This window comes from Jatropha curcas, chromosome 3 (genome assembly GCF_041381405.1).
Source record: "Jatropha curcas cultivar XTBG-Jc1 chromosome 3, XTBG_Jcur_1.0, whole genome shotgun sequence".
Taxonomy (NCBI): Eukaryota; Viridiplantae; Streptophyta; class Magnoliopsida; order Malpighiales; family Euphorbiaceae; genus Jatropha; species Jatropha curcas.
Genome location: NC_143153.1, coordinates 9,973,962 through 10,046,050, shown reverse-complemented (window position 1 = coordinate 10,046,050; position 72,089 = coordinate 9,973,962). Strand labels below are relative to the sequence as shown.

At 36.2% G+C, this 72,089-nt stretch overlaps 4 protein-coding genes and 1 non-coding gene across 6 annotated transcripts in view; 3 read left to right on the top strand and 2 right to left on the bottom strand.

The window, feature by feature from the left end:
- The window catches only part of LOC149497531 (uncharacterized), an 8,154-nt gene extending 6,439 nt beyond the window's left edge, over window positions 1-1,715 (bottom strand). For both annotated transcript variants that reach the window (XM_089719676.1, XM_089719677.1), the window contains exon 1: window positions 1,460-1,715. The gene's annotated coding sequence lies outside the window, so the exon portion shown is untranslated. The remainder of the gene's footprint in view (window positions 1-1,459) is intronic.
- A 15,707-nt stretch (window positions 1,716-17,422) lies between these two features.
- Window positions 17,423-19,138, top strand: LOC149497530 (large ribosomal subunit protein uL2-like). The gene is made up of 2 exons (XM_089719766.1): window positions 17,423-17,928; window positions 18,642-19,138. Exons 1-2 carry the CDS (start codon window positions 17,489-17,491, stop codon window positions 18,985-18,987), a joined length of 786 nt encoding a protein of 261 aa, XP_089575892.1. The 5' UTR covers window positions 17,423-17,488; the 3' UTR covers window positions 18,988-19,138.
- Window positions 19,139-20,827: 1,689 nt separating this feature from the next.
- Window positions 20,828-31,844, top strand: LOC149497529 (beta-bisabolene synthase-like). The gene is made up of 7 exons (XM_089719204.1): window positions 20,828-20,875; window positions 28,140-28,404; window positions 29,340-29,709; window positions 30,671-30,889; window positions 31,023-31,161; window positions 31,247-31,477; window positions 31,557-31,844. The coding sequence occupies exons 1-7, from the start codon at window positions 20,828-20,830 to the stop codon at window positions 31,842-31,844; spliced, it is 1,560 nt and encodes a 519-aa protein (XP_089575330.1).
- Window positions 31,845-33,904: 2,060 nt separating this feature from the next.
- Window positions 33,905-34,495, top strand: LOC149497527 (uncharacterized). Its single transcript, XM_089719203.1, has 2 exons — window positions 33,905-34,179; window positions 34,264-34,495. The coding sequence occupies exons 1-2, from the start codon at window positions 33,905-33,907 to the stop codon at window positions 34,493-34,495; spliced, it is 507 nt and encodes a 168-aa protein (XP_089575329.1).
- On the bottom strand, window positions 34,271-34,377 carry LOC149497528 (small nucleolar RNA R71). The gene has a single exon (XR_016320286.1). It is a non-coding gene; the product is annotated as a small nucleolar RNA R71 (small nucleolar RNA).
- Window positions 34,496-72,089: the final 37,594 nt, after the last annotated feature.

Sequence of the window (72,089 nt, the reverse complement as noted above, 5' to 3'; positions counted from 1 at the left end):
TAATATTTAGTTATCCTATATATATATATATATATATATATATATATATATATATATATATATATATATGTTAGTTTATACAAGAATAGAAATGCATTATAGGAACAATAATCCAAATTGAATTTTGGCAATATCAAAAGTAAAAATTCATTTTGTTCCAAAAAGGTCAAAAATGAGATTTTTAGATTTTAAGCCCCTTATTATTATTAGGTGTTTGGATATGTGTTCTTCAATGGTATCATTTAGTATTACATTCATTTATTAGATATGTATTTGGGTATTAGATTTATTTTAAAGTTTTAATTAATTAATATATTATATTTATTTATGCGATTTTTATTTCGATTCAAAATTTTTTTAAGTTCGTTAGATTTAAATGAATTTCATAACATTAGATTATATTCGATTTCTTATGACACATGGTAAAAGTGAGATTTTTAAGCTTATTACTATTAGGTATGGTGTATTTTGATATGTTTTTTTTTTTTTTATTGAAAGTTGCTAATATATTAATTATTTTAATCGGGGTTATGATTATAATAATTGAGTATGAGTAAATTTACAATGGGATAATGATTAACTATAGAAAATCAGAGAGTAAATAAGAATAAAGAAACCAATAGATAGTTAGACGTCAGCTTCATACGTAGATTGATCACGAAAGGAAGGATGTAATTGGCTTATTTTTCTGCAAATTGATGTCATCATCCCCATTTTCTTGCAGTTGCAAGGTACAGATTTAATTATATATATAATTCTAATTAATTGTTAATTAATAAATGTCAACTACTCTAAATCTTACGTTAATGGTGTTCTAGAAGGTGTGAACACTTTATTCATCTTTTGAATTCTTACGTATTGATGAGACATTAGACAGTGGGTATCATTCTGAGCTACATGTTCTATGCTTTTCTTTTTCATTAGCCAGTCTTAGAAATGAGTTTTTATCCATAAATTGTTTTTTTCTTTTTTAAGAAATGGTAGTTATGAACAAATATTATACAGATATTTCCATATATTTTCTCCAACTTTTATAATCTTTCTTTATCATGATTTTGACCTCAAATGTTAACTCAATTTAATTAATCTGCAGAAAATTATTAAGTAAATGAATACTATTTATTGTATAATTCATAATATTATTGCGATTTAATATGTTTTTATCCATAATATGTTTGGCTTAATTACCCCTCGTTCTCTTTGATTTTTTTTTTTTTTTTTTTAGCAGGATGAAGGGCTTAAATCTGTCTAGGCATAGAAGCATAAAAGTTTTCCGTCTCAGGCAGTGCGCTTGTGGGTTCAGTGCAGTTTTATCATTTTTTTTTTTTCCAAGTTTACTCACCCTAAATTTAGGTTCAAACAAAGTATTTATAGACAAATAATTATGCCCAAATACACATAAATCGCAAATAAAAAAAATAAAAAAAATGAAAAAAAAAATCGAAAAATCGTAAAATACCTGGAAAAATGTCCAAGAAGACGGGTGGAGCAACCGGAGGGGCTGGAACGGCGTCAGGAGGGGCGGCAGCGGCGTCAGGCGGGCTGGAGCGGCGTCAGGAGGGGCTGGAGCGGCCTGCGAACAGAGGAGAGGAGAGGAGGAGAGGAGAAGAAAGAAAGAAGAAGAAAGAAGGAGGAGGGCGTCTGGCGTTTAAAGCCCTAATAATTGCGACCGACAAGTCGGTCGCAAATCGGTCGCAATTTTTAAACCTGCGACGTCGTTTTACATGCAGTCCAATTTGCGACCGATTTGCGACCAAATACATCGGTCGCAAAAAATCGGTCTCAAATAAGTCGCACATCGGTCGCAAAAATCATTCCAAATTTTGAACCGCTAAATTTTGCGACCGATAAACCTTAGCCGCAAAATCGGTCGCAAATCCGTCGCAACTCGGTCACAAACTGAGAAACAAGATCGCGGGAATTTTTAGCGCTAAAATTTGCGACGGTTTTTTCTTCTGTAGTAAATCTGTCGCAAATTTGCGACCGATATCTGTCGGTCGCAAAAATCGGTCGCAATTTAGCGTTTTTTTTGTAGTGTCCTTAAAAATAAAAAAATCAAAGAAGAATTCAATAGAGACGTTATTAGCCAGACAAAAAGCAGAGACTGAAATTAAATTTTCTTTTGCACTAGGAACACATTAAACATTAGCAAGGGAACAGTTTTTGACTGGAAAAGAAATTAATTGTGAACCAACATGAGTAATTCTTAAACCAGTACATCAGTAAGGTGTAGCTCATCCAAACCTTCATTGGGAGCATGTAAGGCTAGGTTTTGCAAATCATTGGTTACATGATGTGAGGCACCGGTATCAAGAATCCAATTCTGAGGCTCTTGAGTAGCAGCATGATGAGCTCATGGCGTAGGAAAGTTATCTTTGAAATAATCCTTAGCACTGAAGCATTGTTTAGCTAGATGCCCAGGTCTTTCACAGATCTGGCAAACAACACTGAGCCACCAGGACCCCTACGATATCGTGTTACAGTTTTAGAAGAATTTCGATTGCCTCCATAGTTAATGTTCTCAGTCGAAATCCCTTGATTTTGACCTCTAGAATTTTATCGAAAATTTGTTCCTTTCTGCACAACATTAGCTGTAACCGGCGAGGAATCAAACGAAGGATCGACCGTTTTAAGATACAACTCGTGAGCTTGGAGTTTATCCTGCAGCTCTTCAAAGGAAATAACAGTATCATGAGCTCTAATAGCTACTGCTATATCATGGTATTCAGGGCCCACACCATTTAGAACATGGATTACTAAATCAACATCTGAAATTGGATGTCCAGATAGTGCTAAATCTTCTGAAATTACGTTCACCATTTGCAAATACTCAGAAATAGAACGAGATTCTCTTTTAAAATTGGCCAACTTGTCTTTGAGAGAGAGAATCCTCGTAGCCGATTTATTGGCACAAGATTTCTGAATTTTTTCCCAGGCATCAGCAGAAGACTTGGTTGAAGAAACAATATGCATTGCGGAGAAGCTTGTTGCTGCAATGATGGCAGCCAAGATGAGTTGGTCTTGACAAATCCAAACTTCATAGTCTTTATTAACTTCATCTTTATCATTAATATGAACAATCGGAGATGGACATTTAAGGGATCAATCAACGTATCCCATTAGATTATGCCCTTTAAGAACAGGGACAACTTGGGCACGCCAAGCGGGATAGTACTGCTGTGTCAATTTCAATGGAAACAGAGTCGCATTAAAAGAAATAAGAGTTCTTCTAGAGGAGTGAGTAATATTTGGAAGATTAGATGGAGAAGCCATTGAAACAAGACTAAACTCAGATTTGAACAAAAAACTTTAGAAGGGAAAATGAAAACCAGTGGGTTTTCGGCTCTGATACCATAAAATGTAGTCACAGAAGATGGCTGTTAACTTATATATTTCATTCATCTCAATCGGCATATATATACATGTTTACAGTTACATTAGATAAGCATAAGTTGTTTACAAATGATAAAGCTAACCTACAGCTGTATAAATATTTAAAAATAACCAATTAACTTTAATCTTATCACTTGGTTCAATATTTTTTAGCAATGAATTTCCATTATCAACTAATAATACTCCGGAGAACAACAATTCAACTCCAAATAGTAATACACCTTGTGATAATGAAGTTGAAGTTGAAGTTGTCGGTATGAATAAAAACAAGAGTATATCAGAAGTATGGAATTATTTTCCTAGAAAGATAGTTGAGGGGAAAGAGAAATTTCAATGTAATCATTGTGCAAAAGTTGTTGTAGGAGAAAGTAGGAAAGAGACTTCACATTTGTATGAATTTAAAAAAAGATGTTCTAAAAAGAAATTTGAAAATGGAAAGGACATGAAACAAAAAGTTCTGATTAGTGAACAAAGAAAGCTAGATGGGATGATTGATAGCTGAGGTACTTATCATTTTGATGAGGATGCAACAAGAAAAGAGATTACTTGTATGACCATTTTACATGAGCTTCCTCTTAAAATGGTTTTTAGGAGGTTCGTTCCTTCTCTTCAACCATTATTTAAAATGGTTTCTAGACACATAATAAAAAGAGATATCATGAAAATTTATGATTATGAGAAGGACAAGGTATTTCAAACATTAGTTAAGATTCATAGTAGGATTGAGATTACTGCAAAAATATGGACTTCAAGCGACAAAAAGAGAGGATTTATGATAATCACAACAATTACATTATTTATTCTTGGATTTTGCAAAGTCACATCTTAAGGTACTTCTTTTCGATAATTCTTGTATTCGATTTCTTTTAATTTTGTATTTTATTTCTAGAACGTCATGGAATTAGAAAATTAAAAATGTAGTAAACTTTTTTTATTGTTCTATTTTTTTTTTTTTTTTTAGGTTTATCTATATGCCATCTTCTCATACAAAAGAAGTTATTTGTGATGTTCTCCTTGATTGTATGCTAGAATGAGATGTTGATAGAAAATTATCTACTTTGACTTTGGATAATTGTACTATTATTGATGCTATGATTAGGGTTATTTTAGATAAGCTTTGAGGTATCACTCTTTTATTGGATGGTTCTTTCTTACATATGTATTGTGCCGCACATGTTTTAAACTTGATTGTGCAAGATGGTTTATCAATTATTTTACCATATATTGAGAAAGTGCGTGATAGTGTGGTGCATTGGACTGCATCACCAAAGAGGAGACAAAACTTTGATGAAATCGGTAAATTGATGCGTGTTTCATGTACTAAGGAGTTGGTGCTTGATTGTAAGACTGGGTGAAATTCTACTTCTTTGATGTTTTCTACTACTTTGCATTATAGAGATGTGTTTTTTCGATTGAGGCAAAAAGATTCAACTTATACATGTGCCAAGTGAAGAATAATGGGAATTAGAAAAGTAATTTATGAAAAATTAAAGTTGTTTAATGATGTGACTAAAATATTTTCTGGCTCTAATTATCCTACAGCTAATGTATATTTTTTTGCGGTTTTTAAGGTGAAACTAGCTTTAAATGAATTGATTTTGACTCCTCTTGAGGTAATAAAGAAAATAGAACTAAACATGATTGATAAAATTGATCGTTATAGGGATGTTATTCACAACATCATGGGTGTAGCAGCTATCTTGGATCCACGATTTAAGATGAAATTGTTAGAATGAATGTTTGCTCAAATTTACAATGATGAAGCAGCAAGTAAAATTCTTAGGATTAAAAATATTCTTTATGATTTTGCTCAATGAATACAATAGGATATATTTAAATCTTAATTCATCTTCTACTTCATCATCTACTACAACTACTGAAGCTTCTATTATTAATTCAACTAATTTGATGGAGAATGATTTTCTTTCTAAATCTGACTTATTTATGAGTAATGGTAACAAAGTTCAAAAAGTAAAGGTGGAATTAGTTTATTATCTTGAGAAAGGTGTGCTTCCTAGAACTGAAGAGTTTGATATTTTATCCCGGTTGAAAGAATCATGGACTTAAATATTCTACTTTGAGATTGATTAAAAGAGATATATTGACTATTCCTGTTACTTTAGTTGCTTCTGAATCTACCTTCAGCACAAGCGGTAGACTATTGAGTCCACGTTGCAATAGGCTCAATTCTTACACAGTAGAAGCACTAATGTGTGCTCAAACTTGGTTACAGAGAAAGATTAAAGCTTTTTAAAATTTTTATCAAGGTTCTTTTTTTTATTACTTTTGTATGTCAATAAAATTGTTTGATAATAATACATTTTTATATGTTCGTCTAATCCACCGGAAGGAAGCACTCTTGAGATCATTCTTGATGATGTGGATGATTTTGATGTAGCACATTTTGTTATTGAAATTGGTATAATTTAAGTGTTGTTTAATTTATAATTTGTTTGGATAGATGAAAATATTTTGTTAATTATTATTTGTAAATATGGAATGTTTAAGAACTTTATTATGTTGTACTTTTTTATGCAATATTGTTTGTCAGTGCATAGAATCATTATTTATGTTAAATTATTAATAATATTTGTGTTTACAACATAATGAATATCTTTTTTAGGAAAACAGATAACAACTCGATCTGACATTCGATCCGATCTTATGCGGAGAAGATTATAGAGTGGATATATCAATTTATTTATAGATCGAATTTGGATATTACATAATCCGATCCGAATCCAATCCATGAGTATCAACCAAATAGAGGGTGTTGACTTTGAGGAGAGATTTTCTCCTATTGCCAAAATTGCCACTGTAAGAATTGTTTTTGTTGTTGCAACAACATATAAATGGTCTATATATCAATTTGATATTAATAATGCGTTCCTTTATAGGTTTCTTAATGAAGAGGTGTATATGACCCCACCAGCTGGTTATTCTAAAGCTTTGCCTAATCAAGTTTGTTTGTTGAAAAGGTCTCTGTATGGCCTTAAATAAGCTTCCAGGCAATGAAACCTTGAGTACCACTTTTATTCTACAACTGGATTTTTCTCAATCTGTTCGTGATCATTGTTTATTTACAAGATCATAGACAATCACTTTCTTGTCATTTTGGTTTATGTTGATGATGTTATCATAATTGGGATTGATTTGGATGTTATTAATATTGTCAAACAATATCCTGATGCTAAGTTCTGAATCAAAGATCTTAGTTTTGCCAAGTACATCTTGGGAATTTAAATAGCTAGATTTGATTCTGGTATTATTCTTAGTCAACAAAAATTTATCCTTGATATGATTCATGAAGTGGTTTGCAAGATGCTAAGGCTTCTCTGTCCCCTCTTCTTAGAGGTCTTAAATTGTCTGTAGATGAAGGAGAACCTTTAAAGGATCTAAATTAATATTGTAGATTGATTGGAAAATTGTTTTATCTTACTTTGACTAGACTTGACATCAATTATTCTGTTCAGCATCACGGAACCGTCGAAAAATCGATTTTGATGGATAAGGCCATCGAATCGCTCATATTTACACCAGGAGTCCATATCTGGCATCAATTTGCAGAGAGGATAAGTCCTTTAGCCGAAAATAGCCTCGACAGTCTCCTTGCTATCGTTCATGGCGGATTCGCAAGACAGGGCTAGACGATGAAATTTATGGAGGGAAAATGATGGTGAGGTGTTGGAAGGTCGATCGAAAAGCCTCTTTGAAGGCTGTTTTCACCAATAATGGCGAGAAAATGTGCTGCTACGGTATCAAACTCCTTACTCGCGGTTTCTCTCAATCTAGGCCTTTATTCTGCGAACAATGGCCACAAGTGTGTTCGTCTTGTCGAACTCTAGAGTTTAGAGTCCTCACTCGCCGAAAATAATGGTCATTTGGCCAGGAAACGGGAAGGAGAGTCTGTCGGTGATGGAGAGGGGAGAAGGAAGTTTTGTTGGCTTTCTCTCTCCTCCTTGATTGGCTTTTAACAGATTTGGTTTAATTCAAAGGGTTAGGTTCAATTATTGGAAGCTTCTAGGTTCTTAATTTATTTCTACTGGTTTGATTTATTTTAATTGGTTTAGATAGGTTCTAGAATATTTCTTCAATATACTCAATGATAATAATAATATAATATAATATAATATAATAATGACATTTGAGTTTAGGATAGTTAATTTAAACGGTAGTCATAAATTTAAAGCTTAATACTTATTCTTGAAAATTTCAGAAGGTACTTGATTAGGAATTCCAATAACATATTTTTGGGTTTGAGTTCGACTCTATGAGTTTGGGCTTGAAATATAATCATTCGACACTTATATCCATATGATTGAAAATCTAGATTTTTAATTTAATTAAAAATCAAAGTTTTTGAAAATAAAATTACGGGATGTTTCACCTCAACGCAATCTTATTTTTTAAGAATTTATTAAAAAAATATAGAATTATGCAATTTATGAAGAAAAATACGACCAACATAATTAGTGTGCATGCAATATGTACCTTTTTTTTAGCTGACTCTTCATATTATTAGATCATCTTTCAAATTTTTCTTCTAAAAAACAACATGAACAATTGACATATAATACATGCACGTTAAACAAATCACTAAAAATGAAAATTCTAAAATACCTTATTTTCCTTATTATTAAAATTTACTAACAAAAAGAAATGCAAACTTTATTATACAAAAACTAAAATTAATGTTAGTGAAATAGGAAAGGCATTTAAAAAACTACAAATAAATAAATAAATAATTCTCATGAAAAGAGCTCCAAATAAATACGAAATTTTTTTTATTCATTAGGAGTATCAATTGATCGAAATAATATGATGGATTACACACAGGGATAGCCTTTCTTTTAACTTATCAAATCGATTAAAACTCTTATGATCTATAAAAATATGAAAAAAAATACAAAATTATGCAATTCGCAAAGCAAATATCAAGATAAATTTATATGCATATAATATATTTTTTTTAGTCGACGCTTCACGTATTTTGGATCATTTGTTACATTCTTCTATATACAAACCAACCATGAATAATCAACATATAATACATATATGTATATTTAGTAACTCATGAGAAATGAAATTCTAAAATGCCTTTCTTTTTCTTTTTTTTACTAACTAAAAAAACTTCAAAATATATTATATAAAAACTAAAATTAATAATAATGAAATTAAAAAAAAAAACACTTATCTTATGTGAGAGGTTTTTTTGATCCTATATGGAGCTCTACCATATTGAATATTTGTTTTATCTTTTTTTATTACTTTTAGATTATTTTACTTCTCTAGTACTTGTTTTAGTATTAATATTAGTTTCTTTAGTTATTAATTAATAACTTTTGTAGTTATTGAATTTAATTTATTTAACTAAATAATATATAAGTCCATAAATTATGCATTTATATTCATATAAATTAAATCAATTATTAATTAAAATCTCATTGTAAATAATTTGTCTTTTAAGTTTTAACAAAAAGATTAACGCCATGATATATACAAAAATAAACAAAATAATATCACTTTATTTATAAATCTAAACAAATTATTAAATTCATAATTTAATGATTAAGTGTATGTAAATATAGAAATCTAAGTACATTCGATAGTTTTTTAAGAAATATACTCCAAAATTGCATCATTTTACACAACCCCAAATTTTCTTTATATAAGCATAATTCCAAACTCCATCTTTCTTTTCATTTTTGGAAAAGGAAATTGAGTTCCAAATTTTTTTTATAAATTTAAAATCTTCTTTCACAAAAAAAAAAAAAAAAAAAAAAAAAAAAAAAAGCAATATAAATGAAAAAAAAAAAAAGATGAAAATAAGGGAGTCCCTCCCTTTCTCTTTCCCCATTAAAGCCCACTTACTTTTCTTCAATCCCAAATACCCATCTCCTTCAAAACTTCAGAATTTCATTTTGAAGAGCAGAAATGGCGCCACCAAACCCAAAACCACTACCAAGAAAAGGAAAATTCCTAAAAAATCTATTGGTATCTCAAACTGCAACTATAACAAATCAAGAACTGCTAGTCCTAGCAACATGGAAAGGGAAAAATAAGAGAAAAAAAAGAGAGATAAATGTGAAGTCTTTGCATCAAAATAGGGACCCATTGGACAGACGGATCTAGGAAAAAGCATAGTTAAATGAATAAGCCAAATGATGAGAGCAATGACTACGATTTTGTTGCGGTAAAGACGAAGGGGAGTTCTTGAAACTCCGGCAGAGGATGAGATTAGAGGGTTGCTTGATGTTTGTTATACAAGCGCAGGCTTATGTTAATGTTGTTGACATGTTGAAAATGGAACAAACACAGAATTGGAAATATAAAAAAATGGAGGAGGATTAGATATTTCAAAAGTAGAGGTTTCTGTGTTCTTTTTGAAGTTTTAGGAAAAAAGAAAACAAAAAGAAAGAGAATGTAGGAAAAACCAAACCAAGTAAGAATTGAAATCCACCGTGGCAACTGTCAAAATTGAGAATTGAAAGTATTTAAGAATTGGTCCCTCCTTTGATTAAATATGGAGTATATATACTGAAGTCAAGATAAATTCTACTAGGATAAAGATTATGAGAATTCTGCATTATTTGTTAATTAGAGTTTATTTAGGAATGTAATATCCTTTAATATATTTATATATTGTTCTTTTATGTATTTATTATTGTATTATTAGTAGTCCCCCCAAAAAAATATTGGTCATTTATGTCCAAGAAATGTTTAAATTTGAATTGATGGACTACTAAAATATGAGCTATTTAAGCTTGAATGGGTGGACTGCTTAAGTCCAAACTGATGGACGATTTATGTCTGAATTGGAGGACTGTTGAAGTCCGAATGATGGATGATTTATGTCCAAACTGATGGACGATTTATGTCCAAATTGAAGGACTGCTAAAGTCCAAAATGATGGACGATTTATGTCCGAACTAATGGATGATTTATGTCCAAATTGAAGGTCTGCTTAAGTCCAAAATGATCAACAATTTATGTCCGAACTTGATGGACTGTCCAAATTTATTGAGGACTGCTTAAGTCCGAATTTGTTGAGGACTGTTCATATCCGGATTTATTGAGCTCCATTTGGTTGTGCTACCTACGCTTTTATCATGATATAGAGAATACAAATGATGAAAATAAATAACACATTATGGAGATTGTTAGAGAAACTCTCTTCCTCGCCTTGTTATGAAGATTGTTGATCCAATACTTCTTAGAAATGAAAATGATAATCAAGTTATAATTATGAGATAATCAGTAAATGATACCAATGAGAGGAGTGTCTGATTTTTGTGGTTAAAACCGAGTTGAAGGCTCTATCAACCACCAAGAGATTTGAACTGACATGAGTAAAGTTATTGAGGAGCTGTTAAGGTTAGGGATGCTCTTCAACAAAACTATAGCCGAGTCCCAAAAACAACCATATGTTTATTATTTAATATTTTTTTTATTTTTTTATATATGATTGTTATTACATCATGAATTATGAGCTTATTACTTTATCTTGGAGAATAGAGAGTAAAAAAGAACAGGTTCTATGGTGATTGTAGCTGCAAGTGACCATAATCTAGGTGTGTTGTTTTGTGCCTTTAGAAGGTGGTCTATATGGACTTGTTAAAAAAAAAGGAGGCTATCTAAATTTTGTAAATGGTACAATAATTTTGTAAATGCTAGGGATAGTGAAGCCATTATAAGGTCTAAAATTTCAGTAACTCAAGTGCTATTAGACAAAAGTGAGTTTAATTTGTGCAAGACTGTCATTTCAAACCTTACTGATAGTATTCAATTTCCATTTCAACTATAGAAATTAAGCAATGACATATGTTGCTAAGCCCTCCTTATATATTTTGTTTAATCTTTGCATACAAAGCAGGAAATGGTTTCATCTAAATGTCTAACTTGACATAATAAAATAATTTTAAGTTTAATCAATAGCCAAATTGGAGAGAAAAGGACTCTAATTTATATTAATGCAGCCAATTATTTGGAGGAAAAAGAAATTATCATCCTAAACTCAGATAATTTATATCTCCTTATCGTAAGTAGCACCATAGTAGATAACCAAATTACCTGAAGTACATCTAAACAACATGTAAATATTGATATATAAGTGGTACTAAACAACAAGAAGTACATCTAATTTCGTGAGCTTTTTGCTTGGGAATAGGGACCAACTATTTCATTCATTCAATAGGAAACTTAAATTCTTGGCACCAATTATAATTAGAAGAAAAGCTTGAGCCGATATGAACATTTTGTGAAGCTACTTATTTAGGCTATGGGCCTAATCAAAGAGTGAGCAGAAAAAGACAAAGGGTCAAATTTCCATGATTAGATTTGATTACTAGTCCAGATTGATCGGCCAATTTGATGAGAAATATCTATTGAATGTGGTTTCTAGGCTTTTGCAACAAAAATGGTAGCGGAGCTAATAAAACAGAAAAAATTGAACAAGAAATAGGCCTGAAAATGGAGGGAGTCAGTACATAGACGCTGAAGTATGTACAAAATCCTTTGTTTCCTTCTGAAATAAAAACAATTCAAGCTAAAATGTCTTGAGGGAAAATAAATTCACTTCTCACAAGCATAATTATGAACTAATCACATAATGAAAACTTCAAATTAGGCAAAAGGAACCATTAGGAAGCAAGACTTTTTGTTAATCATCATTATTTACAAAAATCAAAATAACAGTCAGAATCGTTCGAAGCAAAATCCAGTCAAAGAAGAAAGCAAGCAGCAAAATTTCCTCAAAAATTAAAATCTTTATCCTTTTGGTGAAGGGTGGCCAACTATTTTGCATTTGACATCTTAACCTCCCTTCAGAAACAAATAAAAATAAAGACAATGTTAGATAACAGTGCAGTGACAAACTCTAAGATTGATTAATAATTTATAACACAAAAAATAATAACGGGAAAGGCAACAAAAATAATACTAACACAAACACCAAATAAAATTGTATTAATAAGAAGCAAACTTTCACAAAGCTTAAGGAAATAATTACTTACGGACTTGGTTTTTGCTTGGTGCTTACAAATGAGGTGAGGGGTGGTATTTATAGGCATTTCCACCTCCTCAATGTACGGTTATGATTTACTTACAAAAATATACGGTGGAGATTACATGGAGCATTCTAGAGTAGGTGAGATATTTTATTAAAATATCTTGTGAGTGGGAGTATTCTAGAATGCCCTAGGTATTTACACACCATGTGGGCTTGGGGCATCCATCTTTGGGCTTAGGGTTTCCACTTTTGGGCTTGAAACTTGCCAAGTATTTAACTTATTATCGTAGCCCATTTTGGTGGTTGTCTTTTCTAAATTAATCGGTGATATTTTAATAGATAAACTGGTCCTTTTTTTTTCCTTTAATGAGATATTGGACACTATTGGTTTTAAAAATAAAATATGAACTTATTGATTAGTAAGCTTGAGTCTGAATTATTATCCAATCCATATGAAGCTCCTATCATATTCATTTAGCTCAATTTATTGGATTTATGTCCGATTTAGTTTTGATCATACCTTAAATAAATAGGAATAAAACCCATTAAATAAATAGGAATATATTTCAAAAATAAATCTTCTTAAGAATAGGATATGAAGCATAACTTTTTGTTGAATAGTAGCAAAAGGAGTACATACTCACCTCCTAATAATACACTTTCTTCATCCAACTTTTGCCTAGTTTTCTCTTCCATTGTTGAAGCATATGAGAGGTTATATATATATATATATTAAATTGTAATGACAAGATTACGAAAACAAGAATCCCTTGATTACCAAACAAGGTTATTGTGCTAATAGAAATACTAAATAAAAGCCCTAGTATTCTACAGTGTCAATCTAATAAAATTATGTATAGTATAATAAAGTTCAAATCCTCTGTTCCAGTTCATAAAACCAGAAGAAAAATAAAGCAAATTATATAAATATTGACTTTTCAAGATGTTAAATGATGTCAGCTCTTTAGTTCACAAGTGAATTAAGTTCTTTATTACATTTTTATTCAGAAATTATTGATGGAGAGAATTATCACTATTTGCTAAAATCATAATTGATTTGACAATTAGCTCTTTAATGGTTAGGTAAATTATATAATTATTTATGAAAGTATAAATGTTGAATGTTGTTCATGCAAAAAATATATTGATACACACGTTATATATAAATTATATATACAAAGGTGAAGGCAGGGGTTATTGAGGATAAGATTTAGCAGTCATAACCAAGATGATTTTCCATTTCTGAAATAGACCAATGAATAGTGAACAATTGAATAGATTCTAGTTAGAGAGAAGTAATGGGTATACAGAAGATTGAAAATTTTACTTTCTAAAAAATAGAAATGCAAGATTAAAGTGTTAAAGGACTGTATTACAATAGCTAATAGAAAATTTGACTGTAAACAAGATTAAGTGGAGGAAGATCATCCATGTAATCGACTGTAAACTAATTTACTTAGCTAATAGAAAATTCTATCACTAATAGAGACATTAGTGATCATAATTGGACATATGGAAGAAACCAACAAATATAGGGAAGATCATAAAGAAAGGCTAGCAAAATAAAAAGATACAAACAAATTACAATTCAAAGAACCAACATTTTAAGCAGGTCATGCAAGATACCAATTTTAGCAATATAGTGAGACATTTGAATCCATAGATATGGGCTTAAACAATTTCTGAATTAAACTGTACTTAAAAGAATTAACCTTCATCACAATCAAACACCATATACTTCATTTTGTTTCTTTTTTTTTTCAGTATTTTTCTTTCACGAAATGAAACATAATAAGTGCATCAAGGTGCAACTCAACTCAAGAACATGGATAATATCGTGAGAGCAAACGCGAATAAAAATACATGAGAATGGCAAAGAATAAAGATCATTCTACTGAAACTAAGAATCAAACATTGCACTGATTTATATAAAATATATTCGTTTCAAAATACATGGATGAGAAGAACTCTACTAAGGTTAACGGAAATACAACTGTGAAAAATTCATTGGCTAAAGAGGTTCAATAATACATCAAAGATCACTTGTTTTTTAATTTGTATAAATAAAATTAATATATACAATTTTTGTCATGATAATAAGATAAAAAATCTCCTAGGACGTTCCTATAATCATACAAAATAAATAAATTAAAATCTCCATTGTACTTTGTTGTGCTAATAAACAGTATTCAAAAATCAATTTTGTTGCTATTTTTTAATTTTGCTCAGCTCCTTGTATAAAAACTCAATTAGTTATTATACAAACAACTTGATTAAATATTTAGTCCTAATGATTTGATCGAAATAAAACTACAATGATTATGTGGGTTAGCAGTAAAAGTAATTAAACTTTAAAAGGCACTGACCGTGAGAGTTAAAGAGTGAGTTTGATTTTCATTCACAAATCAACTATCTTGTTCAACTGCTCAGTGTTCGTGTTTGGCTTGTGTGAAAATTGCCTAAGAATAGCAAGAATTTAAAGTAAAATTACTTGAAATAATTACTTGTGTGAATTCTACTTGTTATTCAACCAAAAAGGGAAAAGAAGCCCAAAACTCCTCTCCAGATTGCAGCATCGCGATCTCCTTTCGTTCCCCTCCCCAATTCGGTGTTTCGGCCATCGATTGTTGAGGCCAAAGCGGCGGTTGACGCTCTAATCGATGGTGACCTTGACTCCGGCCATCCTTTCAATAATCGAAACTTGCTCCATGCGAAATAAGGCTCTCTTCTGTGACACTGCTACCTCCTTAAACAATTCTCTCTTTCTTGACTTCTAGGCGAGCTCAAGTATTTCCGACAATTCCCTTTACTCAGGAAGTGGGGAGGGAATACATTCTAAATACATGTGAATTTAACGTGCCTTCAAAGGACAATTTATTATGAATGGGCTCCTAGAAGTTAATTGCACAATGTCTTGATGCGAAAGTGCTGTAATGCCTCTATAACGTTTTTTTTACTGCCAATTGGACATATTAAGTAATGTTTTTATGGGCAATATTTTGATGGTGGAAGGTGTGTTCCAGGCTCGCACCATTTGTTAACTATCAGAATTGAGAAACTACCTTTTCTTTTATATGACTCTTTCTATTGCTGCTAATAGATACCTGCTTGCTTCTTGCTTACTGGCAACCTTTATAAGATCTCTACCTTCAAGCTTTACTTTAAAGCAGCTCTTTCAAAAAAGGGGAATTCCGATCCCCGAGATGTGCTCTTGAAAGATCTCTCTCGACAGCGCAGTTAGGTCTTAGAGAAGGAACTTTTCTTTTTTCTTTTATTGTTGATTATCTATTTCTTATCTTTAGTATTGGTCTACAACTCTTTATTTCAATTAAAAAGCAAGGACTAATATTAATATAGCACCCCACGGAACACCTATTTGATCTATCTAGCCTGCCTTAAAGGGCTCGGGCCTCTGTTTGTTCAAGGAGTGACTTTGTTGAGCTCTTTTAGTGAGTGAACAGCCGCTTTCCTAATAAATACATTATTCCATTCAGACGATTCGATTCGGTGGCCGAGTTGGTCTGACTCAGGAAGCTCCCTCCAGAGCAAAGCAAGCTGTAAGTCAGTTTCAAGTCTGCCTTCCGCTAGAAAGCTCACTACACGCCACGTCACTTTTTACTTAGCAAAGAAAGACAAGCTACGAACTACCGCTGCCCTTCCGTGCTCGTAGGTTGACTCCCCTATGCATCCCGACTAAGGTCTCACAAACGTGCACTTTCTTATGCATCCAGCCGCTTCACTAATGTGAATAGGTTATATAGAAGGGTGGGTTTATTATATATATACTCTTATGTGCGTTCCTTCTTCGAACCTTTTGGTATGTATTGCCCCTTAACTATAGATCAGATCCACCGGACGAGAAACTCAATTCCGCACTGCTGCTGAGTCGTCGGACTTATCCACCAAGGGATTCGTGGAATTTCTGTGGATTGTGTTGGGGGAAATCTACCAAAGCTAGGCAGATAGATAGACTCCTTTCCCGCTGCTAAGGGAGAGCAAGAAACAAAATCAAATGATTGTTTTTTAATCAGCGTCCCCTTTTGGGTATGCAGATACTAAGAGTCCTCTCACTACCAACCAGTAGACATCATCTGGCTGGGTCTTGCCGGTATCAACAACGAGAAAAAAACAACCAAATGAAAACAGCAACTAACTATGGCTCTTGGCCCAGACAACGTCCTAGGCGTGGGGGGGATCGGAGCAAGAGGGAACGCCTAGACGGACGTTTTTATTCCTGGGCTGCAGTAAGTAGATCGAGAGGTCGTTCCGCCCCTTGTCCCCGAAGATGGGTAATATGTTCTCAAAAAATGTTGCTCCAAATTGAAAGTATTTAAGAATTGGTCCCTCTTTGGAGTAACTTTGGGATATATATATTGGAGTCAAGATAAATTCTAATAGGATAAGGATTGTGAGAATCTTATATTATTTATTAGTTAGAGTTTATTTAGAAATGTAATATCCTTTAATATATTTATATATCGTTCTTTTATGTATTTTATTATTATATATTATCACAACCTAATTACCAACTGTCTTGTCACTACTCCATCCTCCATGTCATCGCATGCATTATTCACGCAATGCTTTTGGCTTTCGCCAAATATGCATAAATTACAAAAAATAAGTTTAGAGGGCCACAATGTTATTTTTAAAATATAGGAGGCCACAAAACTTTTATGTGTAAATTCATATGGCAATTTATGTATTCGGCCTTTGGCAATGATAAAGTTGTTTCTTGAAATTAGACTTATAATATAGGACCCGAAATTTTTTTTTCCCAAATTTTGTTTTTTCAAATTCACTTAAATCAAACGGGCTTAAAATTCCGGATATTCCTTCTTATTCACATTGGATCTGGGCTGGACTCTGTTACTACAAAAGTGATAGACAAGCATGGGGCCAACTAAAATCCAAACATATTGTTAGGGTTTTCCCTCAGCGAAACGAATAAGGTCAAACTCGTAATTTTAATAAATCTTTCCTTTACACACCCTCGCTATAAAAACCTTCTGCCATTTTCGTTGCCACATTTCCTATCTGCCGCTACCCAGCAAAACCCTAAATCCTCAAAACCCCAGAAGCACCCAAATGGGTCGCGTCATACGTGCCCAACGTAAGGGTGCAGGCTCCGTCTTCAAATCCCACACCCACCACAGGAAAGGTCCCGCCCGATTCCGCTCTCTCGATTTCGGCGAGCGCAATGGGTACCTGAAAGGAGTGATCACCGAAATTATCCACGATCCGGGTCGCGGTGCTCCACTTGCCCGGGTCACGTTTCGCCACCCATTCCGCTACAAGCACCAGAAGGAGCTTTTCGTTGCAGCTGAAGGGATGTATACTGGTCAGTTTGTGTACTGTGGGAAAAAGGCCAATTTGATGGTGGGTAATGTGTTGCCTTTGAGATCGATACCAGAAGGAGCTGTTGTGTGTAACGTGGAACATCATGTTGGTGATAGGGGTGCCTTTGCTAGATGTTCCGGAGATTATGCTATTGTAATCAGTCACAACCCTGATAATGGAACTACCAGGTAATTTATTCATTTTTTGAAATTTAACCCTTCATGATTAGAGATTCCTGTTGAATATCTTTTAGTTCTTTTAATTTTATTTTCAGTGTTGCATTTTTGAGATTTTCCTGTAAATCTGAGATATTTAATTATTTTCCCCTGTTGTTTAATTTCTGTTTTGGATGAATATTAAGCCTTATATTGTATTTATATATATAACACTTTAAGTTTTGAATTTTTTTATGTAATCTAAGTTTTCATTTTATATGCTGAGTCTATGTTTCAATTCTTGTCGTGGTCTTTTATCCATGCTATATGATACTGAAGCAATAATTATCTGAATTTTTTTTTAATTAGACAACTGATATTTTAAAGGATATTGTTGAAATTGTGTAAGCTTTGATATCGATATAGTGTGCCTTCAAACTAAATACTGACTGTGGAGGTCTACTGTTAGGATGTTAGCTTATTTCATCTGTTTGGCTAAAATAGTGTCCTCTATCCTTTAAAGTATTAGGAAGGTGGAAATTACCTGAATATATCACTGTGGCATTGAACTGTTTTTGGTGCAACTGCAAGGTGGATGTCTCAAATTCTTGGAATTTTCCAAGTTTCTGGGTTGGGATTGCAATATGCTAAAATTAATGGCCCTGGTTGTTTGATTTTGCCCGTTTAGGGCGCCTCTGAAATTGTTAACTTATGCAAACTGCTGGCATCAATTGTGTTTTGTCTAGGATTAAGCTTCCTTCTGGAGCCAAGAAGATTGTACCAAGCGGATGCCGAGCTATGGTTGGCCAAGTTGCTGGTGGAGGAAGGACTGAGAAGCCTATGTTGAAGGCTGGAAATGCATATCACAAATACAGAGTCAAGAGGAACTGCTGGCCCAAGGTTCGTGGTGTTGCTATGAATCCTGTGGAGCATCCCCATGGTGGTGGTAATCATCAGCATATTGGACATGCCAGTACCGTTCGTCGGGATGCTCCTCCTGGCCAAAAGGTCGGTCTCATTGCTGCCAGGAGAACTGGTCGTCTCAGGGGACAGGCTGCTGCCACTGCTTCTAAAGCCGACAAGAGTGCATAAATTACTAGTACTACATGAATTTTCATTACTTTATGTTGCGTTTAGACATTTTTGCAATTGCGGTACTTCTGAACTTTGTTTATGCAGTTTTTTTGACCTGCTATACATTCTTGATAATGAACATTTTCATATTGCCAGGTTTTGTTTGGAATTTTTACAAAAATATAATGGTTTGCTCAAACTTCCCCAATTTTGTAGTTCTTGATTCATTTTGAGGGGGGGATGACAGGTAATGATTTCGAAATAATTTATCAATCTAAATGCAAATCGGAACTATTTACAAATCTAAAACAACAATATTAATCAGTGGTTTTAGTACTCAATAGTAAGTGAAAAGAATACTAAGTTGGGATGCACAACTGAACTTGGTGGTTGTAGTGCAAGTATGGAATGTCATCAAAATACACAAGAAAATAGTATAAAGAATCCATCAAATTACCTAATTTCTGTAATAATTAGGTGTTAGTTTGGTTTTGGTTTATCTAAATATGTTTTTATGGTATTTAAATTTGAAATTAAATTCAAACTAAATTAAAGAGGGTGTATTGGATTAAGACATTACTAGATTTTAAAATATTTTAAAATTTCATTGATATTCAACCTAATTTTTTTTGGATTTTATTAAAATTTAGTGATATTCAATTTCGATTTTTATAAAATTCATAAAAATATGATTTTTTAAAAATTCTATCCAAAAAAATTATTAATTTGTAAAAATTTTATAAAATTATTGATTTTATAAAAGAGTCCGTATGAATAAAAGAGTCATTCATAAATCTATCCTCCAATTTAAATATTTAAAACTTTTTAAAATCTAATAGAGTTTTAATCTAATACATCTCTTAATAAGGATGGAAGCGGAGGCGGTACTTGCGAATTTTAAACGTATCCGTTTAAAATTTTACTACTCGTATCCGTTTTAAACCCATTGAATTAATCATTTAAGTACCTATTTTCGGAACTCTTTAAATTTTACTATCCGTATTTGTCCAAAACTCGTTTAAAGTATCTCTTAAATGGGTAAGTCATTTAAAATATTTCTTAAATGGGTAAGATGCCTGAGAATCTGTTAGGGTATTTGTGGATAGATTTTATTTAAAATTCATTTTTTACTACTAATGGATTGGGTATCCACTACCGAACCTATTTCTTATAGTGATTAATAGGTAGCAGGTATATCCAAATATCTATACACGTATCTTACCTATATCCATTATGGGTAGTAATTTCACTACCTATATCCGTTACGAGTAGTAATTTCACTATATATTCCAAACCATTTTATAATTATCCATATCTTTTTTAAACGGATCAATGCGGAGCGGGTACCATAAAATACATGTATCACTTCCATCCCTACACCTCAAGATGTAAAAACAATGTATTAATTATTGAATTAGTTTCGAATTAATTCATGTCCTGAGAATTTGATATTTTGACAAAAATTATTATTAATGGTGCTTTAAATTTTCAGAATAAATTTGATTTTTTTGAAATTTTTATGCGTTGATTTCAATTAAATAATGATATAATCGAATAAAAAAATTTGAAAAAGCTTTGAAGTAGTCAAAGAACTGAAGCATACAATCTATCATTGTTGTGGCCGGATCACTGGGCTTCGTGAGCTGCAAGCGACGAGTCGTGCATTAGTTTTAAATTAATATAAAACCGCCTCATTGTGCGAGCTCTAGTAGTTGGCGCAGGTCTTGGCTAGCGTTGGTTGGTAGTTTTCGGTTATATATATAAACCTGCGATTTTTCAACGAGACGATCGTCGTTCAGTCAAGGGACGAGAAGCCTGTAATCTTCTAACCACATCGTGATTGTTCTGGGAGCACAAGATGGCCACTGGCGATGCTGGCCATTGCAGACCTTTCACTATCGCAATGGTAAGGTTTTAATGAAGAAAAAAAAAAAAAAAAAACGATTTTGAAGAAGATGATGCATTTATTTTTTGGTCCCTCGGTGGTTTTCAGTTTTTCATTTGGGCTCTAAAATCTTTTTATTTGTTCAATTCGGTCCTGAAATTAATTTTGATTAGATATATAAAAATCACTATAATTCCATCAAAGTCAATCAAAATCTATACAAAAAGTCTCACCAATTTCACAAAACTCTATGTAGAATTCTAGTTGAATCTATAGAAATTTTAGAAAATCCTCCAATTTCATCAAACTCAACAATTCTTTTAAAATCTTATACAATCCTAATTCAATATACCCCTGTAAATAGATTTGGTTTAGTTTGAATTCGGTTATTTCAAATTAAATTAGTTATTTTGCACTTAAAAATAAATTATCGGAATCCAACCAAAATGAGTCTGTTTGGTTCAAATGTTGGGTTAGAAGCCGAAAATTGCTCACTTTTAATAACAATTAAAGGAAAAATATATGAAAAATAGCATAAAAATACACCCACCAAATTAAATAATGGTTTTATAATAATCAAATTCGAAGGGTTCTTTCACCGAAAAGCACAAACCATTTTTTGTGATTCTGGGGCAAATCAAAAGCCCTAACACGATATCGTGCAAAGAATACTGATATATATAACTCTTGTATAGGAAATTTATACTGCTTGGTGCAGGAAATTTATTTTCTAAGCTATTTTTCTCGCTTAGAACATGTTTGATATGGTGTAATCAGCCATTTTCTAAGCTATTTATCTCACTTAGGCCATATTTAGTATGGTGTTGTGACATCTCAACCCGGCAAAGCGATCTTAAGAGGGTGGGTAGAGCAAAGCTCCTGGCTAGCTTCTAGGATGGCAGGCTAGCTAGGGCAGTGGAATGCGGGATACAAGAATGAATCGAATCATATATCGAAAAGGGGAAAACTAATCATTAGAGGCGCCTTTTGGTGGAATGGCTGGAGAGTTGGAAGAACTCCAGGGTTAAGCGTGCTCGCTTAACGGAAATCCTAGGATGGGTGACCTCCTGGGAAGTTTCTTATTTCACCTGCGGGACAAAACCGTGCAAGTCTTGCCAATCTTGTATGGGGAATTTGACTTGATCCAAAGCGGACAATTTCTCTAGTGATTAGAGTCGGGGCGTGACAGTTGGTATCAGACCCGGACCCCCTCCAGTAGATGTATGGTTCGAGGACGAACCATGCGGAAGCTGTGGGCCTGTGACATCCCGACCCGGCAAAGCGATCCTAAGAGGGCGGGTAGAGCAAAGCTCCTGGCTAGCTCTTCTAGGATGGCAGGCTAGCTAGGGTAGTGGAATGCGGGACACAAGAATGAATCGAATCATATATCGAAAATGGGGGGGAACTAATCATTAGAGGCGCCTTTTGGTGGAATGGCTGGAGAGTTGGAAGAACTCCAAGGTTAAGCGTGCTCGCTTAACGGAAATCCTAGGATAGGTGACCTCCTGAGAAGTTTCTCATTTCACCTGCGGGACAAAATCGTGCGGGTCTTGCCAATCTTGTATAGGGGATTTGGCTTGATCCAAAGCGGACAATTTCTCTAGTGATTAGAGTTGGGGCATGACAGGTGTAATCAACTTTGTAATGTAATTCTTATTCCATTACATGATTGATTATATTTTTTGATTAGACCTTTTTTAACATTGTGATTTAACTGAGATTACATATGTAATCTCCATTACTTAAATTGATGTAATATTCATTACATCAAAAAATACATCTTTTTTTCATTACATCAAGTCACTTTAATTAAAATGCTACCACTACCGCTCGACCACCACTACCGCCATCGTTCGACCACCACTCCACCATCCCCACCACCACCACAACCACTCTACCATCACCACCATTCCTCCATAACCACCACCACCACCATCACTCTACCACCACAATCACCACCACCACCATCACTCCACCACTTGCTCTATCACCATCACCATTACTCCACCACTACCACTGCTCTACTACTATCACCACCACCACTGCTCTATTACTACTATCTTAACAACCACCACAACCACCACTCCACCACTTTACCACCACCATCGCTCTGCCACCATTACCACCACTGCTTTATCACCACCACTGCTCTACCACTATACCACTACCACCACTACTCCACCACAGTACCACCAGTACTGCCATCCTCGCTGTTGCTCCACCACCACCTCAATCACTCTACCACGACCACCACTCCACCACCACATAATAAAAATATATTTTAGTGTTTGATATGCAACAGTCAATGGAAATTATGTTTTCTTTTATTTTATTAAAGGAATGGAAAGAATATAATGAAAAAGCACTAAAAATATTAAAATGCCTATAATTTTATTTTGTAGTTTAATTTATTCAATGGAAATATGTGAAAAGAATTAATTTCTAATGACTTTGACTTTTATTTTGTTATATTATATTTTTTTGGATTACTTTTTTTTTATTTTAATTTTTTAGTTCAAATAAATTTATAAATCTAAATGGTCTTTAATAGCTTAATATAGTGAATAACTTTTAGTTTAAATATTTTTTTGTATAAATAATAATGTGGTTGTGGTGGAGTAGTGTTTGAGGTAGTGGTGGTTCTGGTGGTGGTGGTGATGGTGGTGATAGAGTGATAGTTGTGGTGGTGATGGAGGTGGTGGTGGTGTAAATAGTCAAATTAACACTTATATCCTTCTATTATTAACAAATAGCTTTGGCGTCCCTAAATTAATGGTCTGTTAGATAAATGGGTCCTTCCATCCAATTTTAGTCCGAGTTGCCGTTAAAGAAATGCTAGAAGTTTAAAATAATCTTTTCCAAGTGAAAATGATTATTATGTTATGGAAAACTAAAGGACATCATTTTGTATCTTTTGTAAGGGACCCTCTCCATCCACGTGGACCATCCTTATCAATCTCCTCGGCCACTTTCTTCATTGTAGAACACTCTCTTTCCAACTGATGCACCTGAGAAAACATGCTATCCATTTCTAGTCTTAGCACCTGATTCTCTCTCACCGATGTGCTTCAGGTAGTACTGTTCCACGTCTACGCCGCCACAATCGTCGCAGCAGCAATATCCAAGATGGCTCCCTCCTCTACCTTTTCTTATTCTCTTCTTATCAGCGACAACCTAGCAATTTTTGTGACGCCGTCTCCACCATTAATGTTCTGGCGATTGCATGGTTAAGTTGTAACTGCTTGAAAAATAAAACTTGAACCACCGTCCTCAGTGGAAGCCGCTGGTTCTGTGCTGCATGTGTGCATGCCTCTAATATCAGCTTTTGGCAATCCATCACTACGCAAAACTTTTCTTGCTTTGCTTCTGATATCCATGAATAAATCTTGACAGGAAAAATGCAGATGATACAGCTTTTAGGTTCGTTTGAAAATTGGAATTTGGATAAAATATAAGATTTTCATCTTTTCTACTCTAGGCAGGTTTCAATAAGGGTAGCATCGGGTTTAATTTTGATCTGTCTCCTCATTTTTCACTTTAATTTGAATTTTAACAGCAATTTAGAGTGAAATTGGATGGAAGGACTCGTTTATCTAATGACCATTGATTTAGGGACGCCCAAGCTATTTGTTGATAATAAAAAAATGGAAGTGTTAATTTCACTGTAGCTTAGGGACGAAAAAGTATTTTACTCAAAAAAAAATGATAATTACATTTCATAAAATTTCTCAATTACATTACCAAATATAGTAATGGAATATTGATTACATTCTATTACACTACATTACATTTTTGATTATATTGCATTACATCAAACCAAAAACAGCTTCAATAAAAAAGTCAAAACTCTATCCATCCACTCATTCACCTTTCACTCAATAAATAATTTTACTAATTATATGTATATCATAGTATTTGTAAGGTTCCGTAATTTCAATTAAAATAATAATAATAATAAAATGTACAATGAAAATGACAAATTTGAAAGTTGCCAAAAACACCCATTATAGGATGTTGGCAATTGGTCCCATTTAATGTATAAAAGGAATAATTTTTAGTATATCATTATTGAACATTACTCTTACATATATATAGTTTGAAATCATTTTCAAATCTTTGGCTCATAATCTTATGTTTCATAATTACAGCAATGGATAAAGAAAATAATAAAATAATAAAGAGGCTAAAACCCAAAGTTTTGAAAATATAACAATCAAGAAAAGTAAAAATTAATAATCTAAATGATAAATATTTATATTTTGATCAAGGGTAAAGAGGTGGAAATACTATTTTTTAAAATTTTTGTCATTATCATTATTAAAATAAAATAATAAATTTAATTTTAATAAATATCAATTATCAAAAATATTATTAGTATACTATATATTATTTAAAAAGAATAAGTAACGCATTGGAGCCCAAAATATCATTTGAAACACCTAACACGCAATATGTGGTTTCACAAAAAAATAATGATCATGGGAGACATCACCACTTGAATGCCAGATGATTATGGCTACTAGGTATGGAAGCGAGCATGTAGCCACGAGTTTTGTGCCATCTGTGTCTTGTTTCGTCTGAAACTTTAATATTCGTTTTAGATATATTTGAATATCTTTATTTGAATTCATTTAAAATTTTAATATTTATAGCCTCTTAACATTCGTTTAAAGTTCAAGTATTCAAAATATTTAAATTATTCAAATTAGAATTTATTTAAAATTATATTTTTAAGTAATACATAAGCTCCAATGAATACTAATTATTAAACCTATTTAATATAGCTGATAATGGGTATTCAAATATCTATATTTGTACCGTACATATCTATTACGAATAATAATTTCACTATTCTATTTATTTTAAATCTATTTTATAATAATTTATATCCTTATTAAACAAATCGAAGTGGAAGGAGTATCCTAAAATATCCGTCCTGCTTTCATCCCTAATGGCTACAATTATCATTAGCGCAATGCATAAATCTAACCCTGAACTTTCTCCGATTATTTTTGTGTCCCCTGAACTTTGCGGGAGACCCATAATGATCATATACTTTTATTTTCTTCAGTAACTATGCATCTTGCTACGTAGAAAATAAGTAGCATGTATTCAATCGCTTGAAAGAGAGCGATGACTTAATTTTAATACCAAGTGTATCAAACGTGATGCTTCTCCTTCCAAACTCAAACAAAGTCTTTAGTCCACATGTGTACCCCAAACAACCCATGCACAACTCATAGGTTATCAAAATAAATCTCTCTCTTTCACCTCCTTCCATTGAAGATCCACTCTCACTCTCTTTGTTAAAAACTTAAAATGAAGGCTTGTATGGATTTCAAAATTTTTGTCCAGCTTATCATTTTCTTTTCGCTTCTATTGTCGTTTCTTTTGATTGTTAAATAAAGATTATTACGAAATCATTCAATTTTGAAAATCAGCTGTAACAGTGACATAAATATATAAAGAACAATTGAGTATTGAATTAAGAATAACAATACCAAAGAGAAAAAAGAAAGAACAAAATCCTCAACTGTACAATATGAAATCCCTAACAGTAATACCACAACGACAGAGCTTCAACTCTTTCTCTCTCTATTTCTAATTCTAATTTTTTAAAGTTGAAAAGAAAAAGGTGGTTTCAGTTACAGTGGACGCCATTCAACGAAATTGTAAGAGAGCGCTCTAGGATTTTTTAGGAGAGAGAATGGTAGAGATCCTGTTGTTTTTGTTTTTGTTTGATTTTTTAAGTAGTGAATGATAGAGATCTAGTATAGGAAGACATAGATGAAGCTTGAAGAAGAAAAATGAAGGACCGTGTGAGTAGGCATGGCCACCGGTTCGGTTCTAACCGGAACCGAACCGGAACCGAACCGTACTGTAGACGAACCAAAATCGGACCGAAACCGGCGGTTCATAATTTTGAACCGGAATTGGCGGTTCAAGAGCCGGTTAAGGTTTATGTGAATGTTAAAATATGAACCGGAACCGGCGGTTAACCGGCGGTTCCGGTCCGGTTCGAACCGGATGCACAAAAAATTGTAACTTAAATTTTTTATAAAAAAATTTATATCACTTGATTTGATTGTAGTTGATTTAATTTATGGTAAAGAGAAGTAAAATGGTACATAAGTTATAAAAAGTGGTGAAAAAAATACACATTTTTTGACTTAATTTATATAAAAAATGGTACATGAATAATTGATTTATATAAAAAAAAATACTTTCAAGTATAAAAAAAAGACTGCAACGGATTGTTTTTTATATGATAGGTGTTTTTTTATTTATTTTTTGGTAAATAAATTTTATTCATTTTTAATCATTTATTTACTGTAATTTACTAAATTATCCAAAAATATAGTTGTTATTTTTCTGTTATAAGGGACAATTTGGGAAACTAATAAATGAGAAATATATATAAATATGATGAGTTGATGATTTTTTATTTCACAATCAATTCTCTCAAATTTCCATAGTTTATTATTTTTTCTATTGCTTTATTTTCCTTAATATTGGAATTATCTATTGTTTATTTTTTATTTTCTTACATCCAATTCCAAATTCTTTCTCTAATCTCAAATTTTTCCATTCGTAAATTTACTTCATTTGATTTTTTAAATAATTTTCTTAGTATTTGAAAATAATAATTTCCAACTCATTCCATTAATTTTATATTCCATTTATAGTTTTTTATATTAGTAAATTAGTAAAATTTGTAAATTTAATGTAATAATAATTCTAAGTTAGTTAATAGAAGTTTTTCTTTTAAAATTTATAATAATTCATTTAGTTAATAAAATTTAAACATTTTAAAATTATTATTTATTCATGAATTCGGAATCAAAATTTTATTATTTTTTTAAAAATTTACGTAATGCCGGAATCGAATTGGAACCGTAATTTGAACCGTCGGTTCGCCGGAACCGTGTTGAACCGTGTCGGAACCGGAACCGGAGGTTCAAGGATCGATTCCGGTTCAAAATTTTAAACATCTAGAACCGGCGGTTCAGTGAATCAGAACCGACGGTTCACTGAACCGGCCATGCCTACGTGTGAGGGAGAAGGCAAGTAGGAATCATTTGTGTAGGTAGAAGATTCTAGAAGGTCATTTTATTTTTAAATGGAAGGGACATCACATAATCCCAAGTGACATCAATTAACACATTCATTTTTTTTTTTTTTATTTCAACGACGTTATAGTTATAAAAAAAAAAAAAATAGAAATCTAAGGTCATAATAGGTCCTGTAAAATTCAAAGAGTTACATATATATTTGCAACTTGCAGGAAGAGAAATATGGCAACAAGGTTGAGGAACTGAAATATGAAGTAAAGAGTCTAATTTATAGAGAGATGGAGCCATTGGCCAAGCTTGAGCTCATTGATGAAGTTCAAAGGCTAGGCTTGAAGTACCATTTTGAGATGGAGACTAAGAATGCACTAAATGTTGTCTATTCAAACACTAATAATGGTTGGCCATACGATGATGATCTTTATGCTACTGCACTTCGTTTTAGGTTATTTAGACAACATGGGTATCATGCCCCCCAAGGTACCACCAACTCAATTATTTGTCACTTTATTTACGGCGGACTGTTTGGTTCAAATTGAACCTAACGAATCCAAACTGAACGGGTTGTTTTTTTTTATATCAAACCAAATCCATTCCATTTTGTTTTTTTTTAACTATTTTTGAAAGATTTAGATTTATTTTTAGGATTTATAAAAATCGAACCAAATCGAAAAATTTTGGTTTTCTCGATTAAGACCGGTATAAAACCAAATATCTAAAATTTCATACTAAATCAAACTGAATTTGATTGGTTCAATTTTGTAGTTTAGTTTGAACCAAACTAATTTTGTAGCATGAATAAACGATACTATCAATTTTTATTTTTAATAAAAATTCTTGAAACTTATTTAAAAAATTATAATAAAACAAAAAAAATTGAAAATTTCTATGCAAATATTTTTTTTTCATGATTGCAAACCTAGGTTTTAAATTGAAACCATTGGTTATAATTTCAAAATATGGGGAACCAAGACCGTATCGTACGCACACGGTTTCGGTTACGGTTTGAAATTGAAAATTATTCACTACAAAATTTGGTGTGGATTTTAACCAGTTTGATTTTAATTCGATACCGGTTTGAAACCGCAGCATGATCATAGGTACCTATACCTCTCAAATCCATTTTTTAATACTCAAATCTGTGATACATTAGTCTGGTATCTGAAAAAACCTGACCCTTGCCATCCCTATGCCTGGTCATTCACAACAACCTTTCTAACGTTTACTGTAGTGTGGAGATAAAAGGATTACCTAACGGTTTGTCTTATCAATCTATAAACTCTGCTTGCTTGGCTATTGGAGTAATGTCATTGTTTTAATATTTTTATTATTTTTTCATTAAGTAATTTATCTAAATCAAAGATGAAAGAAACAGATATCAACATTCTCAGTTTGTTTTAATTTTATCTGGGTAGATATATTTGAGAGGTTCAAAGATGAGAAAGGTGAATTCAAGGCATCACTTTGTGAGGATGTGAAAGGAATGTTGAGTATGTATGAGGCTTCTTTCTTTGGGTTTGAAGGTGAAAATACAAAAGATGAGGCCAAGCTCTTTAGTACTAAACGTTTGGTGGCTCTCAAAACGTCTGCATCTGGAAGTTTTAGCAGGAAAATAGAGCATGCTTTAGATATGCCAATCCACTGGCGGCTGAATAGGATGGAGGCAAGATGGTTTATTGATACATATGAACAAGAGCAACACATGAATCCTACTTTGCTTCAACTCGCTAAACTGGATTTCAACATGGTGCAATCTATTCATCAAAAAGAAGTTAGCAAATTTGCTTCAACTCCCTTTAATTTCTTTGAGCTTTTTTTCAATAGGCATGGCAAAATAATGCGAAACCACAAGGATCTAAGCCACTTCGATCAATCCGAATAGAGCAGTTTTTACCAATTTGTCAATTTTTAGGTCGGATTTAGAATGAACTGAAAATCAAATTACAGAGGATAGGGTTGGGATCAGTATTTGATTTCACTGCCTTGTATTTATTTTTTAATTTTTACTTGTTTTGCATGCTTTTTCTGCCCATGCCCATGAGCCCAATAGGTTATTAAATCAAAATACCGATGATTGCACTTTATAATTATAAAAATGACATTGGTATGTTTTTAGGAGGGGTAAGCAATTTTCTGTTTTTAATCGAAAATTGAATCAAACTGATTCATTTTGACCGGATTCGAGTAGTTATTTTTGAAATTCAATTACTGATCGGTTTAGATATAAAAAACTATTTGATTTTTAATTTTGGTTCAATTACCATATATAACTAATAAATTTATTTTTAAATCTAAAATAACTAATTTGTTTTGCAATAACTGATTCAAATTGAACCAATCCAATTTAATTCAGTTTGAATCTACCACTTAGTTCCAGATTTGATTACAATAAAATTATATACAAACAAATCAAACCGAATTAATTCAGTTTGATTCTGTTTAGTTGACGAAATGCTCACCTTTAATATGCAATGCTCATACAGGGTTTTCTGTATTCCGCCTCAGCCATTTCTCTGTAAAATTTTCAGATATCTATAATGTATATTATGTAACTCTTTGACATCTACATGCGTCATAGAATTTTTATTTAAAAATTTTCAAGTTTGACTTGCGAAGAGATGTAACATCTTGAAATACAATTGAAATACTCTTGGACATATCTATATTTCAACAATTAATTATCTGCTTCAAATTGATGTTCCTTTACTCTTATTCTCATGCAACTTCAATTAATTATTGTAAATTTCAGGTGGTGGGTGGATTTGGGATTAAATAAAATAACCTTTGCTCGAGACAGGCTGGTAGAACACTACTTTTGGGTTTGTGGGATGGTTTTTGAGCCAGAATTTGGACAATACAGAGATATGGCAACAAAAATTCTATGTTTGATTACTGATGTAGATGATGTTTACGATGTTTATGGTTCACTAGAAGAGTTGGAACTTCTCACAGAATTTATAGAGAGGTAAACTTATGGCTACTGGGATTTTATGCATGGGATTATATTGCTGCTGATTCTCATTTGTATAACCCCTTTGTCTTTTAATATGTAGATCCTGAGAGGTAATTCTTATAGTGACTTTTTGTTGGAATTGTAGGTGGGACATCACCAAGATTGATAAGCTTCCTCATAAGATCAGATCAATCTTCTTGGCAATGTACAATACTACCAATGAAATTGGATATTGGACTATAAAAGAGAAAAACTTCAATATTATTCCATATTTAAGAAAAGAGGTTAAAAATTTAACTGGACATGGTTCCTATATCATTTTTTAATTAATAAAGCTTAAATAACTATGATATTCTTTTGTTCTTGTAGTGGGCAAAACTCTGCAGGGCCTACCTTACAGAAGCAAAGTGGTACCATAAAGGATATAAACCAACATTAGAAGAGTATCTAGATAATGCAGTTGTTTCAATAGCAGCACCCCTCATGTTATTTTGTTGTTATTTTCTTACTGCTGATAAAATAACCACAGAGGCTTTAGATTTCATAGAAAAACTTCCAACTATCGTGCGCTGCCCTTCCCTAGTTCTTCCAACTTCATCGGTAAGTCTTGTCAATGTCATTTAAAATTTTATTGACACATTTTTGACAATTAATGCATATATATTTGTTTAATGCTTAGTATGAATTGGCAAGAGGAGACAATCTAAAGGCTGTCGAATGTTATATGAATGAGAAAGAAGTTTCAGAAGAAGTTGCTAGCCAACATATCAATCATTTAGTCCATGAAACATGGAAGGAGATGAATAAGGCCATGCTTTTTAATTATCCCTTCTCAGAACCTTTTCTTAGCGCTAATCCAAATCTAGGGAGGACTTCTCAATTCTTTTACCATTATGGAGATGGACATGGCTACCCAGGAAATGAAACCAAGGCTGACCTTTTGCCATTGTTGTTGAAGCCTATTTAATGTCAAACGTCAAGATTACTTAATTTAATTTCATAAGATAGAAATATGTTTTGGATGATCTTGCAATGCCATTTAGTTATTGTATGATATTGGCTACTCAATTTTCATAAATAGTATTTTTTTTCTTTTTTTTTTTTAATAAAATAAACAAATTATCATAGAGTGTATATATATATTATTATAATAAAATATAATATAGTATAACATAAAAGCAGAACATAATTGAAATAGAATATATTTACAATTAGATAATTAATTTTTAATATATATAATTAACTTATATCAAAATAAAATTTGTTGTTCATTAATTAATTAATTTTAAATAAATACATTAGAATTAATTATCAAATTAAAAATAATCCAAATAGCCTGCCATATCTTTTATCACTATTATATATTTTAAATTATAAATTTTCCATTTCAAACCTTAACTTGTTTGAAATGGAATAGCATCAAGAGTCAAGACCACCTTGTTTGAAGCCTATGCATTTTGACCTTCCTTATTATAGATTTTATGCAATCTAATGCATGGTATCTAAAAGATCTAGTTCCATTGCTTACTCGACATTTGATGGGTTTATTATTTGCGCCGAAGAACCTATGAAAATGTGACTATTTTAGTCATATAATTTGGTATTTTTGATGGGTTTGTTGGTCTATGTGATTAAATAGATGCAGATATTAGTTTGACTCTATTTATTTGCCTTTTTGGGACAAAATCACTAAGTCAAAGGATGAGGAGGTGCTGGATTCTTTTTGGAAAATTTATTCAAAGGTTTTGAAGAATAGAGAGATCATGGGATTTTATTTTGTTGGATTTGATTTGATTGTAAATATATTTTTCTCAGTTTCCTTTGAAATAGTCTTCTCTTCTCTTCTATAAAAGGGAGAGATGGGCTATTAGTTGGGATATCGGAGTTTTGAGTTAATAATTCTTTTCTTTAGTTTGTAAGCTTGGAAATGGCCATACGTGGCTGAATTCTTTCAATTCCAGCTTAAGGTTCAATCAAGTGCTAGTCTACCGAAGTGTTGTGAGAATTGTTCTTCTTTTTTACTCATTTAACTCTTCAATATTTATCTATCTCTTGCAATTAATGGTTTAGATAGATATTGTTGTTCTATTTAATTAAGTAAATGGCCAGTTATTTGATTAATTTAGAGTGACAGGTGCTAGTTAATATAATTAATTAAATCCGTAATTGTTTGATTGAGTTAACAATTTGTAGCAATTAATATAGCTTGTTTAGAGCCAGATTTTCAAGTTATATTAAAGGGATAAACAATTTTCTTGAATAGACTACACATGTTGTTTATTAGATTGAATTGGGTCTTTCTTATTCTTAATGCTACCAATATATTTTAATTTTAGGCGCGTGTCAAAATTAGTTATTGGTAAGGGATTAATCAAAGCGCGTTGTCTTGGTTATTCTGTTACTACGGAAAGACTAGATTGTTTAAAGCATTTTTGGTAACTATAACCAATTTATTGATTATGTTAATGAGTCAATTTGAATTCAGTGATCAACACGAAGAACTAGTACAAGATTGACCTTGGCTGGAAATATTTCTCCAATTGAATTTCCCATTTTTAAATTACTATTTTTGCTAGATTCAATAATTTTTCCAATCCTTCCATTCATAATTCATTTTTATTTTCTGGTTTTAAAAATAATATTTTTAATCTCTAGTCTCTGTGGATTTCGACCTTACTCACCATTTTCTTCAAGTTCTTTAAATTGGTAGTGAGATTATTAATTTTGGCGGATTCGACACTGGCCAAATTTTGGCGCCGTTGCCGGGGACTAGAGTTAATTAATTATATTGTTTTTTTTATGACCAGATCAGATAGTACAGGTGATCTCCAATACGATTCTGAAATCGAGAAAACTGCTAGACGATTGAGAAAAGAGGCAAAGCAGAAGAAACAATTGTCTACAGCTGCTACAGTGACTCTAGAGTAAACAATTGATCCTGAAGTTCCTACAACTACTTCACACCCAGAAGAGACTATTGTTCTTGAACTTTCTGAAAGTTCAGGTGAGTTTGAACCGAAAGAGGAGATGGCTGATCAGAGAACATTAAGGGAGTTGGCAACAACTCCAATTAATCAAACTCCTCTTTGCATCACATACCCAGCCTTGGAGGCTGCATTTGAGCTTAAATCAGGTTTGATCCAATTATTGCCCACTTTTAGAGGTTTGTTGGATGAAGATCCTCATAAACATTTAAAGGAATTTCATGTTGTATGCTCTACCATGAAACCCCATGGAATTTCTAAGGAACAAATAAAATTAAGAGCTTTTCCTTTCTCTTTAGCCGATTCTTCCAAAGAGTGGTTATTTTATTTGCCATCCGAATCTATTACGTCATGGACAGAAATGGTAAGAACTTTCTTAGATAAATTCTTTCTTGCTTAAAGGGCTGCCAACATTAGAAGAGATATTTGTGGGAGTCGACAAAAGAATAATGAAACTCTACATGAGTTTTGGGAGAGATTTAAGAAAATGTGCGCAAGCTGTCCGCAACATGGGTTTTCTGATCAAGCCTTAATACAGTATTTTTATGAAGGTTTATTACCTATGGAGAGGCAAATGATAGATGCAGCAAGTGGTGGAGCAATCGATAATAAAACTCCCCAAGCCGCAAGGTAATTGATTTCCACGATGGTTGCAAATTCTCAACAATTCGGGTCTCGCCATGAACCTTCGAGAAATATTAATAAGGTAAGTGTTTCTTCTCTTGAAAATAAAATTAATGATTTAACATCTTTGGTTCAGAATTTAGTTGTAGGGAAAGGGCAGCAAGTTAAAGCTTGTGGAATTTGCGCCTATACTGGACATCCTATAGACATGTGTCCAACTTTGCAAGATGAAAGTCAAGAATAAGCCAATGCAATGGGAAATTTTCAGGTCCTCAACGGAAATATGATCCGTATTCAAATACCTATAATCCGGGCTGGCGAGACCATCCAAATTTGAGCTACGGAACAAAGCCGTCAAATTTTCCAAAATTTCAGAATAGGCAGCCAGCACCTGTTGACGCGTGATTTTATGCCCCCACCTAACCCAGTGATAATATGAGGATAAGGGATAAGGTATCACAGTCAACCAGAAGTGTTTAAACTAAAAATTGAATCAAACTGGTCCAAAAGAGTTTGACCCGCGTTAGGGTTGCGTCACGCAGCTATTACCTGCGTGACGGCACGCCTAGTTGCGTCACGCAACTCTAACGAGGCTGACACCTCTGGCGCGCGCCCGTGCAACGGCCTGCACTGTTTGTATGGATACGCGGCAACTGTATGAAAAGTAAGCTGCGTTACGCAGGTTGCGGTTTCGTCACGCGGGTATAACCTGCGTGATGCGACTATGTTCTGTTGCCCTACCCATATAAATACAACATTTTATGCTAAAAATAGGACTTTTGCACTTTTCTCTCATTTTTCTCTAAGAACTCTAACGTTTTAAGTTAAGTTTTCGGTTAACGGCTAGGGTTTCTTCCCCAAGAACTCAAGTGAGTAACCTTGAGGAAGATCAAGCCATTAGATATATAGATTTGAAATCAAAAAGCACAAAAATATATAAGAGGAGAAAAAGAGAGAAAAGAAAGAAAAAGAAAACGTTTATTCTGTGAAAACTTGATATCAATACCTCTGGGATCGTGAAGCAGTGTCACTAAGCTAATCTAAGTGCATGCAATCCTCAAATCTGAGGGCTAGGTAACCATTTTAACCTTTCCTTTTTATTTTTAGTCTTTTATTTCTTAAAAATCTCATTTTCATAGCATTTAGTTGGTCTGTTATTGGTTAGACGTAACTTTGCCCATTGCTGGACTTTTCTGAGTTGAGTTTAATCGTTTTTGATAAAAAGAACACGTAAAAAAGAGTAGTTTGAAAGGTAGTTACGGACCAGAGCAGCTGCGTCACGCAGCTATTACCTGTGTGACGCGACTGTTCATGTCCAAAAGCCCTTAACCTGGACTGGACCACCCGCGTGACGCAGCAGTTCGTGTACTCAGTCTTTATTTTGTTTTATACTTGTATTTAATATTATGCTTTGAATAAATAATCAATACATCTGAGGATTTTAATAAAGTCACGAACAGTTCCGTCACGTAGCTAGGAGTTCCATCACGCGACTGTTCTTTATAGAACAGCTGCGTGACGCAACTGTTCTAACTTCCAGGACAATAACTAGAGTTCCGTCACGCGACTGTTCTTCATAGAACAGCTGCGTGACGCAACTGTTCCAAGTTCCAGAATAAATGACAAAGAGTTCCGTCACGCGACTGTTCGTCATAGAACAGCTGCGTGACGCGACTGTCTTCAAGTTCCAGAATACTTCGTTTATCTTATTTTAATTTCATGTCATTAAGTAGATTTTTTAATCTTAATCCGGAAAATGATCAATAATGGGCAAATTGTGTTTTAATCAAACCAAATCAATTAATTTATTGTGATTATGAGATTTTAGGATTTATTATTTATTGTTTATTATTGATTATATTATGAAATCTGGTTTGTGGCCTGCCTTTAACCATAAGGCAAGAGCGGGTCTTTTAATTTTATTTGCTATATATTGTGGATGAATGGTGAATGTGATGATTAATTTATGATGAATGCAATGAATGAATCTAGTTGGGACGATTAATTAATTTTCCACATAGGAACTCGGTTCGATTTATTCGGGTTGGGTTTAATTAAATAATTCGGCTTTTTCCAAAATAAAATCAATTAGAAATCGTGGGTTTAAAGAGGCCGGTTTTCCCGGCATCGGCTTCCAACGGGCCGACGCACCCAATTCCCTTACCTAGAATCGTACTTGGTACGCCTGACCAGTCTTTTTAAAATAATCAGCCTTAAATAAAATTGGGTTTAAAATGGAGTCATTTAATAAGATCAAAATTAGAAACGGTCCCATTGCCGAAATAATGGGTGGTGACTAAAAATGATTTATAAGACCGATTTATCGGCACCGCGTTCCCAGAAGGTTTTAACACCATTTTCAATAAAAACAAATAATTAATAGTTTTCCGAGATTCCTTTTCCGGGATTACGAAGGATCTCTTGGGCGAAAACAGTTTGGCGACTTCATTGGGGATTTTGCACCCATTAATCCCCGGTTATTTTTAATAAATTAGTGGTTGCAATTAGGAATGGACTCTAAAAAGCCTACTATTTCTAAATAAAAATTGATTAGAAAAGCCGATGGAAAATTGTTAATCGTCCGTATGTGCTTAATTGCTTTATTTTCTTCTTAGGATTTTTGCATTCATACCGCATTCCTTTCTTCTCACCACATTCTACCCATATCACCCTTCGGTATTGGTGTTAAGTTTGATGGTGGATCTAGCCTAAACCTCGCGTTTTAGGTGCATCCATCTGAGAATTAACATTACTACCAACCGCAAGCCTAGTACCTTAAAGGTGCGTCAAAAGGAGTAGGCCCAACAAAGCCCGAATCCTGTTTGCGGAACCCAGACTTTGTTAAGCCCAATAAGACTAAAGCCAATGCATATAATTGAAAACCTTAGTTACTTCCCCTAAGGTGCACCCGATTCTGTTTGCTGTTGTTGTGCCGCATTCATTTCCGAGAGTTAATATCGTCAATCTCAAAACCCCCTGTTGGTTGTCGAGATTAGACCAATTCCCAGGAAACAGATGTCGGAATTTATACCAACGGAATCCATGTGTGGGAGAAATAAGGTTGGAAGGCATGCATTTCCCTACTCCCGTTCCTCTGTTTGTTATAAACTGTACATATGTTGTGACATTCATGCATCATGTAACATTCTCTTTTTCAGCCATACATTAATAAGAGCTAATGTTCGGTATGGACATTTGACCTTGGTCTTGAGACTGGCCCTCAAATTCGTTTTGAATAATACCATACAATCACTTATAGCGAATCAATACCCAAAAGAAAAGGGAGATATAAGGGGTTGCGATTCCTTTGTATTTTTTACATTTCTCGCATTATTTGAAAATAAGTAAGGGATTACAAAATTTTGTAATAAAATAAGATGAAATCCTGCTTGGGACCATATGTTCCAAGGCAAAAAGTAAGGATACAAAAAAAATATAATAATACAAAACAAAAATAAAATCCCGCTCGGAAGTTCTTTCATTCCGAGGCAAAAGTTAGGGATTAGAGAGAAAATAGTCGATCGTAAATCCAAAAGGAACGGTCGACGACAGATAATGCCTGAAATGTTTAAATATAAAATAAGTTATTGACGTGTTATTCATACCGAATTTTTGGTCCAATCGTCGAAATCAAGATCTTATTTCCATGCTGGTCTTAGTGCATTAGAAATGCATTTCTCATCCTACGTGCTTTCATTTTCACATGCATACATGCAGGACCTACTTTAACTCAGACATTTTTTGTCAGAATTGATCCTTCCCGGGAAACTACTTTGAGAGCTTGAAACCGACGTCCTGGTCAGCGTCTAATCCGAACATCCCCAATCCCCGAATTTATTCCAGTTAGTTCAGTGAGTTATTCAAGTTCATCAGATTCAGGTTCCGATTCAGATCCAGTAGAAATGGCAGATGATATGGAGAATGAGTCCGGATTTTCTCAAGCTCAGATAAGAACCATTGCTCAGATTGTAGCCGCTGCTCTCGCCCAGGATAGGGCCCAAAATCAAACTCCTCCCGCTTCAAGCAGTCAACCAGCGGTTGAAGAAAGACAAATTCCAGAACCTGTGTCAGACAATCAGGCTTCTGTGGGAAACATTGCCCCTGTTGAGAACGATGTAATCAAGCAACTTGCGGAGCTGAAAGACAAGGTCGAGAAAATGTCTATAGTGAAGGAAAAGGATCCGGTCACCAACTTTCACATAACTAAGTATGTTTTGCATCCGACCAGCTCTACCTCATTTAAAACATTCAAGCACACCATATTCGAAGGAGACAATGATCCCCGTTCTCATCTATCTGAATTCCTCCGAGTCTCTCAGATGAACCGGTACAATGAGGAAGATGTTTTGCGAGCTTTCCCGCAAACATTATATAAGGACTATCGAAGGTGGTACGATGGTCTAGATGAGGAGATTCAGAAGAATTGGATCAAACTACAGACCGCTTTCCTCAAGCATTTCAAGACCGATGAGAGTGACGAGTTCGGTCTGCGTGATTTGGAGAGCCTGAGACAAGGGAAGGATGAAAGCTTTTCTGATTACTATAGGAGATGGAGAACAAAGCTGTATAGGGTTCAGACAAGACCAAAGGATCAAGAGTTGATCAGAATTTTTAGCAGGAGTTTGTTACCTTTCTTTAAGGAGAGGATGTTGACCCAACCCCTTACTGATTTTGCTCTAGTTCAAAGAGCTGGTTTGAACATAGAGGAGCTGTACAAGGAGAAAAAGAAGAAGAATAGAGGGTTCGGCAACTATCGGACTTCCTATGGTGACAGAAATGCCGGAAGTAGCAATCAGAACCAATCAGGGAGCAGTAATATAGTAGGGGCAGTTAATGAAAGAGCCAGAAGAGAGTTCACCAATTTGGGAAGACCCTTGAGTACAGTGTTGAGATCATGTATTAAGAATGGAGTACTTTCGAAGCTGCCAGTCGATCCGACTAAGCCTGTGCGAGGGAGATATATGGACCGAAACTGTGATTACCATCAGTACAAGGGGCATTCGACTGACGAATGTTTCAAATTAAGGCACGATATCCAGGATCTAATTGATAGCGGGAAAATTACCAAGCCTTCAGAGAGGAACAAGCCCATCACTAAGAACAACCCACTTCCCCAATACCAGTACAACTATCCGCCCTGTAAGTCCCAGTCGGGTGGATCGGTCAACGCGATCGGAAGTGGATTGCCAGAAGAGGTAGTATTGGCTGAGGCTGAATGGGAAGAGCGAATGTGCGCAATGTTGAATATATGGGATGACTGCAGCAGCGATGGGGAAGGGAAGATGCCCGTAAAGATAGAAATTGAGAAAAGCATCACGGTGAAGGTGGGTGATGTGCCAGAAGATGAAGACGAGCAAATTCAGCTCGCAATTCAAAAGAGCTTAGCTGACAAGAAGAACAGTGGTATTATAGCAGCGAAGAGGACGTGAATGAGGTAGACATCCAGAGCTTAACCCGCAGTGGGCGAGTATACAATCCCGATAGCAGTGTGCAGGCTAAGGGAAAAGAGATTGCTGCTGATGGAACGAAGAAGAGAGTAACAGAGAAAGGCGGAGAAGAGTCAAAAGAAAAGAAAAAAGAGGAGGAGGTAGTGAAAGGGCAGAAAAAGACTGTCAAGGTAAGAGAAAGCAGTCAGAATAGGGTACCTAGTGGGGTGACCGCCAGTTCAGTACTGAGTCAGTTGCAAAGAACAAGAGTAGATATTTCGCTATGGGACTTGCTGATAGCATCCAAGGAGCATAGAGAAGCTTTACTAGAAGCCATGACTTTTGTCAGAGTGCCCGCTTGGATTCAGAGTGTTGATATGATCAACGTGCTACAACAAAGAATAGGCGAAGTCACTTTGTTTGACTCGGACCTCCCACCAGAAGGAAGAAACCACTGTAAGCCATTATACATCCAGATTGCCGTCAATGGACGTGATACACAGAACGTGATGGTGGATAACGGATCAGCACTGTGTGTATGCCCGTTGAAGATGCTATCCAAGTTTAAAATTGAAGAGTCAGAACTTGAACCATCAAATATGGTGGTCAAAGCTTATGACAACACCATGCGGAATGCAAAAGGAACTTTTAAAGCGAAGATCTCCACGGGGGCCGTGGAAAGCTGGGTAGACGTGGTTGTGCTTGACATTTTAGCCAACTATGCTCTTTTGTTGGGAAGACCCTGGCTCCATCCTTTAGGTGCAGTTCCGTCCACCCTACACAGAAAAGTAAAAATTCCATGGGGTACGGATGTGGTGACAGTTAATGCGCAAGAGGATCTAAATGTGGCAATAGTGGAAGGCTTAGAATTGGCGGTACCGTTATTGAGTTTTCAGGTGGCAGTAATTGATGCGCCCACCACTGAGAGCAGGAGTGTAGTAAATAGAAAGAGTCCTTTTTCAAGAAAGATGATGAAGAAGATGCATTGGCAGTATGGCAAAGGTTTAGGCCGGGAGCTGCAAGGAAGGTTTGAGCCTCTCTCATCGGCATTTGGATAGCAAGACAGACGCGGATTGGGATATTCTGAAAATAGAAAGAAGGAAAGGTATGGGATTTGGTCTCTAGTTAGAGGGTCAAATTTGAATCATATCTTTTTTGTTCCATGAGCTGAAAGAGAATTTCAGAGTAGGGGGAAGACCTACCCCGGCTTGGAGATATTCATGACTGACTATGAGGAGAAGCTGATCAAGTCGCCCGAACCTTCCTTGGAACAGCTGGTGGATGGAACTGAGTTTATGGTGTGTATGACACAAGCAAGCACTGAATCTGAGTGGTCGAAGAAGATATCCGAGTTTGAAGACTTTTTGGGGATTGAGGGTGAAGCTTCCAAGATGGTGCAAGAGCAGAAGGCCAAGGCACGGATCCTCCAGTCGATACTAGCTGCTGAAGACGCCGAAGAGGCAGAGAGGAAGGTATTGAAGATGAAGCTAGCAAAAGAGAAGGCGGAAGCTACCCCGGAAGAAGAAGAAGATGCAGATGCCGATGAAGTAATCCAGGCAATAAAGAACACTTGTAATGAATATATTGAGCAGGCAATTAATCCTGTATTTTGTTTTTCTGATGCTTGTTTTGAGAACAATATGGATGGTTTTCCTCTCTTATTTCAATCAATGGAAGTGAACTTTGACTACTTGTTTTCTTGTTTTCCTGATTGTCACGTTCATGGCATTGATTATACCATGTGCATATTTGACATAAATGCATTGCATCATTTTGCATTTAACTTAAGCACCACTGAAGATCCTAAAATAATCGAAATAGGATCAGACTTTAAACCTGAGCTTAGACAGGATCTTCAAGAATGCATTAGAAGAAATTCAGAGGTATTTGCCTGGAGCTACGCGGACATGCCAGGAATTGACAGATCAATAGCAGAGCACTTCATTCCTACTGATCCGAGTGTTAAGCCAGTGAAACAGAAAAGGAGAAGGGCCAGACCAGAATGGCAGGATAAGATCAAAGCTGAAGTCCAGAAGCAATTGGATGCAAGATTCTTAGAAGTAGTTCACTATCCGGAATGGTTGGCGAATATAGTCCCGGTGCTGAAAAAAGATGGGAGGATAAGGGTCTGTGTTGACTACAGGGACCTGAACAAAGCCTCGCCTAAGGATGACTTTCCACTTCCGCACATAGATGTTTTGATCGACAGTGCTGCCGGAATGGGATGTTATTCTATCATGGACGGATTCTCCGGATACAACCAAATATTGATGGCCTTGGTGGACAAGCACAAGACGGCCTTCACCACGGATTTTGGAACCTTTTGCTATAGAGTAATGCCATTTGGACTGAAGAACACCGGGGCAACATACCAGAGAATGGCTACAACGTTATTTCATGATATGATCCATAAAGGGTTAGAAGTATATGTAGACGATATGGTGATCATGACAAAAACACAGGAAGAACACGTAGAGATGCTGGAGAAGTTCTTTGCACGGGTCAAGCAGTATAACTTGAGAGTCAATCCCAAGAAGTGCGTATTCGGAGTAACAAAAGGGAAGTTGTTAGGTTTTGTTGTAGGACCTAACGGGATTAAGGTTGACCCAGACAAAATAAAAGCCATTCAGGATATGGAACCGCCAAGGACGGAACGTCAGGTGAGAAGCTTCTTAGGGAAAATTTAGTACATCAGCAGGTTCATTTCGAGGTTATCCATCACTTGTGCTCCAATTTTCAAGCTACTGAAGAAGAATCGGCCAGTTAAGTGGAATGAGGACTGCCAGAAAGCCTTTGACCACATAAAGGAATACCTGATGAATCCATCGGTGCTTAGTTCACCAAGACCAGGAGAACCTTTGATCTTGTATCTATCTGTAAAAGATGCAGGAGTCGGAGCGATGTTGGTATAGCCAGGCGCCGCTGGGGTAGAAAAGGCCATTTACTATATTAGCAAGAAACTACTGCCTATAGAGGAGAAGTACAACTTGGTGGAGAAAACATGTATGGCAGTAGTGTGGTCGATAAAGAAGTTGAGGCCTTACTTTGACTCCTTCAAGGTCACTTTTGTCTCCAAAATTGATCCTTTGAAGTATTTACAGAGAACGCCTACTCTAGAGGGACGGTTGTCTAAGTGGTTAATTCAGATGTCTAGCGTGGATGCAGAGTTTGTAACGAAGAAAACGGTCAAAGGTCGAGCTGTAGCAGAATTCCTAGCAGAGAATCCAATTACAAGTGATGAACCTTGGGAATTGGAGTTTCCAGATGAGCACTTACTGTGTATTGAAACAGGGGCTTGGAAGCTGTACTTTGATGGATCAGCCAACAGAAATGGAGCCGGAGCTGGTATTGTAATAGAAGCACCTAATGGCGAGGTCACCACAATGTGCAAGAGACTGTTGTTTCGGGTCACTAACAATATGGCTGAGTATGAAGCGTGCATCATGGGAATGGAAGCTCTCCTTGCATCTGGCGCTAAGGAAGTCGAGGTAATAGGAGATTCGTTATTGGTTATTGAATATGCTAACGAGAGATGGAAGGTAGAAGAAGAAAGACTGAAGCCCTATGTCGAGTACTTGTTGAAGAAGGCAGCACTATTCGACAAGATCACTTTCACTCACATAGGAAGAACCTATAACAGAATTCCAGATGCCTTGGCAAACTTAGCATCGGCTTGGCAGGATTTGAGTAAAGTTTCGAAAAAGCCATTTATCATTACCGCAGCCAATATCCCGTGCTAGAAAGAACATTTTGTGAATCAGGTGGAGTCCGAGGAAGAACCCTGGTTTACGGATGTTCTGAGGTATATGAAAGACGGTACTTTTTCTGATGATGCGACAAAAGAAGACCGTGCAGTTCTCAGAAAAATGGCTTTGAATTATGTTTTAGCCGATGGTGAACTCTATAGAAGAGCTTGGGATGGGATGTTGCTAAGATGCGTGAGTAAGAAAGAGGGAGAAGATATAATGAGAAAAGTCCATGAAGGAGTTTGCGGTACCCATTTAAGCGGCATGAGCCTAGCAAGAAAAATCATGAGGCAAGGATATTTCTGGATGCAGATGGAAGGTGACTGTGTTCAGTATGTGCGTCATTGCAAAGCTTGCCAATATCATGACAATAAAAGCCACTTACCTACTGTTGAACTCCATCCAACAACTCCTTCTTGGCCTTTTTCTGCATGGGGCATAGACGTTATCGGCAAAATCTCGCCAGCAGCATCGAACGACCATCAATATATATTGGTTGCAGTTGACTACTTCTCTAGATGGATTGAGGCTCAATCTTATAAAACTTTAACTGCCAAGCATGTGGCTAGATTCATTGAACAGAACATTTTCTGTCGCTATGGTGTTCCCCATCACATAGTTACAGATAATGGTTCTCATTTTCAGGCAGATGTTGGACAGTTGCTTTATAGATATAAGGTTGAGCATCACCATTCTTCTCCTTATCGCCCTCAGGCTAATGGTGTAGTAGAAGCTGCGAATAAGGAGATTAAAAGAATCCTATCGAAATGTGTGAAAGGTACAGAAGCTGGGCTGAGAAACTCCCTTTCGCGCTTTGGGGGCATCGCACTACCTTCAAATTAGTAAATGGAGCCTCTCCTTTCGAACTTGTGTATGGAATGGGGGCAGTGTTACCTATAGAGCTTGAAAAGAAGTCTCTCAGGGTTTTGGTAGAAACTGGTCTGACTGAAGAAGAATGGGTCAAGAAGAGGTATGAAGATTTGGCGCTCTTAGACGGAAGAAGACTGAATGCTCGATTCCAGGATCAGATGAGAAAAAGAAGGATTGCTCGTTTCTACAACAAACGGGTACATTCAAGGGCTTTAAAGAACGGAGACTTAGTATTGATCAGATTATTGGATCACGAAACCCAGAATCATCCTGGTGGGAAAATTTAAACCCAATTGGCATGGACCGTTCAGAGTTCAGAAGCTTTTAGCAAAAGGCGCAGCTGAATTGATCACAATGGAAGGGAAGCCTGTCAATCGAATCGTCAATCAAGATCAAATGAAAAGATTCTATGCCTGAAATGATGATTTCGATAAAAAAAAAAAAAAAAAGAAAGAAAAAAAAAGTAGCTAAGTTGAAAACCCAAAAGGGCGGCTTAGGCAAGAATTAAGCTCGCTAGGTTGAAAACCCGAAAGGGCGGCCTAGGCAAAAGTTAGAGCATGAACAAAAAATAATCATAATAAAACAAAAATTTTGGGATCGACGCGTGGTGCTTAGTTTAAATTCGAAATCTATGCCATGCGTTCGTGACAGATTTGTGATTGGTTGCTCAACTCCATTAACTTGACTCGAAGAAGAATAGGAAGTCGAGTAGTTAGAGCAAATGACCATTGTATTAAAATAAATTTTCTTTACTTCTGTATAATGTTGAAAAGAAGTAAGATTAATAAAGGATTGGTGTTTTAAAATTTTTCTTTCTGTTCCAGGTTATGGTCAAAGAATGCAAGACCTTTCCTCTCTGCTTATTTGAATAAAGATCGACCCATCCGATTTAAAATGTTCTGGCTGTTGGTCCTGCCTAAACAATGAACTCTTTTAAGACATTGATCAGAGGGACGAGCACCATTTTCTCAGTGATTTCCCCGGAAAGATCAATATAAAACCATGAATAAAACCTTAGTACTCATATAGGTTCATGCATACATTAGCTATTTTTGTTTGATTTGTGCAGGTAATAAAATAGTCACCCCACTCTTTGTTATCTCCAAGCGTAAGCTTTTGCCTTTACAGAATAATTCTTTTTTTTTTTATGAGCTTTCATTCATTAACCCGAGGGCAGGAGGCCCAAATAACTAACGCAACAAATAATTTCGAAAGAAAGGCTTTGTTGTCTTTTGTTGATTCATGAGTGCAGAAAGCAAGAATTAATAAAGACAGAGGCATTGGGATCATTAATTATAAGGAGAGCAGATACATTAAATAAAAGCCCATGGCCTGAGCATAGACAGAAAGAGCAACAAACAACAGTTTATTTCAGTGGGGCCTATCAGTAGAAGCCAACCTTCATAGAGCATGACATCATCATGGGGTAAGGAACCAGTTGACATAGGCAGGTGTCACAATGTCCTACATCGTTCCCTCATCCAAATACCTAGTGTTTTGATTTCGCCAACGGTCAGCCAAATTGGTCAACAGATGCAGCGTTATCAGACCGCTTTCAAAGTTATGGATTCTGGGAACACGCTGTATCATCCCATACTGACGGCTAATCCTGTCCGAGAAATAGGCCATGGAACGATCTAAACTGGCATACAACACATAGTTAAGGTTCATGCTTCCGATTGTGACTAATCTGATCCTCCACCAAGGACAAGTCCACCGAATTGTAGGGTTATCCCCGAAGTTGAAGCATCCTCGAGTCCGAGACCGGAAGTTGGCAGACCCATAACTTGGAATTAAACGAGCTGGGACCGGAAGAATCAGGCTTAACTTGTCCAGAGCCCAGGCTTGTAGCAACATTGGACAATCGCGATGATGAACATTGAAGTTGGTAATGTGAAGGGCAATATCCCTAACCCAACACATTGTCTCTCCCATGATCATCATGAAGACTGTATGATGATACATTTGCATATCACGAACAACGGTCAGAAGTCGAAAATCTCCAATTCCAGGTTGACGGTTCTTCATGGCATGCACGTTCAACAGCAAGAAGCAGCAAGCTCGAATCCAAGAGGGATCTAGATCCATGGACAGAACCCTACTCAGGAAAGGCTCCAAAGGAAGGCCTTGATCCGTGTTCATGTCATCGGGAAGGTAAACCGGACACAGGGCCGCAATTTCAGCTAGATCATACCGAGGACCTGGGGGTAAAGCCGGAGTTTCGTCTTGTTCAGGATGATGATCCATCACGGCACACATTTCCTCATAGGTCGGAGTTACTTCAGAGTCTTCAAACCGGAAAACCATAGTGTTAGGATTAAAATGAGTAACAAGCCAAGACAAGAAACCATGGTCGGGTTTTAAGTCTTTGAAATATTTCAACCAAACGAGCTGGTTCATAGGAGGAACTTGCCATAGGTCGTCAGGCATAGATTGGACAAAGGATGAGACTTGGGTTCTGAAGGCCATAGAAAAGGATTATCTAAGAAACTGATTTGCTTTGAATACTGGAAGTGAAGGAGATGTAAAGGGAAACCTCCATTTATAGAAGGGTAAAGGGACTGATGAACAGAGCATCGCCATTACTCGACTTGATACCCACTGTCAACGGTAGTTGGAAAGGTATTCATGTATGGACTGCTCGGGTTGGTGAGCATTTAAACTCGCATTAATCAATAAGAAGGACGGTTTGTACAATCGGAAGGTTGAGTTTTTATGACCACATTAACCGCCCTGTCAGGTAAGTACTACGATCCACTTCTGTTTAAAAATTAATTTTTGTCGCATTTCATTCTAAGTTCATTGTTTTATTATTCATTTCATTTCATTTATTCATTTATAATAAGTTAGTTTATTGACCGCTAACAAGGTGCACCATTTTTGTGAATAGATGGGACACCGCTATTTTGTGTTTTTGTTGTGTTTGTATTTTGTTTTTGCAGGAATAGTGTCTCATAGTTGTAAAACATAAACACATATGATAAAGTAATAAAAGCAAAATGTTGTGAAAATATAAATGCTATCATAAAAAAATAGTAATAATAATATAATTGTACAACCATCCAAAAAACTAAACTAAACTATTAAATGTTCAAAAAAAATGTGTTCCAAAACGGCTGAGACACGGGACAAGGCTACCGCCGCCTACGGCTCGGACCAGCAGCCGCCTGAGGGGGTGGAGACGGTGGTGCATCATCGGAAGAGCCATCATCATCCTCGTCTGAAGAGTCTAGAGGGATCCCCTCTACCTCCAACCTCGTCCGAAGCTGGTCTACCTCCGCCTGGAGTCGGCTCACGGCGCTAGACTGGCGGGACTGATGCCTCCTCAACCTCCCGATCTCCAGGTCCTGCAAAATAAGGATATGTAAGAAAAGGGAAGCAAGGGATAAGGAAGTGCAAAACACAAGAAGACTATACTTACCCGCTCATGCCGCTCGAAGTAGAGCCGACCGATGAAGGATCGGGCAAACCCGAACTGCTGGCACAGCTCCTGATATCTCTGGGCCGACACCTGCAAACAAGAAAAATTCATTAAAAGGCTATTCAGGTAAAGTGCTCTTAACTTTGTAAATTCGGTTTACAACTCACATGTGTAGTGTGCTCAGGGTCTAGCTGCACTGGAGGAGGAGCCTGCCGAAGATCAGCAGGAATGATGATGCCCGATCCCAAGCCTAGACCAGGATCCAACACCACCTCCATACCCGGTGGGAATGGGACGTCACCCAGTACTACACCGGCCGGATAGTCGGAGCAACCGTAGCACCCGCCTCAGCTGCTGCCTCTGCCCTGTAGTGAGCCGCAGTCTTGTGCGTCTTCCGCTCCTGCATTGAGTCATAGAGGAAATAATGGTATCAATGGTTTGAAACAGTAAAAAAAATAATGAAAGTAAATAAGATTGAAGATCAGATAAGTCACCTGGGTGTACTCGAGGATCTCGGTAAGCCGCGCCTGCATCCGAGAGGAGAAATAAGCAGGGAAGTCGCCAGCGGACAGAAAATCGTTCGCTGAGAAGCCCCTGTACTCCACCTCCAGATCCTCCCGAGTCAAGCCCTCCAGAAGACACATGTGACGAGGAGGGGCATGAGGCACCCTCCGCTGTGCTGGAGCCACCGGAGTGTCGTAAACCCTCTCTCTGAGGAAGTACCGATCAGCCTAGTACCCCCGCATCAGCAGCCTCGATCGGGTGTGCAACTCAGCCACCTCCCGACCCGGGTAGGTCCTCCAAGCCTCACAGTCCCATGGAGTCAGGAACATCTACAAAAGAATAAAAAATCAGTGATTGTTGTGCGTTAAAAAAAGAAAAAGAAGGGAGAAAGCTAAGCTAAGTGTTCAGAGATTCTTTTTGTACTTACATCAGACAGCTCCCAGTCGTTAAGGAAGCTCCTCCAGTACTCAGGATCCTCGCCACTGGCATAAGTATGATGACAATGGGCCAGATAATGAGGGATCCTCCTAGACTCGGCAGGAGAGTCACCGCTCGGACCCCCTGGGTAGATACGGTACTCGTACGACCATACCTGCAATAGAGATTACAGTGATATCAGTTGGTTGAACAGTTTAGAATAACAAAGAAGAAGGTGAAGAGTGAAAGAATGTTACCTTCAGAGGCCGGATAAACAGCCAGTTTGACTCATCGCTACCACGGGCGAACTTTGACAATAAAATAGTGAAAAATATGCCTATAAAAGTGAATATTTTTGGTCCTAGGCCGGAAAGTCAGACTGGTGGCAAAAGTATAATCTTTTGCCTTGATGTAGATCTTTTTCATAATTAATGCATGGGAACATGTGATGTGCCAAAACTTTTCTAACAAAAGGGCAAGGTCTGTTAGTACACAGATATTGCTCTATTTCTTGTGAACAATTTTTTTTCAAGCCAACCGGTGATGGTTCTTTGAAGCCGATAGGTCTTACTGATTAGTGATGGTGCATTGCGAAGCTAGTCAGACCAATTTCAAACTCTAAACAGTGATGATGTATTGCAAAGCTGTTTGAACTCTCTTCCCCAGTCAATGATGTTGAATTGCGAAGTTGACCAGGGCAAAACCCACATCTTTCGGGCTGATCAAACCGAGCCTCGAGGATGCCTCTTCTGATCCGACTGGAGCCGACAAAGCCGATCAAACCGAGCTGAGTGGGTGGCCAGATGATCAAATCAAAATGCTTCAAGCCGATCAAACCGAGCTTCGAAGACTTTTCCATCAAACCAACATCTTTCGGGCCGATCAAACTGAGCCTCGAGGATGCCTCTTCTGATCCGACTGGAGCCGATAAAGCCGATCAAATCGAGCTGAGTGGGTGGCCAGATGATCAAAATCAAAACCCTTCAAGCCGATCCAACCGAGCTTCGAAGGTATCTTCATCAAATCAATTTTATTACTGATCCGACTGGAGCCGACAAAGCCAATCAAACCGAGCTGAGAAGGTGGCCACATGATTGAGTCGACATCTTTCCAAGCCAATCAAACCGAGCTTCGTGGATGATTGCCAGATAGAAGGCGCGTCAATGGACCACTTTAACATTAATCGTTTATATAATTAATGATAAAGTGGGGGGCCAACTGTTGACGCGTGATTTTATGCCCCCACCTAACCCAGTGATGATATGAGGATAAGAGATAAGGTATCACGATCAACCAGAAGTGTTTAAACTAAAAATTGAATCAAACCGGCCCAAAGGAGTCTGACCCGCATTAGGGTTGCGTCACGCAGCTATTACCTACGTGACGTGTAACATCCTAGTGCGTTGAGTTGAGTCATTTCATAGAGGAAGGGTGAGTTGGGTTGAACCAAACCCGGTTGGGGTAGCATGAGATGATAAGTGGACTTATTTGCATGGAAAGTTTAGGCCTTGTTTGCAGCCAAACATACAGTGTGGGTATTAAGTTGTGTCTTTGTACACTTGAGGTACCAAGTAGATATGTTACACAGCCAAGTCATTGCTTCTAGAGACTACCCGTTCTTATCAGCTCACTTTCCCATTTTCATATTCTCTTCTTACTTTCCCTCCCGTTTCCTTGCAAGTTTCATGTACGTTAAGCACTAAGTCACCTCCAAGTAAGTAGAATTCCTTGAAGTTATATGTTATTCACTCTTTAATTGAGTTATATTGGAGATGAGTTATGAGAATTCTTGTGTATAGGAGAAGAAAGTTCCAAAGTTGTAGAAAAGAGAAGCTAAAACAGAGCCCCAGCTTTGTGGCAAGACAGGTTTGATATCTCTTGTTATTTCCCATGTTCTTTGCATGAAAAATTGTGTGGTGTGTTGCCAATGAGATGATATGTTGCTTGTTGTTGGGTGGAAGTACTGGAAATGATGTGAAAACAGGGGATGAATATATGAAGCGGAAACAGAGTTTGCTGGAAATGTTACCAGCAACTTCATCTTGATTTTGAACCCATATAATGATGGAATTAGGAATTGTCATAGAAGTGTTATTTGTTCTTTTCTGTGTTAGCTTTACATGGGCTTTTGAATCATTCAATTTGAAGTTGTATATTGAGAGTTATGGCCAAAAGAACACAGACTGCACAGAATCACGTCGCGCGCTCGCGATTTCCCATTGCGCGCTCGCGACTTGAGTCAGGTAGCTCTCTGACTCTCAATTGCACAACTCGCGCTCGCGAGGATCATATGCGCGGTCGCGACTTTGGCCAGAAGCTCTCTGACTCTCAGTGTGCGCATCTCGCGCTCGCGAATCACACAAGCGCGCTCACGACTTCATCCCGCGCTCGCGACTTGTGCTGCGCGGTCGCGACTTGAGCCAGAAAACCCTCTGACTCTCAAATGCACTTCTCGCGCTCGCGAGGTTTGAAGACGCGCTCGCGACTTCTCTCTAGGAAGCATCTCGCGCTCGCGACTTGGAATGTCGCGCTCGCGACTGATGCTTTGACACTCTTTTGCTTTTCATTTGCTATGCAATCACATTCCTTTGCTCAACATGCATGCATCCAATCATTTTACAACAAAAATACAACATAAGAACATGGATTAAAACATGTAAGCATTTATATGGTGTGAAATCAAATTAATATGATGAACTATGACGTTGTGGAACTATTTATGTGCTATTGTGTTACATTGTTGACATGCTAATCTTAAGCTCCATTGAGGTTAGGTAGAAACCATGTAGATAAGGCTATGTCGCGACATAGAATAGCAGATCTGCGCCTGTGAACCCCTTCCCCAAAAGCACATAGGCATGTGATGCATATGACAAAAGAAAGAAATGCACGTGAGTGTGTGAGTCGCCACCTTGTTTAATTATTTTAGGGTAAACTAGGAAAAAACCCTGAATGACTCCATTTTTAATTAACCCAGTTACTAGATTAATTATCCCAATGTTTAAGGCACAATCTACGAACCCGAGGTGGATCCCGAGACTATGTCATGCTGATAAACTAACCGATGAATGAATGCTTTGCAAGGTAAATGATGGATTAATGAAATGTTTGAGTGATTTTGACTTGCCACCCGGGGTGAAATCCCGAACGTGCCTACGTACTTCCGTTTGAATGGAAGATCAAAGTCAACGTAGTTCGATAGGCCTTCTTTGAAGGGCTTTGAATGGGTATGCTTAATGCATGAGTGTGTATGCTTTGTGCATGAGTGTGTATGCTTTGTGCATGAGTGTGTATGCTTTGTGCATGAGTGTGTGTATGCTTTGTGCATTTTGTTTAGGCATTTTGCCAAAAATTGATTGATTTAGGCATTTGTGCCAAAATGGTTCATTTAAACGATTTGTCGCTTAAAAGATTGATTTTAAGGCATTTTGCCAAAAATGTCGATTTTAAGCGATTTGTCGCTAAAATGGTTGATTTTACGGTTTTAAACCGAAAATGATTGATTTTGAGGCATTTTGCCAAAAATGTCGATTTTAAGCGATTTGTCGCTAAAATGGTTGATTTTACGGTTTTAAACCGAAAATGATTGATTTTGAGGCATTTTGCCAAAAATGTCGATTTTAAGCGATTTGTCGCTAAAATGGTTGATTTTAAGGCCTTTGGCCAAAATGTGTTGTTTTAGGCAATTAGTTTGCCAAAAATGTGCGATTTAGGCTTTAATGCCACGATTATCAATTAATCGGGCGTTCGAGCTTAATCACAATTTATTGTCGAAACGTGATCGATTAAGGTTTTTAGCCACAATTATTGATTAATTGGACTTAAGCCAGATTTATTCGAAATAAGGCAATTGAACCGTAGTTATTAATTAACTAGGCTCTTTTAGCCAATATTGTCGGATTTAAACTTTAATACCGCGATTATTGATTAACCTGGCATTTAAGCTTAATCAAATTAATTAAGGCAGTTTATTTACCAAAAATAATGACGTGGATGCATTTATGCAATTGTAGAATTATTAAGAGTAGAAGAGAAATATGCATGAAGTGCTAAAATTAAATAGGCAGAGTTTTGTTTACATACCTGATTTAATCGACGACCGCTTCTTAACTCCAGATTAAGCTCCTCGCTTAGGAAATATTAATTAATTTTAATTTGTTTAATTTTAATGTTCAAATATCACAATAAAAATGCAATAAAAATTAAATTAAATGCAAAAAGCGGTAAAGAAAACGCAAGGAGCGTGAGAGGGAGAAGGATTCGTCCGTCAACACAGACAGGGGTGTCAAAAACAGCCTGAAAATGGTCTATTTATAGGCCATTTTCGGGTCCCGGGCGGTAGCTGCCGCCTGGCATGGCGGTAGCCACCGCTCAAAAATCTGGGCGGTAGCTGCCGCCAGGCTAGGCGGTACCTACCGCCCTGTCGGTGGGGCGACAGGCCTCGCCCGCGCAGGGCGAGAGGCCTCGCCCGCGCGCGGCGCGAGGGGCCTCGCCCGCGAGGGGCGAGAGGCCTCGCCCGCGCGCGGCGCGAGGGGCCTCGCCCGCGCGGCGCGGGAGGCCTCGCCCGCGCGGGGCGAGAGGCCTCGCCCGCGCGGGGCGAGAGGCCTCGCCCGCGCTGGGCGCCAGGCCCCGCCCGCGCTGGGCGCCAGGCCCCGCCCGCGCTTGGCGTGGGCTGGCGCCGCCGTGGCCGGTGTGGCCACCGTGCCTCGCTTCGGGAGCCTTTTTGGGAGTTTCAGACTTCCGAAAAATATTCCGGGACCTGTTCCGCGATCCTCGTAAAATTCCGGACGTTTCAAGTACCATATTGACATATTTCCGGTGAACTTCCGAAATGGCCTCCGGTCCGGCCGGACTGTTTGCAGTCCGGGAAAATTGGCTCTTTGAGCCTTGTGAGTCAAAATTACTGTAGCAAATGCACTGTAGCACAATTAAATTTGCTGTAGCAAATTCATTGTAGCACAGTCAAATTTACTGTAGCAAAGTCAACCAACAGGCTTTTTGAGCCTCAAAATTTGAGTATTCACAGCGCCTCATACAGTTTGGAACTCCGGCTACAGGCCGTTGAGTGGATATGATTAAACCGTGCGGTGCGAATCCGGTTAGGGGCACCAAAACGGACAATATTGGCATAGGCGAATCCGGTTCGGGGCCTATAGCATACAGTTTCACCCAGTTTCATACAGTTTATCTTATCACTTCGGTTTCACTATAACCTTATGGAGCCATTCAGATATCTTGACATAACATTTCATGAATTATACAGGATTATAAACAGTACAAAAGATAATCAAGATATTATGAAAGTATCATAATGTGTGAGCTTATATGTGCCATATATGTTTCCATGGTTCTTTCTATATATGTATGAGTTTAATTGTTTCTTTATTGTTAAGATATCCACTGAGCATTATTTGCTCAGCGAGTTACCTGTTTAACTCGCAGGTTTTGAGACTGGTCCATAGAGAGTCCGCGTACAACTGCTGCAGTTCATCTGTAGAAGACTCGGTCTTCAGGGTAGAAACTCATTTTGTTTTTCTTTTTATGGCATGTACAGGGCACACAGTTGGGCCCATTTCATTTTGTAAACTTGTATCATGTTTTGTAAATTACATTATTTTTGGAAACAGTACCAGCATGTTATTATATTCAATATACAGTATGTTTTCAGTATGTCAGACCATACAGTCAACCAGTTTTGTAACATCTCGACTCGGTTCATTCGGGTTTACGGGTGGACCGGGAAGGGGTGTTACAAATTTTGGTATCAGAGCCCTAGGTTTAATTTCCCCGGGCTTGAATGCATAAGTCAGTATATGTACATGCCATGACTACCCTGATGAACTAAGCAGTTGTTATTATTTTAGGAGGATGTCTCAGGAAGGAGAAAGTGAGTCACACGCCTCCAGAGCAGTGGAGGGTGAGGCTCCAGCAGCACCAGGTCAAGCTAGAACAGTGGAGGGTGAGGCTTCAAGAGCACTAGGTCAAGAGGTGCTGTTAAAGCAACTTGCAGACACTTTTAGACAAATTGCAGGAGTGATGCCTCAAGCACCCGTAATAGTAGAAAGAGAGAGAAAGCCTATGGGTTAAACAAGTACAGGAAGATCATGATGGGAAATTTAGATTGGATAATAGTGGAGTCTTATTCTATGAAGACAGAGTTGTTGTTCCACAGACAGGTGAGATCAGACAAAAGATTTTGCATGAAGCTCATAACGGTCTATATACAATGCATCCAGGTAGTACCAAGATGTATCAAGATTTGAAGACAGGCTATTGGTGGCCGGGCATGAAGAGAGACATCGGAGATGTTGTAACAAGATGTTTAACATGTCAACAAGTAAAAGCAGAACATCAACTGCCATCCGGGTTACTTCATCCAATAACAGTGCCAACATGGAAATGGGATCAGATCACGATGGATTTCGTTACTGGCTTACCTCAGACATAGCGGAAGCATGATGCAGTATGGGTAATTGTGGACAGATTAACCAAGTCAGCTCACTTTCTACCGGTCAAGACGGACTATTCTCTGGACAAGTTAGCAGAAATTTATGTTAGTGAGATAGTTCGATTACATGGAGTTCCATCATCCATTATCTCTGATCGTGATCCAAGGTTTACATCGAAGTTCTGGGGTAAACTTCAAGAGGCATTAGGAACGAAACTGCATTTCAGCACTGCATTTCATCCGCAGACAGATGGGCAATCAGAGAGAGTGATTCAAATCCTGGAAGACATGTTGAGATCATGTGTTATTGAATTTGAAGGCAGTTGGGACAAATATGTATCTCTCATGGAGTTTGCCTACAACAACAGCTATCAAGCGAGCATCAAAATGGCACCCTATGAAGCATTGTATGGTAGAAGATGCAGAACACCTGTATGTTGGACAGAACTTAGTGAGAAGAAGATTTTGGGTCCAGATTTGGTGAGAGACACAGAAGAGAAAGTAGAAATCATCAGAAGACGGCTGAAGGAAGCAAGTGATCGACAGAAATCCTATGCGGATTTAAAGAGAAAAGACATTGAGTATTCGGTTGGGGATAAAGTATTTTTGAAGGTTTCACCATGGAAGAAGATCCTAAGGTTTGGACAAAAGGGTAAGCTAAGTCCTAGGTTCATTGGTCCATACGAGATTGTTGAACGCGTAGGACCATTAGCCTATCGCCTAGCATTACCTCCAACCTTAGATCGAATCCATAATGTATTTCATGTATCAATGTTAAGGAGATACAGATCAGATCCCTCACATGTATTATCAGCGGAAGAGATTGATATTCAGCCGGATCTCACTTATGAAGAAGAACTAGTTCAGATCCTAACCAGAGAAACTAAAGAATTGCGGAACAAGAAAATAGCATTGGTGAAAGTTCTTTGGAGGAATCATAAGACAGAAGAAGCAACTTGGGAATCAGACGAAACCATGCGACAGCAATATCCGCATTTGTTTACAACAAGTAAACTTCGGGACGAAGTTTTTATTTAGGAGGGGAGAATTGTAACATCCTAGTGCGTTGAGTTGAGTCATTTCATAGAGGAAGGGTGAGTTGGGTTGAACCAAACCCGGTTGGGGTAGCATGAGATGATAAGTGGACTTATTTGCATGGAAAGTTTAGGCCTTGTTTGCAGCCAAACATACAGTGTGGGTATTAAGTTGTGTCTTTGTACACTTGAGGTACCAAGTAGATATGTTACACAGCCAAGTCATTGCTTCTAGAGACTACCCGTTATTATCAGCTCACTTTCCCATTTTCATATTCTCTTCTTACTTTCCCTCCCGTTTCCTTGCAAGTTTCATGTACGTTAAGCACTAAGTCACCTCCAAGTAAGTAGAATTCCTTGAAGTTATATGTTATTCACTCTTTAATTGAGTTATATTGGAGATGAGTTATGAGAATTCTTGTGTATAGGAGAAGAAAGTTCCAAAGTTGTAGAAAAGAGAAGCTAAAACAGAGCCCCAGCTTTGTGGCAAGACAGGTTTGATATCTCTTGTTATTTCCCATGTTCTTTGCATGAAAAATTGTGTGGTGTGTTGCCAATGAGATGATATGTTGCTTGTTGTTGGGTGGAAGTACTGGAAATGATGTGAAAACAGGGGATGAATATATGAAGCGGAAACAGAGTTTGCTGGAAATGTTACCAGCAACTTCATCTTGATTTTGAACCCATATAATGATGGAATTAGGAATTGTCATAGAAGAGTTATTTGTTCTTTTCTGTGTTAGCTTTACATGGGCTTTTGAATCATTCAATTTGAAGTTGTATATTGAGAGTTATGGCCAAAAGAACACAGACTGCACAGAATCACGTCGCGCGCTCGCGCATACTGGGAAGCAAGTCGCGCTCGCGATTTCCCATTGCGCGCTCCCGACTTGAGTCAGGTAGCTCTCTGACTCTTAATTGCACAACTCGCGCTCGCGAGGATCATATGCACGGTCGCGACTTGGCCAGAAGCTCTCTGACTCTCAGTGTGCGCATCTCGCGCTCGCGAATCACACAAGCGCGCTCGCGACTTCATCCCGCGCTCGCGACTTGTGCTGCGCGGTCGCGACTTGAGCCAGAAAACCCTCTGACTCTCAAATGCACTTCTCGCGCTCGCGAGGTTTGAAGACGCGCTCGCGACTTCTCTCTGGGAAGCATCTCGCGCTCGCGACTTGGAATGTCGCGCTCGCGACTGATGCTTTGACACTCTTTTGCTTTTCATTTGCTATGCAATCACATTCCTTTGCTCAACATGCATGCATCCAATCATTTTACAACAAAAATACAACATAAGAACATGGATTAAAACAACATGTAAGCATTTATATGGTGTGAAATCAAATTAATATGATGAACTATGACGTTGTGGAACTATTTATGTGCTATTGTGTTACATTGTTGACATGCTAATCTTAAGCTCCATTGAGGTTAGGTAGAAACCATGTAGATAAGGCTATGTCGCGACATAGAATAGCAGATCTACGCCCCATACAGTTTGGAACTCCGGCTACAGGCCGTTGAGTGGATATGATTAAACCGTGCGGTGCGAATCCGGTTAGGGGCACCAAAACGGACAATATTGGCATAGGCGAATCCGGTTCGGGGCCTATAGCATACAGTTTCACCCAGTTTTATACAGTTTATCTTATCACTTCGGTTTCACTATAACCTTATGGAGCCATTCAGATATCTTGACATAACATTTCATGAATTATACAGGATTATAAACAGTACAAAAGATAATCAAGATATTATGAAAGTATCATAATGTGTGAGCTTATATGTGCCATATATGTTTCCATGGTTCTTTCTATATATATATGAGTTTAATTGTTTCTTTATTGTTAAGATATCCACTGAGCATTATTTGCTCAGCGAGTTACCTGTTTAACTCGCAGGTTTTGAGACTGGTCCATAGAGAGTCCGCGTACAACTGCTGCAGTTCATCTGTAGAAGACTCGGTCTTCAGGGTAGAAACTCATTTTGTTTTTCTTTTTATGGCATGTACAGGGCACACAGTTGGGCCCATTTCATTTTGTAAACTTGTATCATGTTTTGTAAATTACATTATTTTTGGAAACAGTACCAGCATGTTATTATATTCAATATACAGTATGTTTTCAGTATGTCAGACCATACAGTCAACCAGTTTTGTAACATCTCAACTCGGTTCATTCGGGTTTACGGGTGGACCGGGAAGGGGTGTTACATGACGGCACACCTAGTTGCGTCACGCAACTCTAACGAGACTGACACCTCTGGCGCGCGCCCGTGCAACGACCTGCACTGTTTGTATGGATATGTGGCAACTGTATGAAAAGTAAGCTGTGTTACGCAGCTTGCGGTTGCGTCATGCGGGTATAACCTGCGTGACGCGACTATGTTCTGTTGCCCTACCCATATAAATACAACATTTTATGCTAAAAATGGGACTTTTGCACTTTTATCTCATTTTTCTCTAAGAACTCTAACGTTTTAAGTTAAGTTTTCGGTTAACGGCTAGGGTTTCTTCCCCAAGAACTCAAGTGAGTAACCTTGAGGAAGATCAAGCCATTAGATATATAGATTTGAAATCAAAAAGCACAAAAATATTTAAGAGGAGAAAAAGAGAGAAAAGAAAGAAAAAGAAAACGTTTATTCTGTGAAAACTTGATATCAATACCTCTGGGATCGTGAAGCAATGTCACTAAGCTAATCTAAGTGCATGCAATCCTCAAATCTGAGGACTAGGTAGCCATTTTAACCTTTCCTTTTTATTTTTAGTCTTTTATTTCTTAAAAATCTCATTTTCATAGCATTTAGTTGGTCTGTTATTGGTTAGACGTAACTTTGTCCATTGCTGGACTTTTCTGAGTTGAGTTTAATCATTTTTGATAAAAAGAACACGTAAAAAAGAGTAGTTTGAAAGGTAGTTACGGACCAGAGCAGCTGTATCACGCAGCTATTACCTGCGTGATGCGACTGTTCATGTCCAAAAGCCCTTAACCTGGACTGGACCACCCGCGTGACGCAGCTGTTTGTGTACTCAGTCTTTATTTTGCTTTATACTTGTATTTAATATTATGCTTTGAATAAATAATCAATACATCTGAGGATTTTAATAAAGTCACGAACGGTTCCGTCACGTAGCTAGGAGTTCCGTCACGCGACTGTTCTTTATAGAACAGCTGCGTGACGCAACTGTTCTAACTTCCAGGACAATAACTAGAGTTCCGTCACGCGACTGTTCTTCATAGAACAGCTGCGTGACGCAACTGTTCCAAGTTCCAGAATAAATGACAAAGAGTTCCGTTACGCGACTGTTCTTCATAGAACAGCTGCGTGACGCGACTGTCTTCAAGTTCTAGAATACTTCGTTTATCTTATTTTAATTTCATGTCATTAAGTAGATTTTTTAATCTTAATCCGAAAAATGATCAATAATGGGCAAATTGTGTTTTAATCAAACCAAATCAATTAATTTATTGTGATTATGAGATTTTAGGATTTATTATTTATTGTTTATTATTGATTATATTATGAAATCTGGTTTGTGGCCCGCCTTTAACCATAAGGCAAGAGCGGGTCTTTTAATTTTATTTGCTATATATTGTGGATGAATGGTGAATGTGATGATTAATTTATGATGAATGCAATGAATGATCTAGTTGGGACGATTAATTAATTTTCCACATAGGAACTCAGTTCGATTTATTCGGGTTGGGTTTAATTAAATAATTCGGCTTTTTCCAAAATAAAATCAATTAGAAATCGTGGGTTTAAAGAGGCCGGTTTTCCAGGCGTCGGCTTCCAACGGGCCGACGTACCCAATTCCCTTACCTAGAATCGTACTTGGTACGCCTAACCAGTCTTTTTAAAAATAATCAGCCTTAAATAAAATTGGGTTTAAAATGGAGTCATTTAATAAGATCAAAATTTGAAACGGTCCCATTGCCGAAATAATGGTGGCGACTAAAAATGATTTATAAGACCGATTTATCGGCACCGCGTTCCCAAAAGGTTTTAACACCATTTTCAATAAAAACAAATAATTAATAGTTTTCCGAGATTCCTTTTCCGGGGTTACGAAGGATCTCTTGGGGGAAAACAGTACATGATCATGGATCTTCTAGTTCAGATATGTCTCTTGAAGATATTGTTAAATCACTTGCTACTAACACTATGCAATTTCAGCAAGAGACACGAACTAGCATCCAAAATTTGGAGAACCAAGTTAGCCAATTAGCCACTTCATTGGGTAAGTTAGAGTCTCAAGGTACGTTACCTTCTCAAACTATTTTGAATCCGAAACAGAATGCAAATGCAATTACTTTGAGGAGTGGCAAGGAGCTGGAAATTCCAGCAGCAAAAAATTGTGTACGTGACTTGGTACCAGAGGAAGAAGTAGAGAACGTCAAGCCAACCGGTGGTGCCGAGTTGGAGAAATCTGAAATTCTGAAGATTCAGCCCCCTTTTCCTCAAAGATTTGCCAAGTCTAAGAGGAAGAAGAAGAGAAAGAAATTCTTGACATATTCCAGAAAGTGGAAATCAATATTCCACTACTCGATGCTATCAAGAAAATACCCAGGTACGCAAAGTTTTTTAAAGAGTTGTGCACTAATAAAAAGAAATTATCTGGGTATATTGATGTGGGAGAAAATGTTTTTGCTGTGCTTCAAAGAAAATTACCCCAAAAATGCAAAGACAAAGGTATGTTTGCCATACCTTGTCAAAATGGTAATTTCGGGATTGATAGGGCTATGTGTGATTTAGGAGCATCAATAAATGTAATGCCTTATTCTATTTATTTGCAACTAAATGCTGGCCCTTTAAAAGAAACAGGGATACTTATTGTTCTTGCCGATAGATCTATAGTTTACCCCAAGGGAGTGTTGGAAGATGTGTTAGTTCAGGTGAATAACTTAATATTTCCAGCAGACTTTTATGTTATTGATATGGAGGATGATAAATCTTCTAATTCCTGTAATTTACTGCTTGGAAGACCCTTTCTTAGTACCGCTAGAACTAAGATAAATGTGTATGAGGGGACATTAACTATGGAATTTGATGGTGAGGTGATTAAATTTAATGTTTATGATGCCATGAAATTTCCCAATGATGTTTCTTCTGTTTGTGGCATAGATGTTATTGAACCATTGACTGAAAAAGTGCTTCATTTGAATGAAGAAGATAAGCTTAAGGTTGTGCTTTGCAATGACTTAAATTCAGAAAGCCTTGGAAAGCTTGAAGAAAAGTTTGTAATTGAAGAAGAATTACATGAAGTGGTGCTTGCATTAAAAGCACAAGACCCTAACGTAAGTGATGGACCTATAATTAATTTACCTAAATGTCACCATGCTCTTTTGCCTTCTGTTTTGCAGCCACCAAAATTGGAGCTTAAGTCACTGCCTCAACAATTGAAGTATGTGTTTTTGGGTGAAGAAGAAACCCTTCCAGTGATTATTTCAAATAAACTCAAAAAGGAGGAGGAGGAGAAGTTAATTCATGTTCTTATGAAGTATAAGAATTCTATAGGGTGGACAATTGCTGACATCAAAGGCATAAGTCCATCCATATGCATGCATAAAATTTTGCTTGAAGAAGATAGCAGGCCAAGGAGAGAAGCACAGAGGCGTCTTAACCCACCTATGATGGAGGTTGTCAAGAAAGAAATAGTAAAGCTTTTGGATTCTGGTGTGATTTATCCAATTTCGGATAACAAGTGGGTAAGCCCCGTTCATGTAATACCTAAGAAAACGGGCATTATTGTGGTAGAAAATCCCAATGGTGAGTTAGTTCCTACTCGAGTTCAAAATGGATGGCGTGTTTGTATAGATTACAGGAAACTAAATACAGCAACGAGGAAAGACCACTTTCTGCTGCCATTTATTGACCAGATGCTTGAAAGGTTAGCGGGTAGAACTCATTATTGTTGTGTAGATGGATATTCAGGATTTTATCAAATTCCAGTTGCACCCGAAGATCAAGAAAAGACAACATTCACATGTCCATTTGGAACTTTTGCTTACCGACGAATGCCGTTTGGGCTTTGCAATGCCCCAGCAACGTTTCAACGGTGTATGGTAAGTATCTTTTCTGATTTTGTAGAGAACATTATAGAAGTTTTTATGGACGATTTTACTGTTTATGGAAATTCTTTTGATGAATGTTTAATAAATCTTGAAAAAGTTTTGGGAAGATGCTTAGAATCTAACCTTGTTCTTAATTATGAAAAATGTCATTTTATGGTTGATCAAGGGCTTATTTTGGGTCATATTGTTTCTTCTAGGGGTATAGAGGTAGATAAGGCAAAAGTCGATGTTATAAAATCTTTACCTCACCCCGTAAGTGTACGGGAAGTTCGCTCTTTTCTTGGACATACAGGCTTTTATCGGCAATTTATCAAGGACTTCTCAAATATTGCTTAACCTTTATGTAAACTCTTACAAAAGGATGTTGATTTTCAGTTTGATGAAACCTGTAAGCAAGCATTTGACATATTGAAAGAGAAGTTGATCACAGCCCATATTGTTCAAGCTCCAAACTGGAATTTTCCATTCGAGATAATGTGTGACGCTAGCAATCATGCTGTAGGGGCTGTTCTTGGGCAGAGAATTGGCAAGGAACCTCATGTTATTTATTATGCCTCAAGAACACTTGATAGTGCTCAAAGCAACTACTCCACAACGGAAAAAGAACTGTTAGCTATTGTATTTGCTTTAGAAAAATTCCGTTCTTATTTGCTTTGCACTAAGGTTATTGTGTTTTCTGATCATGCAGCTCTGCGGTATTTGTTGAAGAAGAAAGAAGCTACACCTAGGCTAATAAGATGGATCTTGTTACGGCAAGAATTTGATGTAGAAATTAGAGATAAGAGGGGGTCTGAAAATTTGGTGGCAGACCATCTTAGCCGGGTACCTTTGACAGAGGAAACTCTACCTTTAAATGATGCATTTCCAGATAAGTATCTTTTCTCTTTAAGTAATAGTACTCCTTGGTTTGCTGACGTTGTCAATTACTTAGTTACTAGATCATTGCCTGATGATTTAACTAAGCATGAAAAAGATAAAATTAAAAGTGATGCCAAATACTATGCTTGGGATGACCCTTATTTGTGGAAATATTGTTCAGATCAAATAATTAGAAGGTGTCACTAATGATGAGGTTGAGTCCATTCTTACATTTTGTCATTCTTATGCTTGTGGTGGTCATTTTGGACCTAAGAGAACAGCTCATAAGGTTCTTGAATGTGGATTTTATTGGCCAACATTATTCCATGATTCATATATTTTTTGTAAAGCTTGTGCTAATTGTCAAAGAACTGGAAATTTAGGACATAAAGATCAAATGCCCCTTAATCCTATTTTGATTTGTGAAATTTTTTATGTGTGGGGTATAGACTTCATGGGTCCTTTTCCTGCTTCTTTTGGTTACACTTACATATTGCTTGCTGTTGATTATGTTTCTAAGTGGATAGAAGCTAAGGCTTGTCGAAATGATAATGCTAAAACTGTTGTGGATTTTATGAAGTCTAATATTTTTGCCAGGTTTGGAACTCCAAGAGCTATCATTAGCGATCGAGGGACACATTTTTGTAATAAGACAATGGAAGCTCTCTTCAAGAAATATGGGGTTACTCATCGAACTTCTACTGCCTACCATCCTCAGCCAAGCGGGCAAGCGAAAGTATCGAATAGGGAAATTAAGTCAATTATGGAGAAAACAGTGAGTCCAAATCGAAAGGATTGGAGTTTGCGTTTAGATGATGCTCTGTGGGCGTATCACACAGCCTATAAAACACCTATAGGAATGTCTCCTTACCGAATGGTTTTTAGGAAACCATGCCATTTACCGGTGGAATTAGAACATCAAGCTTATTGGGCTGTAAAGAAGTGCAATATGGACGTGGATGCTGTTGGAGAACATAGGAAGTTGCAACTACAAGAGCCGGAAGAGATTAGAAATGATGCTTATGAGAGTTCTCGGATTTACAAGGAGAAAACTAAGGCCTTTCATGATAATTCAATTTCAAGATAGCAATTTTTAATTGGCCAGAAAGTTTTACTTCATCATTCAAGACTGAAATTGTTTCCAGGAAAGTTAAGGTCAAGATGTATTGGACCTTTTGTGGTTATCAATATTTTTCCTCATGGTGCAGTGGAAATTCAGAGTTTAGAGACTAATAAAATTTTTAAGGTTAATGGGCATCGATTGAAACCATTCTATGAGGGATTTTGAGCAGCAACAGAGGAAATATCATTGGAAATTCCTAAAGTTCAGGTTTGAAAGTAGGAAGTTTGAAAATAAAAGAGTAGATGAATAAAAAAAATAATAAAGTTTCTTTTTGTTTTATTTTAATTTTATTTATTTATTTATTTATTTTAGTCATCTTCTTTAATAAAATGATCCAATTTGATTGTTTTTGGATGCAGAAGCCGTGATCTTTCCTTGGGAGAGTTTAATTGAATATGAAATTTTAATAGGCCTTATAAGCGTCAAGTGTGGGCTTTTTCTTATTATATTATGTTCTCCTATTTTGTTTTTGACTCATATATATAGCACGTGAGTAAGGTGAGAGCAAAAGAAAAGAAAAGGAGAAGTGAATTTCATTCAGCCGACATTCCCATACTCTCTCCCCCACGCGAAGCAAAGATCGTTCAGTCTCTGTTCAAATCGCCTAACGCCAGCAAAAATAGAGCCCAATCAGTAGCTTCGGAGCCATTCCCTTTTCTTCTAGTAGCAGTGTTCGAAGGTTTTGTACCCAATAGATGCGTCCCCTATTTTGGTTTTAGATCACAAGTCCAGTAGTTCAGGTAAGTTTTCTTGGACATAAATTTCAATTTCTGTTTTTTTTTTTTTTTTTTTTTTTTTTGCTTGGATTTGTGTTGGGTATTACATTGGGACAATGTAATTTAAGTGTGGGGGAGGGAATTTTGAGCTAGAAAAATCATTAACATGAAATTTGGGTTCAATTGCTAATTGTTTTGGTTAAATTTTGCTGGGTATTGTAATAATCAGCATCAATTTTGTTGGGTCTTGTTAAAATGTGAGTAATTTGTTCTAATATTTGCTTGAATTTGATATTGATTTTGGGTAGCTGAAATTCTAATGATTAGGGAATTTTATCTTAACTTAGAACAGCCCTTTGAATTCAATAGAAAAACCCTCTTAATTACTTAAGTAAAGTTAATTTGGTAGCTATTATCTCTTGTCCATTTAGAATAAATTATTGAATGTAGTTATTCTTTTTGACATAATATATGAGGCTTGAATGAATCATGGTTAAATTTCTGAATTGCTTGATCATAATTCACATCCATTGCTTTTCCAATTATTGTAAAAACAGCTTGGGTATGGAGATGAGTATGTGTGTGTTTACTTTTGAATTTAAGGTTACTAAATTGAAAAAAAAAAAAAAACAGCAAGTAATTAAATTAAGACTTGAGCAGTCGAGGTACTCCGCTAGTGTTAGTAGCCACTTGAGTTTGTGACTCCAAGTACCCGCAAGCGGGTTACCGATGATGACACACTTAGGCAATTGATAAATGTTCAAGCACACAAAAAAAAAAATCAAAAAAAAAAAAATAAAAGTTCAGCATTATTTGTTTTGTGTGTGATTGCAATGATTTTCTGTGACCAAGCTCTTTAACAAATAATTCTTTAAGCAATGGTTTAATTGATATCGAATTTAAATTGCATGTTTAAAATTACAAAGTTCAAGCCTAGTCTATTATGTTTGAAAGAATGTAAATTCAATTCTTTATTCTCCATAGATTTCAGATTTGAATATTCAACTCAGCTTTACTTTTGTAATTAAGGTTGCTTTTCTAAAGATGTTCTTATAAGAGTTGTGAAGAGTTGGGTGAATTTCCTTTTGTGTAGATTGAGTTTTTCCTTGAGGACAAGCAAATATTAAGTGTGGGGCAATTTGATGGGTTTATTGTTTGTGCCGAATAACCTATGAAAATGTGACTATTTTAGTCATATAATTTGGTATTTTTGATGGGTTTGTTGGTCTATGTGATTAAATAGATGCAGGTATTAGTTTGACTCTATTTATTTGCCTTTTTGGGACAAAATCACTAAGTCAGAGGATGAGGAGCTGCTGGATTCTTTTTGGAAGATTTATTCAAAGGTTTTGAAGAATAGAGAGGATCATGGGATTTTATTTTGTTGGATTTGATTTGATTGTAAATATATTTTTCTCAGTTTCCTTTGAAATAGTCTTCTCTTCTCTTCTATAAAAGGGAGAGATGGGCTATTAGTTGGGATATTGGAATTTTGAGTTAATAATTCTTTTCTTTAGTTTATAAGCTTGGAAATGGCCATACGTGGCTGAATTCTTTCAATTCCAGCTTAAGGTTTAATCAAGTGCTAGTTCCACCGAAGTGTTGTGAGAATTGTTCTTCTTTTTACTTATTTAACTCTTCAATATTTGTTTATCTCTTGCAATTAATGGTTTAGATGGGTATTGTTGTTCTATTTAATTAAGTAAATGGCCAGTTATTTGATTAATTTAGAGCGACAGGTGCTAGTTAATATAATCAAATCCGTAATTGTTTGATTGAGTTAACAATTTGTAGCAATTAATATAGCTTGTTTAGAGCCAAATTTTCAAGTTATATTAAAGGGATAAACAATCTTCTTGAATAGACTACACATGTTGTTTATTAGATTGAATTGGGTCTTTCTTATTCTTAATGCTACCAATATATTTTAATTTTAGGCGCGTGTCAAAATTAGTTATTGGTAAGGGATTAATCAAAGCGCGTTGTCTTGGTTATTCTGTTACTACGGAAAGACTAGGTTATTTAAAGCATTTTTGGTAACCATAACCAATTTATTGATTATGTTAATGAGTCAATTTGAATTCAGTGATCAACACGAAGAACTAGTATAAGATTGACCTTGGTTGGAAATATTTCTCCAATTGAATTTCCCATTTTTAAATTACTATTTTTGCTAGATTCAATAATTTTTCCAATCCTCCCATTCATAATTCATTTTTATTTTCTGGTTTTAAAAATAATATTTTTAATCTCTAGTCTCTGTGGATTTCGACCTTACTCACCATTTTCTTCAAGTTCTTTAAATTGGTAGTGAGATTATTAATTTTGGCGGATTCGACACCGGCCAACATTGTATTCCACTTTAGAACGCTTTAATATTTTGACATTTTATTAGGTAAAATGTTTTTTTATATTACTAATTAATAAAGTCGAAAGATCTATACTAGTTGCACTAAGAGATCTATAATAATCTTTATAAACATAAAATCTTAGTCTAATAATTAAATTTAAGACCCTAATAATTACAAGAAATGAATTTTTTTATATAATATGCATTGCACGTTGTCATTACTCATTTTAATCATTATTTATACTTTTTATTTTTTTTATAATTTTCTCTTATATTGTCTAGATTTTATAAAGTTAAACATAATTTCATATTGAGATTGATGTGAATATAATGACTAATTAATAAAACAGTAGTAAAAAAATATTATGTATATGTACAATATTTGTCCAAAATCCACTTCTATCTTATGTGACAATCATTATATATATGTACAATATTTGTCTGAAAATTCAAATCTGATGGGACTCTTGAAACATATAAGGCCAGATTGGTAGCTAAAGAGTGTAGCCCAAGGGTGTATGTAGTAGGAAAGGTTGGACTATCAAGAAACTTTTAGTCTAGTAGCTAAACATACTACTGTTAGTTTTTTTTTTTTTTTCTCACTCTGGTTTTTGTTAATGGTTGGCATCTATTACAACTAGATGTTGACAATGCTTTTCTTAATAGGGATTTAGTACATGATATTTATATGCAAATACCTTCAATTACCATCTTCAGGAGGAGGCTATGGGGTTAAAATGTGAATATAATAATTATGGTTCTTCTAATTTTGTTTTCCGATTTGACTAGTAATCTTGCTTCTCAACCACTTATTTGCAAGTTGCAAAAATCATTATATAGGTTGAAACAAGCTTCCAAATATTGGAATGCTAAATTCACATAATCTTCATTATTGAATGGTTTTTCACAATTAAGGGCAAATTATTTTTTGTTCACTAAGAGTTAGGGTTATATTTTGTGGCTCTGCTTGTATATATAGATTGAATTGTGATTATTGCTAGCAATAATGTATAGTTAAAGAATTTAAGTTCCAAAATTTAAACTTAAAGATTAAGTAATTTGAAGTACTTTCTAGGTCTTGAAATTGCTCTGTGTAATATTTGTTATAGGAATATAATTTAGAATTCTTGAAAGAAATTGGTTACTTGTCTGTTAAACCAAGCAGAATTCCTATGCAAGTGAATCTCAAACTAATGCATTTTGAAGAGGAACTATTAAATGTCCTAGTCAGTACAAACATTAGCTATATTGTGCAGTCTTTAAGTTTATGGATAAGCCTAAATAATTGCATATGTAAGTAGCATATCAAGTTTTAAAATTGTTAGCTTTAGAAACTCTTATACCACTTAATAGAAAAAATAGAAAGAAACACAATTGATAGAAAAACCAAGAATAGTAGACAAAGAGAAGAAGTTTATAATAGAAATTCTTTATTAGAAAACTCTTTGTTGCTTAATTACAACTAGCATAGGGTAGACTATTTATAGATAAACTAGCACCTGTAACAACTAAGACATTAAACTTTAGTTTGAAACCTAAGCTTTAAATTTACATAAGAAACTTAAGCTCTAAATGCAACAAGAAACTCTTCCATTTATTTTGAAACTATTAAAACCATAAATGTAAGTAAAGTAAATTCTTAATACTTTAACACTCCTTAAGAATTTTCTTTACCACACCAAGCTTTTTCCTTAATTCTTCAAAACAAGCCTTTCCCAGAGATTTTATTAAAATATCAGTCAGTTGATAATTTGAACTGCAATGAACAAGACATACTTCACCCTTTTTTTTTTTGCTTGCCTAATAGCATGATAATTCACCTATATATGCTTTGTTCGGCTGTGTTGGACTGGATTTTTAGCCATTAAAATAGCTGATTGTTTATCTTGATTATGGTTACAGTAGGTTGACTTTGTTGCAAATCTAATAACACTTTCCTTAACCAAATGACTTGATTAGTAGCTGCAGTTGCACCCTTATACTCTACTTCTTGTATTGACTGAGCGACCACATCTTGCTTTTTGGACATCCAAGAAAAAACTCCAGAACCTAATGAACACACACAACCAGTTGTACTTTTCAAATCATCTGGGCATCCTACCTAATCGCTATCAAACATAACCATTTAACTTCCCATCTTCAACCTGCTTGAACTCGATTCCATAATCTAAAGTTCCCTTAATGTACCTGAGCACTCTTTTGGCTGCTATCAAATGTTTTTGCCCTGGTGCTTGCATAAACCTTGACAAAACACTAGTAGCAAATAGCAAATCAAGCCTGGTAGCTGTTAGATCTAGTAGGCTTCCAACTAGGCTTTCAAAATTGGAAGCATCGGCTTCTTCTCCTCAATCTACCTTGGACAATTTCTAGGTTTGAACTAGCGGAGTACTCACTGGCTTACTATTTTCCATTTTGAATTTCTTTAATAACTCGTGAGCATATTTTCTTTGGGAAATGACAATGCCATTTGATAATTGACTTATTTCCATTCCAAGAAAGTATGTCAGAGCCCAAGGTCGCATTTCAAACATCTCCTCTATCTCCTTCTTGAAGTTGGAGATTAAACTTGGACTACTACCTGCTACCAATATATCATCTACATAAATAGAAACAATTAGCAAATCACCATTCTCAATGGCTTCCACATACAAGGTTGGCTCATTTTCACTCTTCAGAAAGCCACATTGTGTTAAGTAAAAGTCAATCTTGCTGTACCATGCCCTCGGAGTTTGTTTAAAACCATGTAAAGCCTTATGAAGGTTGTACACTTTGTCTTCCATACTAAAAACCTTAAAACCTTCAGGTTGCTCAACATATAGCTCCTCCTCAAGTTCACTATTTAGGAATGTTGATTTAACATCTAAATGGTAAATCTTCCACTATGTTTGTACAGCAAGAGCCCAAAGAATTCTAATAGTTTCATGTCTTGTAACAGGTGCAAAACTATCACCAAAGTCTACCCCTGGTTGTCGTGAGTAGCCCTTTACAACAAGTCTAGCCTTATTCTTGTCAATAGACCCCTCTGGATTTAGCTTGAGCCTATAAAACCATTTCACTCCAATAGCTTTCTTCTTATCCAGTTTGTTAACCAAACTCCAAGTTTGATTTTCGAAAATCATCTTCAACTCCTCTTCCATTGCATTTCTTCATTCTTCATGCTTGTCTGCTTCTTCAAAGCTTGAAGGTTCCACGACAGCAAGATTACACTATTCATAAATTTTCGATAGAGGTCTCATTTTCAGTATTGCCATGTCTGTTGTTGACTCAACAGTGGGTGAAGTGTGTAAATTTCCACTATTTTACTGACTTCCAAGTTAGATCCCTGATTGTTGAAGGAATTAGAACAATGATCACTAGATCCTACAGAACCTGTAACAGACTCATCTTTTTCCATTTTCTTCAATTACAATATATTTTTCCACTTTCTTCAAATCTCAGTTCTAGGGACCAAATTCATCAATTACAACATCTCTGCTCACTTGGATTTGGTTTAAATTCAGGTTATAAACCCTATAACCCTTAGAAGTGGTTGCATAACCCAAGAAAATTCCTTATTTATACCAGAGTTTTCTTACTCATGTGGCGTAGTCATTTATACCACAATTCAACTGTACTGTCATTCTCCACTACACTCAAAGTGTCTTAGGAGAGTTTCGCATGCATCATGTACAACTTTCGGTCTTTAGCTACCACAAATGAACCTTTTGTGAGCTTCCACTGACCATTTTTGAAGGTGCTACAAAAACCTTCATCATCAAATCTGCCAACCGAGATTTGGACGCATGCTCGAAAGCCCATTCCTCATCAGTCTTGTCTTCCGGTTTAGTTGAACTAAACACAGACAAATGCATTTTGATTACTATAAGGAGATATCTCATTTCTCCATATATGGTAATTCCCGCTATTTAGACTGATCATTTTGCTTGTCCATTTTGCCTTACGCAGAAAATCATCACCAACATAAACCGTATACGTGAATAGTAGTATACGTGAATAGTGACCATGAATAGTAACAGTATACTCGAATAGTAACTGTATGCATGAATAGTAACTGTACATGTGAATAGTACTGTGCGTGAATAGTGCTGGGCTTGAAGCGGACTCAGCAACAGTAACGCCAATGGACTCGTCGTAATTTTTTCTTCGTTGTGGTATATTTATTTTCAAAATATATCCACGGATCCGGTACTGCTATCTGATCGGCTGGACCTACCGAAACCTTAGGCTCTGATACCACTTGTTGGGCATCAGCTCTGATACCAGTTGTTAGGCATGAGCTCTGATACCAGTTGTTAGGCATGAGCTCTGATACCACTTGTTGGGCCTCAAGTACCACTTGCCTCAGCTCTGATACCACTTGTTTGGCCCTTTCAATCAATTAAGAGAAAATTTACACAGCGAAAAAGTAAACTTGTGACACACAGAAATTTACGTGGTTCACCATCAACTGTTTAGGGCTACGTCTAGGGAACAAACTCCGAATAATTCTTCCACTATTAAAAATAGTAGGTACACAGAGAATAATACAAAAATAGTGGCACTCAAAGTATTTCCCAAAAACACCCATAATAATTTTCTCACTATTTTTCTCTCCCCTAGTTTTAGTGAAAAATCTCCTAT

Bases quoted from the DNA above. Each gene is read 5' to 3' on its own strand.
- LOC149497529 (XM_089719204.1), top strand. From the start codon at position 20,828: ATGGCCACTGGCGATGCTGGCCATTGCAGACCTTTCACTATCGCAATG. The intron at 29,710-30,670 runs TTCAACTCCCTT...TATTGTAAATTT, and splicing joins AAAGAAGTTAGCAAATTTGC to CAGGTGGTGGGTGGATTTGG. The intron at 31,162-31,246 runs GTTAAAAATTTA...TTGTTCTTGTAG, and splicing joins TTCCATATTTAAGAAAAGAG to TGGGCAAAACTCTGCAGGGC.
- LOC149497527 (XM_089719203.1), top strand. From the start codon at position 33,905: ATGGCTGATCAGAGAACATTAAGGGAGTTGGCAACAACTCCAATTAAT. The intron at 34,180-34,263 runs GTTATTTTATTT...TCTTGCTTAAAG, and splicing joins GCCGATTCTTCCAAAGAGTG to GGCTGCCAACATTAGAAGAG.
- LOC149497530 (XM_089719766.1), top strand. From the start codon at position 17,489: ATGGGTCGCGTCATACGTGCCCAACGTAAGGGTGCAGGCTCCGTCTTC. The intron at 17,929-18,641 runs GTAATTTATTCA...TGTTTTGTCTAG, and splicing joins CCTGATAATGGAACTACCAG to GATTAAGCTTCCTTCTGGAG.